The sequence below is a fragment of the Cajanus cajan genome, chromosome 3 (genome assembly GCF_000230855.2).
Source record: "Cajanus cajan strain Asha chromosome 3, NIPB_CcT2T_4, whole genome shotgun sequence".
In the NCBI taxonomy this organism is placed as follows: Eukaryota; Viridiplantae; Streptophyta; class Magnoliopsida; order Fabales; family Fabaceae; genus Cajanus; species Cajanus cajan.
In genome coordinates, this window is record NC_138519.1 from 39,919,065 (window position 1) to 39,991,153 (window position 72,089).

The 72,089-nt window shown below is 38.1% G+C and overlaps 1 protein-coding gene across 1 annotated transcript; it reads left to right on the forward strand.

Annotated features, from left to right (window-relative positions):
• Positions 1-15,172: 15,172 nt before the first annotated feature.
• LOC109799848 (3-hydroxyisobutyryl-CoA hydrolase 1) lies at positions 15,173-29,517 on the forward strand. The gene is made up of 14 exons (XM_020360485.3): positions 15,173-15,329; positions 15,514-15,594; positions 15,835-15,903; positions 22,571-22,634; positions 23,393-23,472; positions 23,574-23,657; positions 24,020-24,104; positions 24,470-24,555; positions 25,062-25,183; positions 27,208-27,268; positions 27,378-27,476; positions 28,827-28,928; positions 29,013-29,054; positions 29,177-29,517. Exons 1-14 carry the CDS (start codon positions 15,312-15,314, stop codon positions 29,315-29,317), a joined length of 1,134 nt encoding a protein of 377 aa, XP_020216074.1. The 5' UTR covers positions 15,173-15,311; the 3' UTR covers positions 29,318-29,517.
• Positions 29,518-72,089: the final 42,572 nt, after the last annotated feature.

Below are 72,089 nucleotides of genomic sequence, written 5' to 3' on the forward strand. Positions count from 1 at the left end.
TTATCGGTGAATGTTTAAATAGATTTTGACAGTATTGAGCAAAAATCTAAAGAAATTTTAAGGTGGTTGATGTCTATGTGAAACACACCTTATTAATGCCTAAGTTTGTACTGTTTATTTTTTTTTTGTTCAAGACTTTCGTCTTAGTGGACTTGTAATTTGCCCCAAATATTTTTATTAATAAAATTTTTTTGTCATAGTAGGCCTTTCGCAAACAGTGCATATTAGATTCTAAGAAGGTTTATTTCAATAGACATATCAAAGTAAGGGCCTAACCATAGTATTTTCAAAATCAATTTAGGCCTTTCATAACCTACGAAAAATAAATCCATGATAGAGTAATGAGCTAACCTAAGAATGCATGACATTTTTTTTTGCATATACTTTATCATGCTTTTGTTATCTAAGGAGAGATGATGCATAATAAAGGCGTGAATTTTTTTTACTAAGAAAAATTACCTATATGATGTTTAATGAGATGATGACCTAAGAATGTACAAAAGGGAATTAATTTCTTTATTTATTATTGTTTCTTTCTTTATTATTCGTTTTCTTATTTTCAAATTCCAATCCTATCCTTATTGAGACAAATAATGTGCACAAATAGATGCTCAAGCAACGTACACGCACAAACAATCACGTTCAAATCCATGGGTTGGGGTCCCTGTCAAAGAAAGTGTGTTGTATAGGATGGTTCTAACTGTTCTCACTAGTCTTTAAAGGCTCTCAAGGTGCCCCCATTATAGGGACTCAGTACCTCTATCGCAGTCACCTGGTTGACTCTAGGGTTTAACGCAATATTTTGGGCTAGAGTAACTGGTTATCACCTTGAGTGTGATTTTCGATAAGACCTGCAGGCTCAAGGCCATTCTTGGGTCGGCCATACGCCAACCACTTCCTATGATTTATACACTCATGTCCCCGGCTGTAGGGGGAACTATTGTGTGCAAAGGTTTGTGTACAGTTGTTTACTTCAAACAGGTGCAGAATTTAAATAAACAAACAGATATCAAAGCTAAACAAGTAAATATTTACATGCAAAACAAAGCAAAGTAAATGGGACAAGGTGTTTGAACTACTATCCATATCTGGCTAATTTCATCATTTATTGGGACTGACCCTCTTAAAGGTTTCCCAGTGGAGTTGCCATCTATTGGAACCCAAAAAATTTCAATCTTGGCCATAGATGTACAAAAATTTCAATCTTCTTATCGATTAGAGAATGCCCAGAGACCAGACTAATCCCTTACCGACGGTTTTTGACAAGGTTTGAAGGAGTTGCCACTATCATTTTACTCAAAACATCAGAAAAAGAAAAGGTTTTCAAAATTCAAACCGTGTAGGAAATGTGTTAGGCACCCTATAACACCCTAATTCCGTACTCTATGACGAATTTAGCATAATGATAAACAATAATTTAAAGGTTTACCCCTTTTATTAATTATTTACAGGATGAAAATAACTATTGTCTACATGATTATTTATTTATTTCATATAAGAATTATAAATAAAATAATAAATGAAATAATAAATAAAATAATAAACAAAATAATAAATAAATAAAAGAGAAAAATTTAGAACCTCCGAAGAAAGCCTTTTATAAGGGAATCTTCGCAAATGTGTGCGAGGCGCGTTTTAGTTCCCCTTCACTCTATAAAAGCCTCACTATCACTCAAAGATTTACATACAGATGTCGCAACCCGAAAATTTCCGATCTCGTGACCTATGGTTTAGGCATCCTTTGAAAATCTCATCAATTAAGGAATGCCCAGACACCAGACTAATCCCTAATTAATGGTTTTGAAAATAGGTTCTTGGAGTCGCCACCAATGTTTTACTCAAAACATTGGAAAAAGAAAAGGTTTTTAAAAATTCAATAATGGCCTTGATAACCAGAATTGAGTTCGGGGGTCGGTTACGTGTAGGGAAGGTATTAAGCACCCTTACAGCGCCCTTAATCGGTATCCTATGATGAAGTTAATGTGATAAGAAATAATAAATTAAATATTAGAACCCCTTTATGAATTACTATTTACATGCTTGAAATTTAAATTACACGGTTGACCCTAAAACGTCTACATGATTGCTTTTGTTATAACAATGTATATTAAAAATAAGAAATAAAAGAGAGAGAAGAAGATTAAATAAAATACCTCGTGGCAAGCTTTGTTAGATCTTCAAATATGAAAAATCAAGGTGCTTTGTGGCAACCTTTCACACTACAATTGCCTCACAACACTCGAGAAATACAATAAGAGAGAGAGAGAGAAATTTCGAGCTCTAAAGAGTCCTGGAAGAAATTTTGGGGGTCCTGAGAACTGTGCCCGAGCTGTCTATTTATAAGCATCAGAAGGGTGCCAGAACAGCCCGTTCCAAAATCGGAACGGCCTATTCTGGATCTGGCCGTGATGTGTTAATTTTGTATATTGGAACGGCCCGTTCCAGAGGTGCGTTTAACACATAATTGCTATGCTGGAATGGCCCGTTCCAAATTAAGATTTCAGGCCTTTTTTTGTCACTTGGAACGGCCCGTTCCAATTTGGGAACGACCCATTCCAAATGTATGTTTTAGCCTTTTTTTAAGAGCTTGGAATTTAGGAACAGCCCGTTCCAAACTAAGGTTTTAGGCCCTTTTTTGTAAATTGGAATGACCCGTTCCAGTTTTGGAACAGCCCGTTCCGGGCTACTAAAACCAGCTTATTTAGGCTTTTAACCTTCTAATATCATGTCCTGTTATTTCCATGCTTTGGGAGTTCCTTTCCTTGATAATAGATGTCCATTTCTTTGTTTGTATACCCCCCGGACGAAATTGGGTGTCTACAACTGCCCCTCTTTACTTGTCCTTTGGAATAGCTATGTGTTGCTTTTCCAAAGGCAAGTAAAAACGTAGACATTTCGTCCAGGTCTTCTCTTTGTCTCTTTGTGTGACGCTTCTACGTTGCTTCCCTTGGATAGGTGTATTTGCTCGTATCATTACCTTTTAGAGCAGTTAAGCATTGGTTGCGTACTCTATTGGGTAACAAGGTTGACAAACTGTACACCTAATCTTCAGTCTTTGAGTAGAAGCTCCATTATTTCTCTTGTGATAATGTGTCCCTTTATTTGTAGCTTATTTAAGAAGGAGTATTATTATGGCAGACCTCTCCAGGCTGCCTGCTGAATGGTGAGTATTATTATGCCTGGCCTCTCCAGGCTGCTTGCTGAATGGTGAGTATTATTATGCTTGGCCTCTCTAGGCTGCATGCTGAATGCTGAGTATTATTATGCATGGCCTCTCCAGGTTGCCTACTGATGTTGATGATGTGATTGCTCCTTTTCTTTGGGAGGATGTCTGATGAAGATGAGGATTGCTGGTACGTGGTGCCCTTGTTATGGTGGGCAAAAGAGTAAATGTTGAGTATTATTATGCCTGGCCTCTCCAGGCTGCTTGTTGATGCTGATGATGTGATTGCCCCTTTTCTTTGGGAGGATGTCTGATGAAGACGAGGATTGCTGGTACGTGGTGCCCTTGTGATGGTGGACAAAGGAGTAAATGTTGAGTATTATTATGCGTGGCCTCTCTAGGCTGCCTGCTGATGCTAATGATGTGATTGCCTTTTTTCTTTGGGGAGGACGTCTGATGAAGACGAGGATTGCTAGTAAGTGGTGCCCTTGTGCTGGCGGGCAAAGGAGTAGATGGTTGACAGGGATTCTGGTGTTTCCCCTGCCATGTGAGTATTGTGATGCCTCTCCAGGCATCTTCATTGTGGGATGGTTGGCAAGAGTTTGGTGTTGTTCTTGTCAAGGTGAGTATTGTAATGCCTCTCCTGGCGTTTGCTTGTAATAGGATTTTTTCTAAATTTTATTTTCTTAGCTTCGAATTTTTCAACATCTACAAAGCTTGCCTTTTTTCTGTTTTATTTTTCTAAATGCTTTGGCTTTTTTATCATGTACGAAGCTTGCCTTTTTTTGTTTTATTTTTCTAAATGCTTCGGCTTTTTTAACATGTACGAAGCTTGCCTTTTTTGATTTTATATTTTGTTGTCATCATTGGTGGAGGGATCACATCCCATGATGATGTTATTTGCTGAATCTTTATTGATGAGTATTATTTTGGAAGCCACTCCTGGCTTTGGTAGGAAAACATTCCTGGTCTTGGCATTTTCATAGATCTTCCATCATTCAGTTGAGAAGTGAGGCGCGATGGCTTCTTTCATGCTTATAAGCTTGATTATTCTTCCTCGTCCGGTTCTATCCCGTCTTGTTGTTGACGTGTCTTTCTTTTTTAGGTGGCTGTATGAAACCACTTGTATGGAATGCCCTTGTTGGGGCTATTCATTTTTACATGATCTTGGCTCTTAAAGCACTGTCTAGCTGTTGATCTTTTTTACGAGTGCTTCGACCTCTTAATTCCTCCAACAAGTGATGGATAGACACACACAAAGAATGCAAGAATGCAAAAGAAAATGCAAAACAGGAATGGATTGGATTTTAAAAAAAATTAAGTGAAGTTATACCCTTTTGTGCACACTTGGGCCATATGCATGTTATGCAATGATGCTTCTATGTTAATGCTTAAAATGCAAATTTATTCTTACTTTCAAGAAATTAATCTATGCGCATTGATCAATGACATGGATTGTTAGCCTTTAGCCTTGTTGAATTCAGTGTTGCTTCTTGAACCTGAGGTTTGTGAAGTTCAGCCCTCTCGCTTGTACCGGATATGATATGTTATCCCTTAGATCAGGTGTACCTAGACTCTGTTCTAGGACACCTTCATCTTTTCCTGTGAGTGTTCACTATGCATATTCTGTGTATCTCTCAAATTTATTTTAATGCCATATAGGTCAAGAGGAAAGAGAAGGAGGGGATAGATACATATATTTTTTGTAAAAATTTTGTTAGAAAGGATTTTTTTCAAAAATGATTTATAGAAGAATAGCTGGCCGAGGTAGGCTAGTGGTTTAGGCTGATGAACAAGCTCATTCAAAGTGAGGAAATCCTTTTCCGCATTAGCTTATTATTTCCTTCAAAGTTAAGCGATGACTTGGGATTGCATATTGATTAAATGATCTTCCTAAGCCTCCTTTCGGTTTTCAGCTCGGGATGCTACTTTGTCCTAACTTTTGCATAGGTTACTTGAGATGTGTTCCCTAGCAGACATTTTCTTTTTTTTTTTATCCTCACTTTTGCCTAGGCTACCCTTTTTGTTTGTGGGTCTCCTAGTGGATCTTTCCCTAATTTTTGCGCTGCCCTCTTAGTGAATTTCTTGCCTGACTTTTGTCTTTGTAGCATTTGTGATCATCTTTCATTCCTTCATTAAAGGGGAATGCCCCTTGTACTGATTTTGTTTGGACTTTTATCCACAAGTCATGCCAACTTTGATTGATCTTTATGTTTTTTATTGCGTATTAAGCCATTGTTTCTAATGACGTCTTTATTTCAAATGTACTTGTTCATTTAAGGTTTGTTGACAAGGCTTAGAGTAGATAAAAGGGAGAAGAGAAATGAATTAGAAAAGTGTATGGCATTAAAATAGAATTTTCAATCTACACGTGCCCATTTAATGTAGCTTGAGGGCCCGGGCATGCCCCAAGTTCATGATTCGTACACAAAGAAAAAGAAGGAGGTTGCCCCTTAGAGAGGCCTAGGTCATCTAACTGTAAAGCTAGTCCTCCACTTGTTTGGATGTGGCACTTTAGAAGATCTCGTGTAGAGGGAGGGCACTTTAGAAGATCTCGTGTAGAGGGAGGTCCTTTGGCTTCTTCTCTCGTAAAGGTATTTTCGACCCATATCCTAAGCCTTTCCTAAGAAGTAGGAATGGGTAGAAGCGGTGATAGAGTTTTCCATGGAGTCTTGCTTCTCAAGAGAAACATTCAAGCGGTCTCTCGATTTTCAGCTCGAACAAACATTACTTCTCGATTTTTTTTTTCCTAGAATGCCCTTTGCGGGTTTTCATTCTAGCGGCTTCTTAATAAGCAATGCTTCTCTCTTGTTGAAATCATCTTTCAAGAAAGCTCTATTCACTTTGCCTTAGTGTTTGAGGGATTCGCCCTCCTCAAATTCTCTTTATTAGCTTGCAACTCGTTAGGAGTCTGGATCCATCCATTCCTAGTCATTTTTCATTCCACTTGGATTTTATGGTTGCACGACACGGCTTTATCCTCTTAGGGCAAGAATTGGCATCTTAATGATTGTGGGGTTCTTTACCCTCAACTCTTTATGCATGGCTTGCTTCCATTACTTCCGATTAACGCACATAGGTTAGTTTCCCTTTTTATTCTCATTTATTCTTTTAAAAGGAGGGATATGTTCTAAATGAATGTAATGCAGAATGTAGAGAAAGTTGAGAATAATAAATATCAGTCTCATTGATTTGTTTATCTGTGAATGCTCAAATAGATTTTAACAGTATAAAGCGAGAATCTATATTAGATTCTAAGAAGACTTACTTTAACAAACATATCAAAGCAAGGGCCCAACCATAGTATTTTTTTAAAAATTGATTTGGGCTTTTCTTTAGGGCGCAGGTACTGTCGTATATTAGAGCATTCACTTTTCTTAACTTTCTACACGTACTGCAACCTAATTATCCTTAGCTAATAAAATAAAATGAATGAAATTAATGAGCTAATCTAGAATGCATGTCATATTTTTTGCCTAATCTTTATCATGTTTTGATTAACTATGAGATATGATGTATGATACGAATATATATATATATATATATATATATATATATATATATATTTAAAAGCTATTATAAATATATTTTTTTTTGGAAAGGAAACTACTTATATGGTGCTATGATATGATGACCTAAGAGTGTACAAAAGGAGTATAAATTTATCTATTTTTTATATTTTTATTATCAGTTTGCTTGTTTTAAAAATTTAATCCACTCTTATTAGAACAAATAATGCAAACAAATGCACACACACATGCTCAATCAACATACACCCGCGAACAGTCACATTTAAATCCTTGGTCTGTGGTCCCTGCAAGAAATGTGCATTGTATAGGACAGTTCTAATCTCACTGGTCTTAAGGCCCCCAAGGTGCCCCCATTATAGGGACCCAGTATCTCTATCACCGTCACCTGGCAAATTCTAAGGTCTGTCGCAGTATTTCGGGCTAAAGTAACCGATTATCACCTTGAGTGTGATTTCTGACAAGGCTCACAGGCTCCAAGGCCAAACTTGGGCCGGTCGTACGTCAACCACTCCCTATGTTTAATACCCTCATGCCCCCGAGTGTAGGAGGAACTGTTGTGTGCAAAGAGGTTTGTGTGCAATTGTTATTTCAAACATGTGGAATTTAAACAAGCAAATAGATATCAAAGTCAAACAAAGAAAAAAAACGAGGTAAAGGGGAAAAATATTTAAATTATTTATTCTTATTTTATTAACTTCATCATTTATTTGGGCCCGACCTTCTTAAAACGTCCCCAGTGGAGTCGTCATCTGTCGCAACCCGAAAATTTCTGATCTCGCGACCTATGGTTTAGACATCCTTTGAAAATCTCATAAATTAAAGAATGTCCGGACACCAAAATAATCCCTAATTAATGGTTTTGAAAATAGGTTCTTGGAGTCGCCACCAATGTTTTACTCAAAACATTGGAAAAAGAAAAGGTTTTTAAAAATTCAATAATGGCCTTGATAACTAGAATTGAGTTCGGGGGTCGGTTACGTGTAGGGAAGTTTTAAGCACCCCTACAGCGCCCTTAATCGTTACCCTATGATAAAGTTAATGTGATAAGAAATAATAAATTAAATATTAGAACCCCATTATGAATTACTATTTACATGCTTGAAATTTAAATTACACGATTGACCCTAAAACGTCTACATGATTGCTTTTGTTATAACAATGTATATTAAAAATAAGAAATAAAAGAGAGAGAAGAAGATTAAATAAAATACCTCGTGGCAAGCTTTGTTAGATCTTCAAATATGAAAAATCTAGGTGCTTTGTGGCAACCTTTCACACTACAATTGCCTCACAACACTCAAGAAATACAATAAGAGAGAGAGAGAGAGAGAAATTTCGAGCTCTAAAGAGTCCTGGACAAAATTTTGGGGGCCCTGAGAACTGTACCCGAGCTGTCTATTTATAGGCATCAGAAGGGTGTTAGAACGGCCCGTTCCAAAATCGAAACGGCCCGTTCTAGATTTGGCCGTTATGTGTTAATTTCGTATATTGGAACGACCCGTTCTGAAATCAGAACGGCCCGTTTCAGAGGTGCGTTTAACACATAATTGCTATGCTGGAACAGCCCGTTCCAAATTAAGATTTTAGGCCTTTTTTGTCACTTGGAATGGCCCGTTCCAATTTGGAAACGGCTTGTTCCAAATGTAGGTTTTAGCCTTTTTTTAAGAGCTTGGAACGGGCCGTTCCAGTTTTGGAACAGCCCGTTCCAGTTTTGGAACAGCCCGTTCTGAGCTACTAAAACCAGCTTATTTAGGCTTTTAGCCTTCTGATGTCATGTCCTGTTATTTCCATGCTTTGGGAGTTCCTTTCCTTGATAATAGACGTCCATTTCTTTGTTTGTATGCCCCCGGACAAAATTGGGTGTCTATAACAGAGGGGGAAGCTATGTAGCTTGGGGTGTGTCTAATCCCTTGGCCAGAGGGTTTCTTATATAGCCATCTAAGGGGCAAAAACATAAAAGAGTTGTCCGATGTGGGACTTAAAAATACAATCTTTTTAAGGCACCGTCCAGGACCTTTAAAGAACTCGTTAACCATTGTATCATGTTGGTTTTTTGATGGTACCCTTTCAATATATTAATCTTCAACTTTAATAGTTGAATTGTTGAAATTAGGTCTATAGAAAGAGATACTATTAGAACAAAAACGTTGTTTGGTATAAGACTCCTCTTTTCCAATTGCAGTGCAGGGCTTCTAGAGAATTCGTTAACTGTTGGATTACGCTGAAATTTATCAATGATATCTTCTCAATACATTGATCTGTAACTTCAACGATCGAATTTTCAAAATTAGGTCTATAACAAGAGATATTATTAGAACAAAAACGTTGTCCAGCGCAAAGCTCTTTTGGAAAGGGGAACGGGTCGTTCCAAATTTGGAACAGGCTATTCCCAATTAGGGTTATAGGCCAAATTTTGGGTTAGGAACGAGTTGTTCTAATTTCGAAATGGGTCGTTCCCAAATAAAATTTAATGTGCAATTTTGTGGGCCCAAACAACCCATTCTGGTTTGGGGATGACCCGTTTAGGCCTATATTTCTCAAGCCATTTCTATCGGTTGGAACGACTCGTTCCAAATTTGGAATGACCCGTTTCGCGCCTGGAACCACGCTTTCAAGTTTATGGGCCTTTTGTACTGGTCCGCTTTGATGCTTTATTGGGCCCTTAAGGATCGTTTGTCTTGTTTAGTAGCCCTTTTGCCTTTAATTCAAGTACCTCGGACGAAATTGGATGTCTACACTTATCAACTGAAAAACATAAATCCCTTTATAGGGTTACATATATACTTTGTACATATATACAATCTACATAAACTACACCAATGTATACATAATATCCCTATCATTGATCAAATATCTATACAACAATTATACTACATTAGAATAACCTAACAAAAATTGGGTCAACAACAACATGATCCTCCACCAACCAATCAAACTATCTTACTAATCCTACATTTCTCTAATATCAAGTATGATCATTGCAGTTCCAACCACAAGGAAAAGAAAAGGATAAACTTGAGAAAGAATCAACATAAATAATTCAAAAAAAGTTCACTCAAGTAAAAACTTCAATTGAAATCATTCACCAATGATGTAAAGAAAACAACCGAGTAAAATCCACTAGCAACTAATCATTATATAAACAACTAAGCAAAGATGATAACAAACTTTCAAACACATCTTAACATCTTCACAACTTCAAACACAACAAAGGAATAACTAACAACTGAGCAATTATTAAACAACCAATAATAATTGTTAAATAATTTAACAAAAAATGCATTGTCAAACAATGGAGATCTCCTATAATGATGATGAGTAGTATAAGTGACTTAACCTTACTAAATCACAATGATTGGTATAAAACTATAAATAACAATGGTCAGATTGATTTATCAAGTTTTGTCACTTAAATTAAAAATATCTAGCACTATTGTCAGGGTAGAATGACTTGGGTATGAGCTTACCATGACCTAAGCATGCATAATTAAGCCTCCTATGTGATTAGTCAGTTGACTACCCATGTCTGGCCTCATTCACATGGAGAGTTTCTACCTAACTCATGTTTGACACCACTCAACTTACACCTAGCATCATTCAAGTAGAGAGTCATTCAAGTAAAAAATCTCTGTGTCATACTTGACGCCTCTCCACTTGGGCTTGATGTCACCAAGGAAGAAAGCTCCTCAATCACTCATGCTTGGAGAGCTCCTCATTGATCCATGACTGGCACTACCAATCATGCACCTAGCATGATCAGGGTAGAGAACTCCTAACTTATGCCATGCTCGATGCGATGATGATTTTCTCACATAACAGAATCATCAAATGACTAAATCCTGCAAATCAAACTAGCCCAAACAACATGCAATCCATCATATAACATATATGCACCATAAACAACACCAAACCAACTCAAAACAATACATACAACCATCAAACTTCAAGATCATTAAAGTCACTCAAGAGAACTTTAAATAGCATTTTTTGAACAACTTTTAAATTCATAATTTTCACCAACTCAATCATGCAATGACAAATCTAGGCAACAAAACAACAAGTATTCATCAAACAACATTCAATTCATAAACTTCCCTTACCTCTAATAGCTCTAACTAAGAGGAAATGCAAAAAAATAATGTGGATTTAGCACATCGAGAGGAATACACTCTCCTCCATTTCTTCTTTGATATTTTTTAAAGCTTCCAAGAAGAAACTTAATACCTGTAGAATTTGTAGGTGTTTCAATAGGAGATATGATGTTCTTTATAAATAGAATTAGGATTAGAATGATAATTGGTGCCCCTTGTATAGGTGACTATAAGCTTAGAGATAAAGTTGCATGATTTCTGAAGATATATCATGGTGGTTGTGTGAAGATGAATCCAAACTATATCTGATAGGTCTCGAGTTTCCACACTAAAGACTTGTTGATTCTCAACTTAATATCAAAAGGATACCTCCAAGACTACATAACAAGGATCCAAATATTGTTTCACTGAATAGTATGTTTCCCAAGACCAATCAATATTTGACTTGCTGAACATATTCCTTTCAGATCAAGCTTAACAAATAGTAATGTCTGATCATTATGCAATAATAAAATTTCTTAAATGTATTTAAAAATGTCTTATCGATTAATGGTAACATTTTGTCTCATATATATACACCTACATTTCACCTTTAGTTGGTACACTTACTCTTACAATTACACCATACACTCCGATTATCCACCAACTTTGGCATTGGAGTCCCTTTTGTAGGTACTATGGAGAAAAGACACACTAGAAGGGGGGTTGAAAAGTGTATATCAAAACCTCACACTTTTGTGTAGTGAAAAGAAAATAACTTATGAAACGAAGCGCTGGAGAAGAGTTAGATGAAACATTAGAGATTTTTATACTAATTTATCTCAACCACCAAGATTACATCCAGTTCTCAATCCAACCAGATTGAGTTCCACTAACTTTCAACAAAGTGACAAGTATTCTTTTACCAAGTCACTTTTGGCTCAATCCTAAGTAGTCTTTGACTTGCCTCTTTAAGTAACTACCAAAATATTCTTTGAACAACAAGCCTTTTCAGGCTTAACACCAAGTATCCTTTCAACCAAGCCTTTTTAAGCTTAACACCAAGTATTCTTTCAAACAAGTCTCTTCAGGCTTAACACTAAGTATTCTTTCAACAAGCATCTCTAAGCTCAACCCCCTTACAATAAAGGTAATGAATGATTACAAGATTGTTTCGTCTCTTTTAGACATGGTGTAATCAGTAATGAAAGCACAAGTAATCTACAAAGAAATATATACAAGATTTATCATAAGTTTTTCTTTGTAGTTTTCTACTCTGTGTATTTTAGTATGTTTCTCTATACAATTTTCTCAATGTGTATAATTTCTTTGTTTCTTTGTTGTTCATTATTTTTTCTTTCTTGAAGACTTGATTCTTTTATAGTAGCTTCATAGAAGATGATCATTGTAACAATTTTGAGTTGAACTCACAATTTTCTTCATGAGTTGCTTCATCTATCTTCTTTATTGATCATAGAGATTATCATTGCTACATTTAATGGGAGCATTAAATGCCTTTCAGTAAGGCATATATTTCTTATATAATCTAGTGAGCTACTTATCATCATTTCCTTCTAAAACGAGCATGACAGAAGTAATGTCAGTGTTGAGCAGTTGAAGTTAGCGTAGAGCAGTTCTTTACAGAGCCTTTTCCATGATATTTGGAATTTTTCCTTTTGCTTCTAACAAATAAATTGACTTTTCCTTCTTTAACAGATTTTGAGAGTTCCAAGACTTTTTTCTTGTTCGATATGTTAAGGAATAAAATACTTAATGAAATTTAATGTTAGTCTCACTTAGATGCATATGTTTAATGCATAATGAGACAGACTGCATGTTTTGTCTAATTTTCTTCATCTTATAGACAATATATATTTTTCACACTTCGTTTGATATAGGATATCTTTGTGGATAATTCATTTAGTTTAGAGGAAAATCTTTTGTTTGTTATCATTAAAAACTTAAGTGATCCAAGACCGCCTTTTGACTTAATAGGTACAACCACTAATTTAAAGACTAAAGACTTTGGATGAGGACAAGTACTTTTTCAACAAGTACATTTGACGCCCACTATAGACCATAGAAAAATTATTCTTATGATATCTATTAACAAGCATATGGTAAGAACAAGTGAGTCACCAAGCTTAAATCAATAGATACCAAACAACACTCGAATGTTATTAGAATTACAGAAGGAGCTACAAAAATGTTGTGAGCAAAGCAAGCGACAATAGAAACAACATGAGAAGAAGATGACAATCCTTAAGCAACAAAACTCCAAAATGTGATGATTGATTGAACAATCGCAAACAGTACGAAGATAATAACTAGGGGTAACGATCATACTTGGTGGCTAGACTCATCTAACTCCTTAGGTGATTCCATTTTTCCTTATAACATGGCCTCATCTGAAGTGCCAATCTCAAAGGGGATTCTGATTACTTAGGCATCTCGCTAGGCTGCCACATCAATACCTCATTTTAATGCCATTCTTGAAGAATTTGTAAGCATTCCTTCACAAATGATATCATAGAGGTAGCTCTCTTAAGGGGATGGAAGAACATGGGCTTTGACAAGTATGATGAAACCTTTAACCCCAATGACCATGTTAATTTGTATGCTTCAGATGTTAGCATGCTTACTAGTACTGATGCAATTATATGTTGTTTGTTTTCTAATTCTCTAAAGGGGGTAGCCCTAAAGTGGTTTACACGTCTCCTTTCCTACTTGATTCACTTTTTTAGAATGCTAGTCTTTTAATTCACTATGCAATTTGGCACTAGCTGGCCGCACGCCATGATGTTGATCGCTCTTATTAGCATTAAGCAAGGTAGTGAAGGTAGCCTTCATGGATAGGTTTGTGAAGGTAGCCTTTGAAATCCTCAACTTGGTTGAGGAAGTCGATTTGCACTAGATGTTAACAACTTTGAAGCCAGGTCCTTTCCTAGGTAGTCTGTACAAGAAGCTGACACTCTTTATGGAAGAGTTTCGTTAAAGAGTAGTGAAATACATGCAAATGGAAGAATTGATTAAGTTTCAAGAATGTTTCGACAAGGAATGAGGTAAGGATAAAGCAAAGCTTAGGGAGAATGTTGGCAAAATGCTTGGGTACTCGATTACGGGAGTCTATTGCGAGTAAAGTTAAGGAAAGTCCTAAAGGACTGGTTGCTTAAAATTGTTTCTTAGTTTGCTACAAAAACAAGGGGCTGGAATTTCCAACTTATTAGTGGCTTTCTTTTAGTATCAATTATGGCTTGCATTAGGTCCATCCCTCCCCCAAAAATGTAGCATGGTGTGGATGTTGTGTCTTGGAAGGGGACTAATGACGAAGAGTTTTCAATTTCTTCAAACTATATTTATTTAACTTTCGAATGAATTGGGGAGGGGCTATCCCCTTATTTATGGCAATTTGGGGTTGGTAGGGGCCTCAACGAGTTTGAAAGTATGTTTAGAAAAATAAAGTTCTAGCTTTGGCCCTGTCGACAAGTTAATTAGTTTTGGTTTGTCTCTCTATGAAAGTTTAAGAATTTTTAATGTTATGCCTTTTTTTGTTCTAATAGTAAGTTGATGTAAGTTCTATTCCTTACTTTGGTGACTTTAATCGATCTTTATTGGAATTTTTTTAACCCTTTCAATTTACCAAAAAAAAAACAAAAGATTAAAAGTTTTCTAAGTTTCTCAAATTTTAGGAATTAATCTAAGAGTAAAAGATTCATAAGAATTTCATTTTTTAACTTAGAAAATTCTCATTTTTATGAAAAATATATTAATATGTACTTTTCATAAAATTAAAATATAATTAATTTTGAAAAATAGATACTAAAGAAAAATATTTATTTATGTTTCTTGTTTAAACATTATTATTTATACTAATAATAAAAGAGATTTTCTCATTAGTGTATACTTTTATATTTTTCATTTTAGCTTCAATAACTATATATAACCTTGAATAATCTTACAACTTATCTAAATAATTTTTTATTTTCTCTATTTTTAATCAAGGGAGATAATAACTTTTTTTTCTCTCCATAGTAGATTATACAATAGAGGTTTTAATATATTTTTAGTTAGAAATTTATTTTAGGATTTTTAAATTTAAAAATGTTTTTAGTCTTCGTAATTTTTCAAGAATTTTGTTTTAGTCTTTTAGATCATCATTAATATATCTAAAAGTGACAAATCAAGAAAATTATACAATATTAATGTGATATTTTCACTTATAAAATATTAAATAAATTTTATACGATAATATTTAATAAATTTTTTAATAAAATTTAAATATAAAAATTAAAATAATATTTTTTAAATTATAAATATTATAAAAATTATTTTTACATTTAATAACTAAAAATAAATATATCTTAAATGCGAATGCAAGTGATTTAAAAACACATTTAAGGTTAATAACTAAATATAGATTCTAGATAGGTAGGTGAATATTAAAAACAGTGATACTTTCTAGCAAACAACCACCATATTTTGGGTTCTATTCTATCTCCAAGACCAGAGCACGGAAAACCCCAAACCAAACCAACCTTCTTTGGCGCCATGGCCGAAGCCCAACAGGTTCATCTTTTCTCTTTCTCTATAACCGCGTCGACTACAAACACTTCTTCATTCTTTCTGCATCTATAATAATAATTATTATTATCATTATTTGATACGTTTGTAAAATGATATACTTTTGATTTAGCTATTTTTTTTATACATTGATTTATTTATCTTAACTGATTTTCGTTTTGTTCGACAGCTTCTGGTGCAGCGTAAATCACATGCGAGAGTTTTGACGCTAAACAGGCCTAAGCAATTGAATGCTCTCTCTTTTTATATGGTACTTTAATTTGTTCATTGCGTCACTTTTTTTCATAAATTATTTTTACTTTGCAGCAACGTATTGTTGATTTGTTTAAAGTAAGTAATCTTAGTTGCCCATCAAAAAATCAGCGGTTCATACCTCTCTAAACTCCAAAATTTATTTTCTTCTTCTGTCTGGGAAAAGTTTGAATTCCCATTCCATTTCCAATTTTCTAACTTTGTCGGTATTTTTTTTTTGTCTTGTTAATTGTTACAGGTTTCTCGACTGCTCCAAATTTTAACTGAAGATGAGGAAAATTCTGATATTAAATTGGTTGTCGTGAAGGTAATATCCTTTTGCTGAGCACATTCAATAGATTTTTTATTATTTTTATTTATTTAATCTGTGGGAGAGGAACAATAAACTGCTATTGGAATTGAAATGACAGTGAATAAACTACAAAATTATTTCAACTTTTTTGGCAGAAGCAAATTAGACTCTGAAAAACATTAACATGTCCTTTGGTCCTCTAAGAGTTTTTAGAGCCTAAACCGTGACTTACCTGAAAGACTAATTTGTAATACTGTAGAGATTAATTTAAAATGATGCTAAAAATATTCCCCCTATATATTTTTTAGTGACTTGAGTTTGACAACCTTGTTTAAACTCTATTTGTTCTGTCTGTGGGAGCCACTAGGCATTATTCACTGTGCCAATCCAACATTGAGCATGTGGATGTGTTGCTTAGGGGAGTTTGGGCTGGTTGGCACTTGTGTAAGTTGCGTTACTTGATGTTTGGAACAGCCTGAGAGTGTGGTTTTAGAGATTTGGTTTAATTATCCAGACGTTTAAGATGACCATAGTGAAGTGAGCCATTTTCTGTATAGGACATACATATAGTAGTTTTCTTTAAGTTTTATTTATTTTGTTGAGAGTGATGGTGAATGAAGAGAACATATTTCTTGTGTATTGCAAAGCAAAAGATGTGTTTAAATACAAAGTAGTGGGCCTAGGCCCATAAGATAAAAACTATAAGATAAAAGACTATAAGATAAAATTATATCTAACACTCCCCCTCATGCTGGTGTATATAGATCATATGCACCAAGCTTGTTACAAATATAATCAATCCTAGGACCCCGTAATGATTTGGTGAAGACATCTGCCAACTGATCAGTAGAGTTAACAAACTGAGTAGTAATGTCCCCAGATAAAATCTTCTCACGAATGAAGTGACAATCTATTTCAATGTGTTTGGTCCTCTCGTGAAATACTGGATTTGAGGCAATATGCAGGGCAGCTTGGTTATCACATATGAGAGTCATCGCCAAATCTCAGTTCTTTAAGCAACTGTTTGAGCCAAATAAGCTCACACGTAGCAGAGGCCATGGCACGGTATTCTGCTTCTGCACTAGATCTTGCCACTACATTCTGCTTCTTACTTTTCCACGAAATCAAGTTATCGCCAATAAAGACACAATAACCTGAGGTGGATCTCCTGTCAGAGGGAGAGCCTGCCCAATCTGCATCTGAGTATCCCACAACTTGGGTATGATTGTTGTAGCCATATAATAAACCTTTTCCTGGAGCACCTTTGATATACTTCAGAATGCGGATGACTGCATTCCAATGTCCTGCACATGGAGAATTGAGAAATTGACTCACCACACTAACCGCAAAAGAGATGTCAGGACGTGTTACCGTGAGATAATTCAATTTCCCAACCAGTCTTCTATATCTCTCAGGATCTGAGAAAGGCTCCCCCTGACTTGGTAGAAGTTTAGCATTAGGATCCATAGGTGTATCAACGGGCTTGGAATTCATTAGCCCAGTTTCCTCTAAAATATCCAATGCATACTTTCTTTGAGATATTACAATTCCATTTGTAGACTGCGCTACCTCAATCCCCAAGAAATACCTAAGTTTACCAAGGTCTTTTGTCTGAAAGTGATGGCAAAGATGTTGTTTTATCTGAGAAATGTCATGATGATCACTACCAGTGAGAACAATATCATCAACATACACTATCAAGTAGATGCACCCAGCAGTGGAATGTCGATAAAAGACCGAATGATCAGCTTCGCTTCGAGTCATACCAAACTGTTGGACTACAGTACTGAATCTACCAAACCATGCCCTTGGAGACTGCTTAAGACCATAAAGTGATTTGCGGAGACGACATACCAAACCGGAAGGAGGTTGCTCCATATAAATTTCCTCAAGCAAATCCCCATGAAGAAAGACATTTTTAACATCCAGTTGATAGAGAGGCCAACGGCGAAGAGCAGCCATGGCTAAGAATAATCTGACAGAGGCCATCTTGGCAACAGGAGAGAAAGTGTCACTATAGTCTAATCCAAAAATTTGAGTATAACCTTTGGCGACCAAACGAGCTTTGAGTCGATCAATGGTGCCATCAGGACCAACCTTGATTGTGAAGATCCATCGACATCCAACCACAGACTTCCCAGGAGGCAGAGAAACAAGATCCCAAGTACCATTGTTCTGAAGAGCACACAGTTCATCAAGCATGGCTTGTTTCCAACCAGGGTGGGCCAAGGCATCACCTACATTTTTAGGAATAGACACAGAAGAAAGAGAAGAGAGACAAGTATATTGGGAGGGGGATAACCGGTGATAACTCAGAGTAATATAATGAGGGGAAGGATTACGAGTAGAACGATTACCTTTCCGAAGGGCAATAGGGAGGTCAGACTCAAGTGGTTGGGCCGGAGGAGACAGAGGAGGTGGCACCGAAGTAGAGTCGGGTGAGAGTCCAATGGGAAGGCTGAAGCGTTGCCGACGATGATAAACTTGAAATGGAGGCGGAGGTGGTGGGTCGGGTGACACAGCAGACACAGGAGGAGTATCAAAGACAAGAGGTAAGAGTGAAGGGGCAAGGACAGGTGTAGGAGAAGAGGAAGTAGATGAAAAGTAGAGAGAAGACTCAAGAAAGGTGACATCGGCCGAGATTAAGTAGCGACGAAGGGAGGGTGAGAAACATTTATACCCTTTTTGAGACCTAGGATACCCTAAAAAGACACATTTATGAGACCGAGCGGAGAGTTTGTCAAGACCAGGACTGTGATTATGGACAAAACACGTAGATCCAAAGACGCGAGGAGGTAGGGGGTGGAGAGGTTGAGAGGGAAATAAAATAGAGTGAGGTATTTGGTTGTTGAGGACAGAAGATGGCATTCGATTGATGAGATAACAAGCAGTGAGAAGAGCATCACCCCAAAAAGTTTGAAGAACGTGACCATGAAGTAAGAGGGTGCGAGTGGTCTCAATTAGGTGTCTATTTTTGCGCTCAGCCACCCCATTTTGTTGAGGGGTATATGCACAAGAAGTCTGATGAAGAATGCCATGGGAAGCCATGAAGGCTTTAAAGGAGTGAGAGAGGTATTCACGAGCATTATCACTACGAAAAGTACGAATAGAAACACCAAATTGAGTTTGAATTTCATTATAAAAAGATTGAAATATGGAAAATAATTCAGAACGAGATTTCATTAAAAATAACCAAGTACATCGAGAGTAATCATCAATAAAAGTGACAAAATACTGAAATCCTAAAGTGGACGGGACCCGACTCGGCCCCCAAATATCAGAATGAACTAAAGCAAAAGGAGACGATGCTCGTTTGTGAACACTCGGAGAGAAAGAACTACGACTATGTTTGCCTAACTGACACGACTCACACGACAACTGAGACAACTTAGACAGACGTGGTACAAGATGTTGAAGCTTGGCAAGGTTAGGATGACCTAATTGAGCATGGATGAGGGTAGGGGAATCCGCCACCAAACCAACAGGAGCAGAGGTGCGTAGGTGATAAAGGCCATGAGACTCACATCCGGTGCCAATCATCCGTCCCGAACTCCGGTCCTGTAAGAAAACAGAATCTTTAGTAAAAGAAATAAGGCAATCAAGAGAACGAGTAAGACGACTAAGGGATAATAAATTAAAGGGAGACTCTGGGACATAAAGGACATTGTCAATGGAGAGAGAAGGAGAAAGATGGACAGTACCAACACCATGAGATGTGGCGCGAGAACCATTAGCCATAGTGATAGAGGGTAAATAAGCAGAGGTAGAAAGAGATGAGAAAAGAGACCGATTACCAGAAATATGATCGGTAGCACCAGAATCTAGGACCCAAGGGCCAAGAGAGGTGGAGTGAGTGAGACCAACAAACGAAGGACCTGTGTGCGCAACAGAAGCAGTGGAATTGGAAGCTTGACGTTCTTCATACCATTTAAGGAAGTCATTGAAGAGAGCTGGGGGCCCAGAGCCAGAACTGTCAGAGGGGTTAGCACCAGATGCAGTCGAGACAGGAGAGGCAGTGTGGGCAACAGCACTAGCAGGGCGAGGGGGACGACCATGTAAGACATAGCAACGGTCAATTGTGTGACCCAGTTTGTGACAGTGATCACACTTGGGACGACCTTTGCCCGGTTTGCGAGAACGCTGACGATCATCACGTTGAGAAACCAAAGCAGAGGAGTCGCCAGTGGTAGCTGAAGAAGGTATGTCAGGGGAAGACTTGCAGGGCACACGCAACAGAGTGGACCAAGCCGAGTTCAAGGTAGGCACGGTCGGAGATCCCAAAATGTGATCACGAGTGGAAGAGTACTCATCAGGAAGCCCATACAGTGCCATCAACATAAAGAATGTTTGGCGTTGCTCTAGTTCCTTGGCAGGAGTGTCAGCAGGAGGCAAAAGTTCATTGAAGTCATGTAGGAGGCCATGAACTTTGCCCAAATACTCAGCCATGGAACCATCAAGGCGTCGGGGGGAGATGATATTCTGGAGATTTTGACATACACCATAGAGACGTTGAGTATCATTGGTGTATAACACTCGGGCTTGTTCCCATAAATCAACACATGTCTCATGGGCACGAAAAATTTGCTTTAAGGAGGGATGAATGGTCGACTTAAGGACACTACAAATTTGAGCGTCAATTTTCAACCAACGAGGACGATCTTTCTCATCAACAGAAGTAGCTGTCTGGGTAAGGTGAGCAACATAATCCTGTCCCTTAAGCCAAAGCTTGATATCCGAAGCCCAAGTATCATAATTGGTGCCATCTAACTTGTCAATGGAAAGAGGGACATTGACATAATTAGTGAAAATAGCAGAGTCAGGCCGAGCAGCGGAAGAGGAAGACATAGATGCTGTAACAGGAGAGAGAAACAACAACAGAAGAGAGAAAAAAAAAACGGCCCGAAAAGGAAGAGACTCGTGACAAACGATGGCCGATCACAAAACAAATCACAGATCGGGGTAGAGGGGGTCTGGGCGAGTCCGGCGCCGGTGGTCGCTGCCGGAAAGGTGGCCGGACGCGCCGCCACGCGCGGCGGCCGGCGTGGAGGAGAGAGAAAAATGCGCGAGGAGGAGATCGGCGCGTGAGGGCGCGTGCGATCTCCGTTCGCCGCGCGACCGGTGGCGGGTGAGTCGCCGGAGCAGGGCGACCTGGGTGGGTTGGTCGCCGGCCGGAAAGTCGACGGCGGCGGCGGTGGACAGCGGCGGCAGTGACGAAGAAAACCCTAAAAAAAAGGAAAAAATTGTCGGAATGAGACACGACAGGGTGGGTAGCCGGAAAACGGAATGAGACACGTTTTCCGGGCACCGATGAACAGTGGGTCCACCAGGAGGTCAAGGATTAGGCTCTAGATACCATGTTGAGAGTGATGGTGAATGAAGAGAACATATTCCTTGTGTATTGCAAAGCAAAAGATGTGTTTAAATACAAAGTAGTGGGCCTAGGCCCATAAGATAAAAACTATAAGATAAAAGACTATAAGATAAAATTATATCTAACATATTTATTTATTTTTTTTTGGGGGGGGGGAGGGGGTATTTTTCTGATGCCAGGAGCCAAATTTGGGGACTGAAATGTGGAGGTAGGAGTTGATACTTGATGTTGAGGGTTCATCCTCCATTTGAAGCAGACTGTTACTCCAGATTTTGACCAATAAACTGGTAGTCATAAAAATCACTTTTTTCCCTTGTTTTGGCAAAAGATAATTTCAATAATTAAAGGAGTACACTTAGGAGGAGGATAAGGTAGCCTCTGTAGTAATTTTTAAAATAACAAACATTTATACAGAAAATCTCTTCAATTTTACTGTACTACAGAAAAGTTCCTTGAAAGACACTATAAAGAGGGCATAAAAAAATCTACTGCCCCAAAGAACATTCAGGGTCTATATCTTTCCTTTAAAAAACCTATCATTTAACTCAACTACGAACCCCAGCTACATGATTCTTTAAAAATATTTTCATCAGATTAATAATTTAAAATATGATAATTATAGTAAGCTATATTAAACTTGTGTGCAAATTTTTGGAAATCATTCAATGCAGTGCAAGGGCAAAAGCTTATGCTTTGGTTGCAGATATAACTTGATGATGTATTCATTTGTTTTTCCCTGTTGGAATATTCCATTTGATCTTCTATGCAAATTTAGTTTACTTTTATTATGAGAATTTAAATTATTAATCTGAAGAAGATATTTATGAAGAATCATGAGGCTAGTTGTGTTGATGCTAAAGGCTAGAATTTTTAAAGGGAAGCCTTTAACCATCAACCTTCTTTGGGTAGTACATGTTTTTTGTCTTTTCAGGTGTTTTTTCCAGAATATTTTTGCATAGACATGCAATAATATTGGCAAGTTATTCTGTGCAAATGTTGCATTTTTATTTTTAATGACTACCTATCTGTTGGTGAAAATCTGGAGTAATATTTTGTTGGGAAAAGTTATGAAAAGTGAATTCTGACTAAATTATTTTCCAGGCAGAATAAAAAGTGGCTACCATGTAAGAATGTGGGTATTTGTTCCTTAATGATAATACTTTTCCAGGCCTTCCATTTTTCCAATTATCTCAATTTTAGTTCTTGTTGGATTGGATGAAAAAGTAACATGTGTAAATGTATGCATTTCTTACTTTAATAATTATTGAGAGGTCAGGTCACTGATAGAACAAAATTGTAATTTCATACCAGGGAAATGGAAGGGCATTTTGTGCTGGTGGTGATGTTGCAGCTGTTGCTCGTGATTCAAGTAAAAGTATGTTTTCTTTTTGTTACTTAATGGATCACATGATTTAAAAATAATATTCATTGAACTTCTGTGAATGCTGTCTTTTTTCCTAGGCTTTTATAATATCATTTCATGTTACATTCTTGTATTGATTTTATCTTATCTTATTTTTATTAATTTTATTTTGCAACTTAGTGAGCTGTTGTTATAGTACAATGTAGATGATGTAATTTCTTTTTTTAGATTTCTCTGTTATTAGGAATTAAGATTAGTAGCTACCAAACAGGCAAAATATCTATATATATTATATTGGAAAAGGACAGTATTCAGAATTATCATCAATAATATTCATTTTTTTGCTCCAAGTCTTTTCAGAACCTTAGATGCATTTTTGGTTCATCAATTAAACCCATTCACAAAATTCAAACAAAACGATTTCCTGTCATTTGTCATAAGGAATTTCAGAAACTTAAGCTGTTGGGTGAAAGCACATAAATGATTTTCCTGTTGTTTTCCCAAGTGTAAAATTGGTGGTGTCTCTGTTTTTCCTTTTAATAGATTTAGTTGCCTCTCCTTATGCTACTCTCGTGTACATTGTATTTGATGATTTCTACAATCTTAATTTGAGAGCGAAGCTATTTTGATATGAAATATTGTTCTGCTTTGAAATTCCTTATATCAACATGCCAAGCTAGTACGAGAGTTCAATAACATCAAATGCATGAATTTTCAAATGAATTTAATTTTAATGAAAAATTAATAGTTTTTATTTTCTATGAAAATAGGTGACTGGAGGTTTGGTGCAAAATTTTTCCATACCGAATATAAATTGAATTACTTGATGGCAACATATAGTAAGCCCCAGGTAACTCTTTCTTATTTACATTTTGTTTTTTCTGCTTTGTTTTGCACTCATGATTCTGACATACATGCCTTTTTTCTTACCTTTTTTGCAAACATTTGAAGATTTCAATTCTTAATGGAATTGTCATGGGAGGTGGTGCTGGTGCATCTGTACATGGAAGATTTCGTGTTGTTACAGAAAATACGGTACATTTTTGTTGAGAATGTTATTATGTAAATGTAGTTTAGAGGAGCAAAGATAATTTATTTCATAATCATTCAGATTTACAAAGATTGAGAATTATAGGTAGAGTTGGATACAGAGACTTTTTAACCAATCTAATTATAATTCCAATTTAAATTAAAATATAGACAAGACTGGAAAAATATAACCGAAAAGATAAGGATACGATCAGTAAAATATCCTAACAACTTTGATACGATCAGTAAAATATCCTAACAACTTTGATTATACACCCCCCCCCCCCCCCCAAGATGGTGCATAGATGTCCAAAATGATCTAAATTTTCTGTTTGTACTTCATGACCTACATGTTCTAGTGTTTTCAGGTCTTTGCAATGCCAGAAACTGCTTTGGGTTTGTTTCCCGATGTAGGTGCCTCATATTTCTTGTCTAGACTACCCGGATTTTTTGGTATGCATTTTATATCTATAAAGTTAATTAGTCCTTATTGGTTTCCTTTGTATTAAGGTTACTTTATTTCCCGATCTTTTAATTGTTCTTGTCAATTGTGATGTCTCCTGCATACTTTTCATGTGTTACTGTTTTGTTAGTGTATTAACAAACACATACAGAGATAGAAAGAGGGGGTGGGGAGGGAAGAGGGGATGGATTCTTGAATTTTCATGATTGTTTATCTTTTTGCCTTGTTGGATTTGGATTGTAATATTGATGATATTGTTTTGTTTGAACACTTCTTATTATAATATCAACAACTTTTCAGGATTCTCAAACACACCTTTCGTCCTTTTCTCATTTCTTTGGAAAACAAATTGCAGGAGAATATGTTGGTCTTACAGGTGCTAGGTTGGATGGTGCAGAAATGCTTGCTTGTGGTCTTGCAACACATTTTGTTCCTTCATCGGTAGGCTACCTACTACTATGATTGTGGGTTCTTTCGAATTTGGTAATTACATGCCTAAACTTAGTCATAAAAAACGTGCACGCAGAAAGATTTAGTGCAGTTTTGAAACATAATGGTCAACCAATTGTAGTCAGGCCTGGGGGTTGTAAGTATGTCACAAAAATATCTATGGTTAAATGTTAGGAAGTCATAGATGCTTTTCAAATGCACCTCAGAGTTGGTATAACATTTTATTACCTAGAGACGCTTTTCATAAGATTTTTATCCAACCTAGCTACTTGGAAGATTTATTTATTTTAAGAATAAAAAAAGATGACAAAAGCTGATCTTAATTTAAACTTCTTGATTTCAATCGGTTATGTTGGGTATTCTTTTTGGAAAGTTATTATGATTTTATAATGCATATTAATTCTCTCTTACACATTTTGTGATTATATAATGCATAATAATTTTTTCTTACTATTGTGATGTTTCAACTCTGGTTTTTATAATCATACATTGCGCAGAAATTGTCTTTATTGGAAGAAGCATTATGCAAAGTGGAAACTAGTGATCCAAATGCAGTGTCTGCAATTATCAATAAGTACTCAGAGCAACCTTTTCTTAAAGAGGACAGTGTTTATCACAGGTTGGTTCTCGATATGTAACAAATAAATACAACATATTATATACACAAACAAGAATCGAATCCTTCAATAGATACACAAATAATTTAGCATACACACAAAACTGCAGCAACAACAAAAGCAATTTCCCACTTGGTGTCTTGTGGAATACTAATGTAACTGAGTGGTTATAACCCTCATCTATTTCTGTATATAAGATCGCAGCCTAACTTGTATCAGTCAAGTAATTTCAGTTTTCAGTACATTTAAGAATTCTCTTGCGCTTTTCTATCTGTCTTTCACTATAAATTTCTACTATGGTATCAGAACATCTACCTGGTTGCTCACTTCTTTTGTCTCAAAGCAAGCCCATGTGAGATCTCCTTGCTATATAGCCGATATGATGAATGTCACTGGCATCTCCTCTCCCACGACAGGTGGCTGCAAACCCTCAAAATATGGTTCTGATTATGCCCCAGACCTGACTCTGTATTGGTTCCTTGCAGTTTGCAACCTCTAAAAAAGTGAATTTGTACCTAACTCAACATCACATAACTGACTTGAAGGGTGATGGTTGTCTAACACTTATATAAACAATACTTTGTCTATATCAATGGTCGATGTAAAATCTCCAACACTTTTCACATACCGATGGCTGAACACGTGAAGATTATAGGACTGGACATTTACCCAACAACAATTGCTATGATACACTCTGATATTATCTTAGTAAGCAGAGTTGGGCTTAATCCAACCTCACAAAACCAGATTTAAAGTGATGATTACCCTCCCACTTATATACATTGCTTTGACCCTATTACTAGTTGATGTGAGATATTCAACACAACCATAACCAGACCTGAAATTAGTCACTGTTAACAAAGTCCATCAGTTCATGTCGCAGCCTATTGAGTCTCATTGGAAATCAGTCAAGTGCATCCTGCACAATCTCAAAGGGTCTATTTCTTATGGCTTATGAAGCAGACACTGTTCAGAAATACCCACAAACTACTGAAACAAAACTATCACCCAAAGAAGAATACACACACAAAGCAGTGATGACAGCACAGAAATAGTGAGCAGTGAATATCTCTAACTCCTAGGGGTTGGAGGTCCTGAGCCTAATCACTACCAAAATTCTTTTCTAACGTCTTTTTTCGGCATCTACTCATGTAATCATTGCTTTCCCCTGCAACAACTTTCCACTCATAACAGAATCCTCTCCTGCATTACTGCCATGTGTCCCCCTCTTCTAGTGTTGGTCTCAGCTGCCTGTCAGCTATGCCTGGTCAGGTTGTGCCAGGTAGTACAGCTAATACTAGTTTATCTGTTACAGTTAGATATGTTAGTGTTAGTTAAGACAGTTACAACTGTCACGGGGTATCCTTATGTAACTGAGTGATAACGACCCTCCTCTCTCTCTATATAAGGCAGCTGTCTAACTTGGTTCTGTTGAGTAGTTTAGTTTTCAGTTTCAGAACATTTGAGAAACCCATATTCTCTGCTTATACCCATTATAGATTTCAATAGTACATGCAAATCACCGATTGACACAGGGAAGGAATTGGATCAGTTGCTGGACTTCAGCCTAAAGAAGCCCATAGTTTGGAGAGTTTATTCTAGAAGAAAGAAAGTGGGAACACAGATTGACGCAGGGCAGGAAGTCGTTCAGTTGCTGGAGTTCAGCCCAAAGAAGCCCATATTTTGGAGAGTTTATTCTAGTAGAAAGAAAGAAAGTGGGACCAAGGGAGAATTAGTTAGTGACGTGGCATGAATACTGGAATTCTGTTAGAATCAGTATGGGACTAAGAAAGATAGTAAGAGGTGGTAGGACAATAGTATAAGGCAATTAGGAGAATCTCTCTGGAGGAGCTATATGCCCTGGTTTGCTGTTTACCCTTGTCAGTAGGAGCTGTATCAGCTCCGTTGTCTATTTCAATAATACAATCAGACCTGAAGTGTTTTGGGGTTCTATTAGTTTTGAGCATGCAAGCTTTGTCTTGTACATTTCTCATTTATCTCTGCTTCTTGTGGTGTCTCATTGCAGAATGGCTGTGATCAACAAATGCTTCTCTAGAAAATCAATTGAGGAAATATTATCTTCTCTTGTAAGTTGGGCTGAGTTATGCTATTGAAAATATCTAATTATTAACCTTCAGCATGATAAAGGATGAACTTTTGCCATTTAGCAACCTGAATTTTATCTTGCTGTTTTAGGAGATGGAGGCTACAAGTAAGGCCGACAGTTGGATTTCTGCAACTATTCAAACCTTAAAGAAAGCATCTCCGACAAGCCTTAAAGTCTTTCTTAGATTGGTATGTGTCCAGAATGTATTAAAAGTTATGTTTTATGTATATTCTAAAGTTCACTTCTCTTTTATATCTTCAACTGTTCAAGTATATTTGTAGCATTTTTCTATTTTGAATATGTAAAGGAATGAATTGATCAAGAGAAAGAGAAGATAATAATAAAGAGTTAAGAGGATAAGAATTCCTCAAAAAATGAAGAGAAGAAAAAGGCTTTACACCCAAAAAGAACAAACCAAACATGAAGCCAGGCTTCCCAATCCCTCAACATATATATAAACGACTTTCCTTTAAAAATATTGTTAGTAGATCGTATCCCAAGAAATTGCTCATCCAGTTAAGTTGATATCAAATCACCAAAGTGTTAAAATATATTGAGCATTCCACAATTCTGGGTCCTTTACTTCTACCAAAACCTGTAGCTAATCAACAAAAACTGTTCCAAGGATCTAGGGAGCATCTTCATACCTTGCATTTAGACTTCTTTCTATTTCAGGATAGAAGAGAAGTTTCTTAATGAACTTACCTTGCATACTAAGGGAGAAAGATAAAGAATTAAAGATTTTTTCTTTCAAAGAATCAATAATATAACAAAATTATGAAAAAGAAAAAGAATGTCTAAAGTAGTATTGCCTTTATTGAAATAGTATTGACTACAGTTCCCAATAATGATGCTTAAAACTTGTGTTAGAGGAAAATACCCAAGACAAGTGTACGGGCCGTACAAGTAATAAAGTTATTAATACAAATATTGTTCTTGCGAGGATTGTTAGCAATTCCCGATTTTTGTAACTTGTTACTATTTGTTACTCCTTATATTCCAAACCCACTTCCCCCCATTGCATGAAGTAGGCTGGTTGTTGGAAACATTTTTGTTATTATGGACACATGTGAAATGGATGAGTATATTGTTAGGATCCAAGAATTGAAATGAGAAAGAAAAAGAAGGATTTTATTTCTTGATTGCAATAGAACAAAGAATAGGAGAGGTAACTCTCCTCAGAGAATTTCTCCTTTCACAAAGAGCTAATACTTGATTTACAAATGAAAAGATACGAATGCACCCTTCTATCCTTCTTCCCCTTTTCATATCTAATTAAGCCCTCTAATTAACTAAATAACTCATTAATGTTCTAACTATCCTGACTAACCCCCCTTTCCCTGTAGTCCTAACAGACATATTCAACCTATGACCTTTTGTTTATATCTGTCCTATAGAGATAACAAATATTTGTATTGTAATTTTTCTTTTCTAGCGATTTGAACTTGCTTATCTTCTCATTTTTATCGTCGTCATCATCAGACTGACAATCATTATTGTAATTATAACAACTTTTCAATTTCGTTTGGCATTTTCAGATTAGAGAAGGAAGGCTCCTAGGTGTTGGTCCGTGCCTTGTTTGTGAATATAGGATTGTTTGTCATATTCTAAAAGGACACTACAGCAAGGATTTCTTTGAGGTTATCTGATGAATTCTTATACACGGTTATCTTTTAGATTATTTTTCTTCCATGCCTTGTGCTTAATGTTATGCTTTACTGCAGGGTTGTAGGGCTATATTGATAGATAAAGATAGGAACCCAAAGGTGGGTAGCCCCATTGATCATTGATGTTATATCGTTTCCCATTTTACCATGAACATTCCTACACTTAAATTAGTATTATTGAAATTGTTTTTTGGTTCTCATGGTGTTGATGTCTTTTTCAGTGGGAACCTTCCAAACTGGAGCTTCTTAGTGATAGTGATGTTGATCGATACTTCTCTAAGCTTGATGATAAAGATTGGGAAGATTTTGAGCTTCCTAAAAGGTTCAACAATCTGCCTACATATGCTATTTCAAAGTTGTAACGCATCAACAATCTCATCTTTTCAGGCCAAAAGTATAGAAGACAAGTATCACACTATTCAATGGATTTTGAATGTTTCAATATGGCAGTATGGATAGCCAGCGTTATGATTGATAAGATTTTAAAATTAGTGAATTCTACAAATCTAAAAACAATAAATAGTAAGATTAAGAAATGGTACGAGATTTCCAACTTGTGTTACCGCCAATGCATTTGTAGACGGTGTAGTTTTACAATTTGCATGACATTTTGATATTTTATCCTTTAGGTTTAGTTTAATTTTAATACACTTCTGCTGTGAAGGTTTTTACATTATCAAATTAGAAATCACTACATGATTTTTAAAATAATTATTACAAAGTTAATTTTCAATTATATAACAATCCATGATTGAATTACTCTATAAATAACCATTATACTGTGAATACATTTCAACTAAATTATTAAGAAAATTATAGTTTTAATCTTCAATATCGTTCAACGAGGATTAGACCAAAGGATTAAAAAAGTTGCAAATGATGTGGGGAACCATGCATTTGAGTGAATAGTATTTCTTTTAAAGTAACCATTCGTCATGTCAGGATTTGATAGTTTTTTAAGAACAATTGATATATTTATTTTTTAAATAGCTATTTCGAACATAGTTTGCAAATTTGAGTCGGATCGATCGTTCGGATCATTAACCGGAGACACGGTTGGTTCGAGTTTTTCAGAGGATTGTTTATAAACCGATGTAAACCGGACCAGCCAACAGGTTTTGCAGTTTAACTAGTAAAACCAGCAGTTTGTTGAATATACAGGTTCGTTTGTAAATGTGATTATTTAATACTTTGGTGACCATTTAAGTATGATGTTCTATTATTATATAATTGACTTAAATAATTTAAATAGTATATTTTTAATTTAAAATTATATTATATATATATATATATATATTAATTTATACAATTTAATCGGCTTATAATTTGGTTAATTTGTCATATTGACTATAAATTTTTTTTGAAGGCTTCTCTAAGGCATATTATAAACTATAGGTATGAAATATATTTAACATGAATATTATTTTTAAAAAAACTATATAAAAATTGAATTATGTGATTTAATTAATGATTTATGAATAACTTACTAATCTAGTACTCTAGTTGGTTTAATGACTGATTCAACTTTTAAAACATTATTTTCAAGTAAGCTTTTCATCATAAGTTTTGTAGAAATTAAATTTTAATGTAGAAGGTACTAAATATATAAGGATAAAGATCATAACGGCTAGTACAATATATACTAAAATAGTTGTTGAGAATTAAAAGGCTAAGACATTATTGTTAGACAAGTAGCTTCATATAACTTAAGATGGGGCAAGGGGTGAATTAAATTTTTCAAGTTTTTCTCTTTTAAAAGTTTTCGAATTACTTTCTTATAAATTCAATTCCTTAGATAAATTTATATGTAAAGAATGAAGATGCATACTACTTAAACACAGTCAAAGGAATAAATAAAAGAGTAAGGAGAAGGATTTGCAAACTCGATTTTATACTGGTTCGGCCAATTCTACATACGTCCAGTCCTCAAGTCTCCCACTTGAGATTTCACTATCCTTGTAATCCTTACAAGACTTGAATCCTCAAGCACCTTGAAATTTTCTTTACTTGTGTTGAGATCCACAAACACCTAGGAGAAAAACACCTTCTCCTTTATAGATTGAATGATAGAATAATTTTGACAAATGTCTCTCTTGAAGAGTAGATATTACAAGATGAAGATCCTTAAGGAACTCTTAAAGAATTTGCAAGTGATTATGGCCAAGAAGTTTTTGTAATAGTTTTTCACATTTGAGTTCCTAACCTTTTAAAAGAAAAATCACCCATATTTATAGATAAAAATTCCATGGTTGTATCATTTCATGGAAAGGTGTAACTTTTTGTGTTCTTCTAAAAAGATACTGATGGAAGAGCATGGGCTAAAGGCCCAACCACTAGAGCTATGGCCAGGAAATTACATGAAGACTTGTCTGCTTCAGAGCTTAGTGGGCCCAATGGGCTTGGTGGGCCTAGGGTGCTTCTTACATGGACATTACTTGAATAAACACCATGTTTTATTGCATTACTTAGTATAGGAAGTTACTTTGATGTTTGGTCTTGTATTTTGACCATAGAATAGGGTTTTTGTATTTGGGCTTATTTTTGGGCTTCTTGAGCTTTGGGCTTTTGATACCCAATATTAGGCTCATTCTTCTTCTTGTAATTTTTCCTATTCATTGTATTTTCTTGACCATTGTATTTAGGTCATTAGATTAGGGTTTAAGGAGGATTTGTAGTCTAATTGGATTAGGTTAAACTAGGTTTAATTTAGGATGCATTTAAGTTACATTTTGAGTCACATGTTTGACGCCACCTTGGCTGAACACGTGTGACTCAAAGCCAAATGCACCTAGCTCTAAGTGTGACCGGTCACCACATGTGAGCTAAGTTTTGAATTCAAATTTTTGAAATTTGAATTCAAAACTTGGCGCCACATGTGAGGCTTTCACATTAGGCGCCAAGTGCTTGATTCCGGATCCTTTTAAATGCCTCTTCACACCTTGTAAACTTTACTTTGAATATTCAGAAATTTGAGGGCCATTGAGACAAGTTTCTCCCTCAAAGTCACCGAGAATTTCTCTCTAGTTTTAGGAGTTCACCATTGTTCCTTCTCTTTGAAGTGGACAATCCATTGATGCTTGAGCTTGGATACTTCCTTCTAAGCTTAACCTCCTTCCATTCCGAAAATCTCCATCTACTTAAGCCTCCATTCCATTCGGTTTGCATCTCCATTGAAGAGGATCCGAGCTAGGTGAAGAATAGGAGAAGAACTACATTCACTTTTCCTACCTTTGCCATCAATTTTGGTATCAAGAGCAAGGTTCTTCAAGGAGATAAGTGCTTCATCTTTTTGTGCCCAAATTTGTGTTCAATGTGTTCTTCTTGTCTTGTTTAAGTTTCGTTGTGGATCTATATGTTTTGAATCTTCTTGTGTTCCATAGATCCATTGGTTGATTGTTTTTGAGTTTCTTTCACAATCAACATGAATTAGGACCTTTTTGCTTGTGCTTATATTTTGTTTTCTTTGAGTCTCTCCATTCTTGTATGTGTCCGTGATTGGACCTCATGCATATGCATTAGATTTTGGTTTTTAATCTTGTTTTATCTTAGAAGTTCATGTTTAGTCCTTATATGTTGCAAATTCCTTGAATAGCATGTTTAACCTAGTTTTATTTTGAATTTTGTGTCTACATGTTGCTCTCGGTTTGCTCTAATTTGTGCCTACCTATATGTGCTTTTTCTTTTACCTTATTGTGTTCATAATTTGCTATTAGTCCTAGCAAGTTTCTTTAGAGTTAGGTTTCCATTGTGTACTTGAGTTTTCAAATCACTTTCCATTGAAAAATCTTATAAAAATTTTTGTGACTCAAAATTTCAAGTGCTTAATTCTATTTCTAGTGCACTCTTTCTTGTAGATTCAATTTTAAAAAAAAAATTAGAGGCTGAAAACAGAGATAAAACAGAGCCTAAAACAAAAGAAAAGTTCTAAAGTTCAAAAGAAAAGTGTGCAAAAAGAATTCAATACAAAAAAACCTAAGACTAGTGCACTAGTTTCTCATTTTCACTTGGATTTTGACCTAATTTTTGTAGTCTCAGTTTCTATAGCTTGGAATCATAGAAAAATTTGAAACAAAAGGCAAACACCTTCTCTGGAGTCTTAATTTGAGACTGGAAAAAGAAAGAATTAAAAAAAATATATAAGACAATTTAAAATGCAAAAGCCGTGAGGTGTTCTTGGAGAAAATTCACTTGATTCCTTGTTATTGTTTTTGACTACTACTTGTTCTATACTTATCCAATTGCTTTCAATTTTTTTTTGTTTTGTTCATATACTCTAGTACCTATCTAGGAACCTTCCTAACTGAGTGCTAGCTTTTATTTGGAGTCTTAATTTTCAGTTTTACTTGTTGAACCTCTTTGTGTCTTGTCATATACACTTATTACTCTTTACTTTTGGTATAAGCTTTCCAAATTGTGCTTTATTGCTTGTCTAGTTTTCTTTCATTAAATTCCCTGTGCTGGAAGTGGCCTCAAATCCTTGCTCAAGGATCAAGCATTGCTCAACAAAGAGTAGGAAAAGTTTGGACACTAAGACTACAAAAATTTGACCTAATTTAGTGACCTAGCTTTTCCTAAACTTCCTTCACTTGAGTGACCATTCCTTTCATCTTGTGAAGAAGCCACCATTAACCTCTTTGTTGTGTTTCTTTTGCAGGTCCAGGAGCATCATATTTGAAGGATTAGTGGCGGATTAAACACTTGAATAAGTGTAGGAAATTTGAACATCAAAAATCCGTCACTAATTAGTCACTAAAGCCACCTTTTAATTGCTTTCTAGGCTAGTTTACATTTTTGCCATAATCTCTTGTATTTTAAACCAATTTGTAAAGCTTGGAGGGAGTATTAAGAAACTGGTCAGGTATATCTAACTCCTTGGTAGCCTACTCACGTGTAGTACTAGTGGAAGTGGCTTGGAAATTTCATATGTTTCAAGCTTCCACTTAGGGAACCCGACTAGTTACTTATCTTGCTTCCTTTAAGTTCCTTGTCTTTTAATTGCTTTATTTTGCTGCCTTGAAACGTCTAGAATTGTGTAGTTCTTAATTGTTCATGTTTAGCTTAGCTTTCAAAACAAACCAATTGTGAAAAAGCATTCAAAATTTTTGTGAAAAGTTTTGGGGAATTGGAAGTACCACAAAGGAGTTTAGTGATTTCCACTTGAAAAGGCTTGGTTATTAAGTGGCTCTTTGTAGCTCACCTCCCTTGATAGTGCAATTTGTACACTTAGACTTCCAAGTGCTATTTTCATTCCTAGAAAATCCCAAAAACATTTTATACCTTTTTGCATAGCATACAAATTCTTATTGTTTAATCATGAGTCATCATTCTCCAAGTAGTAGTGACTTTGATACTCCTAAAAGTTTTAGAAAAATTGTCAAGGAGGTTGAAGCACTAAAACTTTGGAAGCCTGAAGAGGTACTTCAAAAACAAAAAGAAAAGATTGAAAGAGAAGTACAACTTCTTGCTTTATATGAAGAGATTCAAAAGATTAAGCAACAAGAAGCAAAACTTTTAAAAAAATTACATAAAAACAAAAGTCAAAAAAGTTCCTCAAAAGGTTCCACAAAGAGTTCCAATGACTCTCCTAGCCAAAATGAGGATAGCCTAAACCTTGATGCATATTACCAACCCCATCCTAGAAGAGTCATTAAAGAACCCAAAGTGAGGGAATCAAGGGTTGATCTCCCTTACTTTCATGGAAAAGAAAATGTGGACGCCTACTTGGATTGGGAGATGAAAGTGGAGCAAATCTTCACTTGTCATCAAGTAGGTGAGGAAAGAAGAGTTCCTCTAGCCACCCTAGCTTTTCAAGGACAAGCCATGTATTGGTGGACATCCTTGGAAAGAGAGAGAAGACTTCACAATGATCCTCCCATCACTTATTGGAATGAATTGAGGAGTGCTATGAGAAGAAGGCACATTCCTTCTTATTACAGTAGGGAGCTTATGGATAAGCTCCAAAGACTCCAACAAAAGAATATGAGTGTTGAGGAGTATAGGCAAAAGATGGAGTTGTATCTCATGAGGGTTGGGATAAGGGAGGAAGAAAGATTGACCATTGCTAGATTTCTAAGTGGTCTCAATTTTGACATAAGAGATAAGGTTGAGTTACTCCCTTATAGGGACCTTGATGATTTGGTCCAACTTTGTATAAGGGTGGAACAACAAAACTTGAGAAAAAGCTCTTTTAAAGGCAAAACTCAATCTAGCTCTTATGTTAAGAAAGACTACAAGAGGGAGGATCAATATGATTCCTCTAAGAAATTTGGCAAAGGTCTTGAAAAAGAAAAAGAAAATGAAAAAGAGAAAAATAAAAATGTTGTCACTTCTAGTAGTAAGACTAGTGACATCAAATGCTTTAAATGTCTTGGGAGAGGCCACATAGCTTCTCAATGCCCAACTAAAAAGGTAATGATTTTGAGAGGGCAAGATGTTTATAGTAGTGATGATGAATCTAGTTCCACTACTTCAAGTGATAGTGAATCAAGTGAGGAAGACCATCCAATTGAAAGTGCATATCCTTGTGATGGTCAACTTCTTATGATTAGAAGACTTCTAGGAAGCCAACCTCATGAGTCTCACCTTTCACAAAGAGAGAATATTTTCCACATAAGGTGTTGTCGCCACCCGCCGAAATGGACCTTGGCATTCGCGACAATGGTTGGACTCTTTTTAAGTTTTGGAAAAATGATGGATTGTTAGAACGACTTATTCTCAAACTGAGACCTCATCGAACTAACAATTTTATTAAATGATTCACCAATCCATGTTAATCCCAAGCGGGACCCTCCATGGATTAGTGGTTTTCGCAAAAAGAAGGGTTCTTGGAGTCGCCACCAATGTTTTACTCAAAACATTGGAAAAAGGGATAAGGCAATTGATTTTCGCAAATCAACCTTGGCCATTATAACCAGAGTTGGGTAAGGGAGTCGGTTACGTGTGGGGAAGGTGTTAGCACCCCACAACGCCCCTTTCGGGTTCCCTATGACGGATTATTTCATAAATAACAGTGTAAAATTACTAAATTACCCCTATTTATTAGAAACAACTATGAACAAGATATCTACATGATGAATAATTTAAACATGCGATGCAACAATCAGAAAGCAGTAAAAGGAAGGATTTTGAAGAAGAAACCTTTGAAGCGTGCTTTTATATATTCAAATAATAGGAGGCTTTTTGGCACTCCTTCCCACTACACGCTTGCTCGCTCCTTCCCTAAAAATTAATTTTTACTATGGAAATCAGAAAGATTTCCCTTCGACTAGTTCGAATCCTCAAGCAAAATGCTCAGAACTCAAGAACTTCGTCGGATCGGCTCTCGGAGAGACTTCTAGGGCAGAACACTGCTCAAAAACCCCATAATTACTCAACAAGAGAGTCCAAAAGGTGTCCAGATGTGTGGAAATGTCTGGAATGACGTCCAAATGACGTCCTATATATAGGAGTGAGGCGCAGTACGGCCTCTGACATCAATACGGCCCGTACTGAAGATTTGAACTACAGTACGGCCGTATTGAATTCAGTACGGCCGTACTGAAGTTTCAAAAACTTCAGTACGGCCGTATTGGTTTCATTACGGCCGTACTGAAGTTCAAAAACTTCAGTATGGCCGTATTGGTTTCAGTACGGCCGTATTGTAGTTCAAATTGTTCAGTACGGCCGTACTGAACTTCTAGGAGGCCGTATTGAGCTTCAATCCTCCCACATCTTTATTTTAAGCTACTCTAAGACTTCTAAACCTACGAATAATCATCCTAGGGTCTTCCAGGGTCTTCCAAGAGTCCTTCCGGCTGACTTTCCTTCGGTCTTTGAGAGTCTTCGAGTCTTATTTCCGACCCGGACAATTTTAGGGGTCTACAGCTGCCCCCCCTTTACTTAGTCAAATGGCTTTTTGGTGTACCGGTTGACAAGTAAAGGAGTTGACCCAATTGTCCGGGGAATAAGCCATCCTTCAGACATGTAGTGTCTTCCGGTGGAAAATTGTTGAGTAGCCTCTCCAGGTTGAGTATTAGTCGTCGCCTCTCCAGGCTCGTGCATACCTCGGTGTTTCTGACAACCTCGGTAGTTGAGTACCGCCTCTCCAGGCTCTGCCTCCGTGTTTTTGACGACGTTAGCAGTTGCACACCTCCGTGTTTCTGACGACGTTGGTGGCTGAGTACCGCCTCTCCAGGCTCTGCCTCTGTGTTTCTGACGACATTGGCAGTTGCATACCTCCGTTGTTTCTGACGACGGGGTAGCTGAGTACCGCCTCTCCAGGCTCTGCCTCGGTGTTTCTGACAACCTTGGCAGCTGAGTTTGCCCTCTCCAGGGTCTGCGGTTTGCCCTCCCTAGGGTTGCATACCTCCGTGTTTCTGACGACGGGGTAGCTGAGTACCGCCTCTCCAGGCTTTGTCTCGGTGTTTCTGACAACCTTGACAGCTGAGTTTGCCCTCTCCAGGGTCTGCGATTTGCCCTCCCCAGGGTTGCGTACCTCCGTGCTTCTAGTCACTTTGGTAGCGTGAGTTTGCCCTCTCTAGGGTCTGCGGTTTGCCCTCCCCAGGGTTGCGTACCTCCGTGCTTCTGGTCACTTTGGTAGCGTGAGTTTGCCCTCTCCAGGGTCTGCGGTTTGCCCTCCCCAGGGTCTGCCTCCGTGTTTCTGACGACGTTAGCAGTGTGAGTTTGCCCTCTCCAGGGTCTACGGTTTGCCCTCCCCAGGGTCTGCCTCCGTGTTTCTGACGACGTTGGCAGTGTGAGTTTGCCCTCTCCAAGGATTTGTGATGATTTTGTCTCCACAGTCCACGATGCTGCTTCGACGATTGTTTTTGATTTTTGTGCCACTGAGGGCTGGATAACGCAGGGATCCGTCTAGGGGATGTGCAGTTACTCATAGGTTCTTGTGTCCCAACTTTCCATTGCGTAGTTGGTGCCCACTGGGGAATTTCTGATTCCTTGGGGGTGCAGACACAAAGATGCTCCTTTTGAGGTGAGCGATGCCTTATGATTGGCTGACGTCCTTTCGACGTTGGTGGAGTATCCCGGTTATCCTTATTCGGGTGACTCTTTTTGATTTTCTTGGTTTTGTTGCCTCTGTGTAGGCTGTTATCCGCTGGGAGATTCTATTGTGATGATTTTGTCTCCACAGTCCACGATGCTGCTTCGACGGTTGTTTTTGATTTTGATGCCGCTGAGGGCTGGATAACGCAGGGATCCGTCTAGGGGATGTGCAGTTACTCATAGGTTCTTGTGTCCCAACTTTCCATTGCGTAGTTGGTGCCCACTGGGAAGTTCTAATTCCGTGGGGATGTAGACACAAAGATGCTCTTCCTGAGGTGAGCGATGCCTTATAATTGGCTGTCGTCCTTTCGACGTTGGTGGAGTATCCCGGTTATCCTTATTCGGGTGACTCTTTTTGATTTTCTGGTTTTATTGCCTCTGCGTAGGCTGTTATCTGCTGGGGGATTCTATTGTGATGATTTTGATTAGCCTCTTCTGTTAGGCGGATCATCTTGACGTTCAATGATTGGCTGAATGCCGAATTCCGCTTGGGGAATGATTATTGATCTTTTTTGGATTGTCTCTTTTTGAAGGAGTGCCTCTAAGTAGGCGAATTATCTTGATGTTTGGTGTTCGGATGAGTGCCGGATTCCGCTTGGGGAATGGTTATTGATCTTTTCGATTTTTCTCTTTTTGAAGGGGTGCCTCTGAGTAGGCGAATGATCTTGATGTTCGGTGTTCGGCTGAGTGCCGGATTTTGCTTGGGGAATGGTTATTGATCTTTTTGATTTTTCTCTTTTTGAAGGAGTGCCTCTGAGTAGGCGAATGGGGATTGAGGATCTTATGTATCCCAGAGTATTATTTAGAAAGCCTCTTCAGGCTTAGCTTCACTCGTTGCTCGAGTTGGAAAGCTATCTTCCACTGAGGAAGTCTGAGTCCTTTGACTCGGATATTTCGTTTGGACGATTATTGCTTCCATTGGGGGATCTTACTGATCTTGCTTTGATAGCTCTTACTGGGGATTTGGTCCAAGAGTGTAAGCTGAGAAGTCTCTGGGGAGTAGTATTTCGGCAAGCCTCTCCAGGTTCAGTTATTCTGTACGATTGGGGAGTATTATTTCGGCAAGCCTCTCCAGGCTCAGTTATTCTGTACGATTGGGGAGTATTATTTCGGCAAGCCTCTCCAGGCTCAGTTATTCTGTACGATTGGGGAGTATTATTTCGGCAAGCCTCTCCAGGCTCAGTTATTCTGTATGATGAGGGAGTATTATTTCGGCAAGCCTCTCCAGGCTCAGTTATTCTGTATGATGAGGGAGTATTATTTCGGCAAGCCTCTACAGGCTTAGTTATTCTGTATGATGAGGGGGTATTATTTTGGCAAGCCTCTCCAGGCTCAGTTATTCTGTACGATGGGGGAGTATTATTTCGGCAAGCCTCTCCAGGCTCAGTTATTCTGTACGATTGGGGAGTATTATTTCGGCAAGCCTCTCCAGGCTCAGTTATTCTGTATGATGAGGGAGTATTATTTCGGCAAGCCTCTCTAGGCTCAGTTATTCTGTATGATGAGGGAGTATTATTTCGGAAAGCCTCTCCAGGCTCAGTTATTCTGTACGATGGGGGAGTATTATTTCGGCAAGCCTCTCCAGGCTCAGTTATTCTGTACGATGCGGTTGATTTTCTGAATTTTTGCCTTTTTTGTCATTTTTTGGCTTTTTCTGTTGACTGCTGTCATACACAAGCAATTTTTTTCTATTTTTCTATTTTATGCGATTGCCTCATGATAAGGTCTTTAAATGTGAAACTAAAGGCCAATACGGCTGTATCCATTTCAGTACGCCTGTATTGAGTTAAAAATTTGTTCATAACCCTAATTTTAGTACGGGCATACTGAACATGGTACGGGCGCATTGTTTTTTCTGAAGTTTGATTTTTTTTTTTTTTTTGATTTTTGGTTTTTTCAATAAACAGAGAATAAGTGATCTTCCAGTACACCTATCATCTGTATGCATGTATGCGGTATGATGCACCTAATTCTATTTGATTTTATTTTTTCAAAAGGATTAACCGATGCGTTTCTTTGCTTGGATTTTGCCATTCCTCTAGACGGGCTGTGCGCTGCCGATTTCTGTAACCGAGGAATGATGCGTGTTATATCGAGATTGGTGTCATCAACCAAGTGATCCTTCCCTTCCTTTAGAAGACATGTCAACCCTCCTATTGACCACTATATCTCCATGTTTCCACTAGATTATTCTAAAATCGTTTGGGACAAGAGAAAAGAAAGGAAAGATATTCTTTTTGTTCAAAAGTTTGTGTTTTAGAGGGGATTATTATTATTTTGAAAATGGTTTTTGTAAGAATGGCTGGCCAAGGTAGGCTCATGTGTTTAGGCTTGTTTGATTAAACACTTATGAAGTTAAGAAAATCTTGTTTATTGACGTTGTGATTTGACAACTTAGGTAGCTTTCCTTGAACCTTTCTTTTTGAATTCGGTTCATGGTACCATCATGGGTTTCTTTTACTTTTTTGATTGTCCTTATTTTTTGCCTAAAACACCATTTTGTGGCGTCTCAGCGGACCTTTGTTTTTGTTTATTTTTGCAACCCTAATTTTTGCCTAGGTCACCCTTTTGTGGGATTCCTAGCGGGTTCTTTTGCTCTTATGATTTTGTCTTTAAAGGATTTTTTTTTATCCATGATGGCACTTGTCGAGGCCAAGGAAAGGTGCTCCAAGTTGTCACGCACACTTCCACATAAAAATGATGCGGGTTTATTGTTTATTAAGATGATTTTAACCTCATTCATGCTCATTCAAACAGGGTTAAAAATAATGTGGTCTAGAAATTTATTGCAAGCAAGAAAAGAAGCAATAAGAAATAATAAAGAATGATTTTATTATAATTCTAGAGGAAACATGTGCCCTATCGAGGCTCGGGGGTCGGGCTGTCCCCGAGGAGTAATCTCTAATAGTCATCAGGTCTATACATCCCTATCGGAAGGAGAAGAACACTTGATGACGACGACCGACCTTGACGCTTGTGAACCGGCCTTCCTAAAGATCTGGCTTAAAGAACATCGAGAAGGATCTTGGTTCCTCTTCGTCCTTTGATCTTTATTAGGGTTGTATCTTAACCCTTGTTTCCCCGGATGATCCTTGATAACGAGTAGCTCGGGAATTCCTTGGGAATCCTTGCCAAGTCCTTGTCCTGGCAAGTATCCGTTCTTGGTGAGCATGGAGGCTACCTTTTTCATTTCTCGGGGAAATGTTTCAACATTGGCAATCTCCAATGCTTGGAAGGCGGTTTCTAGAGCTTCCTCTGCTGCATCCACGTAAGGTATGGTGGATGGCTTGCTGATGAGTATGTCATCTTCAGCTTGTACAGTCACCAGCTTGTCACCCACTATGAATTTGACTTTCTGGTGGAGCGTAAAAGGAACAGCTTTCGCATCATGAATCCAAGGTCGGCCGAGGAGACAGCTGTATGCGGGAGTAATGTCCATCACTTGAAATTCGACGTTGAAGATGGTGGGTCCAATTTGGATTGGAAGATTGACTTCTCCCACCACTTCTCTTTTAGAACCGTCGAAAGCTCGGACGATCATGTTGCTCGGGCGCATTTGGACTCCCTTGATTGCCATTTGATCGAACGTTCTTTTTGGCATCACATTCAAGGAAGATTCGTTATCCACCAAGACTTTAGCGATGTGATATTCCTTGCACTTTACAGAGATGTGCAAGGGCTTGTTGTGGTTCGGTCCCTCAGCGGGGATCTCTTCATCGGTGAAAGAGAGGTGATCACTAGCCGTGATGTGACTAACAATCCCCTCAAACTTGTCTTGGGAGATAGTGTGCGACACATATGCCTCGTTCAAGACTTTCAACAGAGCTTGCCGATGCGGTTCGGAGCATAGGATCAACGACAACAGAGTAATCTTTGCTGGCGTCTTATGAAGTTGATCCATGATGGAGTACTCGCTCTGTCGGATATATTTTAACAGCTCATCAGTCTCCTCCTCGGATTCTTTATTTTCCTCGGATTTTTTTTTCCTTTTCTTTATTCTTGGGAGCTTTATCATGAAGATCATCGGGAGTGTAGATCCTGCCACTCCTAGTCATGCCCCCAAGTCCAGCGATGTTAGAGATATCGCTGTCGGCAGAAGAATGGATGTCGTATATCCATGGCACAGCCTTATTCGATTCGTAGGGGAAAGGTCTTGGAGCAGTGATCCTTAACGGTGTCGGACCTTCCCCTTTATTCGTCTTGATTACCAACAACGGAGTTGATGTGCGTTCGCTTGGCGCGGTTGTTGGTTTACACTTAATAACAAATGGCGTGCGATCCATTCTGAACATACGCATCGCTTAATCCTTTCTTTTTATTACTATTATTAATGAATTACTAGGAGGGATGTATGAAATGCAAACCTAGATCCCTCCATGATCTTTGATAAGAATGCATGATATGAGATGATGGCGTTGAATATGCATGCATTGTGTTTATTCAACTAAGCATTATCATGTTTTCGGGATGCTCCTAAGATGATGCATGATATTGCTTGGTTTGGATAAATATCTTTTTTTTTTGATATTTTTCTTTGGGTATTTTGTTTTTTGTATTTTTCGGGTGAAAAAGGAAACTACCTATATGAATGTGATGAAGGTAGATGTTAACACCATGTAATGGAAGATTTTTTATTCCTATTTACTCTTATTTTAAAAAGGGAATGTTGTATGTTTAAATAATGCAATGTATGCTCAAACAATGTCACATAAACAATGCACAAACAATTCACTCATCCACGAACAGTCACGAGCAAATCACGAGGTAGGGGTATCCTGCAGAAAAGTGCATATTCAAGGAGGTTCTAACTGTTCTCACCGGTCTGAGGCCCCCAAGGTGCCCCCATTATAGGGACCCAATTCCTCTCGTCGTAAGTCGATGGAAAGTTCCAACGCACTGTCGGACTTGAGTTCATGGTTATCACCTTGAGTGATGTTTTCCGACAACGGTCTGCGGGCACCTATAGACCCATTCGACAACCTGCCGTACTAACATCCACTCCCTATGGCTTTCCACTCATGCCCCCGGGTATAGAGGGAACTGTTGTGTGCAAAGGTTTGTGTGCAGTTTGTATTTCAAACAATTGCGAAAATTTAAACATTCAACAGTTATTAAAGCCAATTAGATAAAATATATTATCATACAAGCGAGGGGTAACGAAGTAATTTTAAACTATTATTTTAGAAATAATCCATCACTAAATGGGACTGACTCTCGAGGCTTCCCCAGTGGAGTCGCCATCTGTCGCCACCCGCCGAAACGGACCTTGGCATTCGCGACGATGGTTGGACTCTTTTTAAGTTTTGGAAAAATGATGGATTGTTAGAACGACTTATTCTCAAACTGAGACCTCATCGAACTAACAATTTTATTAAATGATTCACCAATCCATGTTAATCCCAAGCGGGACCCTCCATGGATTAGTGGTTTTCGCAAAAAGAAGGGTTCTTGGAGTCGCCACCAATGTTTTACTCAAAACATTGGAAAAAGGGATAAGGCAATTGATTTTCGCAAATCAACCTTGGCCATTATAACTAGAGTTGGGTAAGGGAGTCGGTTACGTGTGGGGAAGGTGTTAGCACCCCACAACGCCCCTTTCGGGTTCCCTATGACGGATTATTTCATAAATAACAGTGTAAAATTACTAAATTACCCCTATTTATTAGAAACGACTATGAACAAGATATCTACATGATGAATAATTTAAACATGCGATGCAACAATCAGAAAGCAGTAAAAGGAAGGATTTTGAAGAAGAAACCTTTGAAGCGTGCTTTTATATATTCAAATAATAGGAGGCTTTTTGGCACTCCTTTCCACTACACGCTTGCTCGCTCCTTCCCTAAAAATTAATTTTTACTATGGAAATCAGAAAGATTTCCCTTCGACTAGTTCGAATCCTCAAGCAAAATGCTCAGAACTCAAGAACTTCGTCGGATCGGCTCTCGGAGAGACTTCTAGGGCAGAACACTGCTCAAAAACCCCAGAATTACTCAACAAGAGAGTCCAAAAGGTGTCCAGATGTGTGGAAATGTCTGGAATGACGTCCAAATGACGTCCTATATATAGGAGTGAGGCGCAGTACGGCCTCTGACATCAATACGGCCCGTACTGAAGATTTGAACTACAGTACGACCGTATTGAATTCAGTACGGCCGTACTGAAGTTTCAAAAACTTCAGTACGACCGTATTGGTTTCAGTACGGCCGTACTGAAGTTCAAAAACTTCAGTATGGCCGTATTGGTTTCAGTACGGCCGTATTGTAGTTCAAATTGTTCAGTACGGCCGTACTGAACTTCTAGGAGGCCGTATTGAGCTTCAATCCTCCCACATCTTTATTTTAAGCTACTCTAAGACTTCTAAACCTACGAATAATCATCCTAGGGTCTTCCAGGGTCTTCCAGGAGTCCTTCCGGCTGACTTTCCTTCGGTCTTTGAGAGTCTTCGAGTCTTATTTCCGACCCGGACAATTGTAGGGGTCTACAGCTGCCCCCCTTTACTTAGTCAAATGGCTTTTTGGTGTACCGGTTGACAAGTAAAGGAGTTGACCCAATTGTCCGGGGAATAAGCCATCCTTCCGACTTGTAGTGTCTTCCGGTGGAAAATTGTTGAGTAGCCTCTCCAAGTTGAGTATTAGTCGTCGCCTCTCCAGGCTCGTGCATACCTCGGTGTTTCTGACAACCTCGGTAGCTGAGTACCGCCTCTCCAGGCTCTGCCTCCGTGTTTCTGACGACGTTAGCAGTTGCACACCTCCGTGTTTCTGACGACGTTGGTGGCTGAGTACCGCCTCTCCAGGCTCTGCCTCTGTGTTTCTGACGACATTGGCAGTTGCATACCTCCGTTGTTTCTGACGACGGGGTAGCTGAGTACCGCCTCTCCAGGCTCTGCCTCAGTGTTTCTGACAACCTTGGCAGCTGAGTTTGCCCTCTCCAAGGTCTGCGGTTTGCCCTCCCCAGGGTTGCATACCTCCGTGTTTCTGACGACGGGGTAGCTGAGTTCTCTATTGGTAACTATGAAGATCAAGTGGTTTGTGACATAGTTCCAATGGAGGCTTGCCATATTTTGTTGGGAAGGCCATGGCAATTTGACAAGAAAACCATGCACAATGGCCTTACCAATGAAATCACTTTCACTCATAAAGAGAAGAAATTTGTACTTCATCCTTTGTCTCCTTCACAAGTGATAGAGGATCAAGTACAAATGAAAAAGAAAAGAGAAGAAGAAAAAAAAAACTTAATTAAAAAAAAAAAAGAGAAAAAGCATAAAGCTTCAAAGAAGAAGGAAGAGAAATCTTTTTCTATAGAAGGAACTCAACAAGAAACTTTAAAACAAACCCTAATTGTTGAAAAACCTTCTTACCTTCTTCTTTGTAGAGGTGTGCTTAAGTTTTATAATTTAAGCATTGAGCTTAGTTCTTTACCTCCTCAAGTTTCTCATTTATTAAAAGAATTTGATGATGTATTCCCTAGTGATGGTCCAAAGGGCCTTCCTCCTTTTAGGGGTATAGAACATCAAATTGATTTTGTGCCTGGGGCTAGTCTACCCAATAGACCAGCCTATAGGACAAATCCTCAAGAAACTAAGGAGATAGAGAACCAAGTCCAAGAACTTTTGGATAAGGGGTGGGTGCAAAAGAGTTTGAGTCCCTGTGTTGTGCCTGTATTGTTAGTGCCCAAGAAAGATGGAAAATGGAGAATGTGTTGTGATTGTAGGGTCATTAACAATATCACAATCAAGTACAGGCACCCAATCCCTAGACTTTATGATATGCTTGATGAATTACATGGTGCTTCTATATTTTCTAAAATTGATCTTAAAAGTGGTTATCACCAAATAAGAATTAAAAAGGGTGATGATGGAAAACTGCTTTTAAGACCAAATTTGGATTGTATGAGTGGCTAGTTATGCCTTTTGGTTTAACTAATGCACCAAGTACATTCATGAGGCTTATGAATCATGTCTTAAGAGAGTGTATAGGAAAATTTGTTGTTGTTTATTTTGATGACATCTTAATCTATAGTAGGTCTCAAGATGATCACTTAGGACATCTTAGAGAAGTTATGATGATCCTTAGGGAAAACCAATTATTTGCAAATCTTGAAAAATGTACTTTTTGTGTGGATCATGTGTTTTCCTAGGGTTCATTGTAAGCAAAAATGGGGTTCAAGTGGACCCCGAGAAAATCAAAGCCATTCAAGAGTGGCCCAAGCCTAAAAATGTTAGTGAAGTTAGGAGTTTTCATGGACTAGCAAGTTTTTATAGAAGATTTGTGCCTAACTTCTCTAGCATTGCTTCACCCTTGAATGAGCTAGTCAAAAAAGATATTTTATTTGATTGGACTTCAAAGCATGACCAAGCATTTCAACTTCTTAAGGATCAACTTACTAATGCACCCATTTTAGCTCTACCAAATTTTGAAAAGACTTTTGAGCTAGAATGTGATGCATCAGGAGTTGGCATAGGAGCTGTATTATTGCAAGGAGGACACCCCATTGCATATTTTAGTGAAAAACTAAAAGGTGCCTCCCTCAATTACCCTACCTATGACAAGGAGTTGTATGCATTGGTTAGAGCCTTACAAACTTGGGAACACTACCTTGTGTCCAAAGAGTTTGTCATTCATAGTGACCATGAGTCACTTAAGTATTTAAGAGGTCAAGGTAAGTTAAATAAGAGGCATGCCAAATGGTTAGAGTTCCTTGAACAATTTCCATATATCATTAAATTCAAGAAAGGAAAATCAAATGTTGTAGCTGATGCTTTATCTAGAAAACATACTTTGCTTGTGTCTCTAGGTACTCAAATTCTTGGATTTGATAATATTAGGGAGTTGTATGAGGAAGATCTTGAGTTTGGTGATAATTATAAAAAATGCCAACAAAAAGCTTTTGATGGTTTCTATATGGTTGAGGGGTATTTGTACAAAGAAGGAAGGTTATGTATACCCCAAGGATCCATTAGGAAACTATTAATTAAAGAGAGTCATGAAGGTGGGCTTATGGGGCACTTTGGTGTTGATAAAACCCTTAGTTTGCTAAAAGAAAAATTTTATTGGCCCCATATGCGAAAGGATGTCCAAAGGCATTGTTTTAGATGTTTGGCTTGTTTACAAGCTAAGTCTAAAGTAATGTCTCATGGAACATACACACCTTTGCCTGTTGCTTCTTCCCCTTGGGTAGATATTAGCATGGATTTTGTGCTAGGTTTACCTAGAACCCAAAGGGGAATGGATTCTATCTTTGTGGTAGTGGACCGTTTCAGTAAAATGGCTCATTTCATTCCATGCCACAAAGTAGATGATGCAAGCAACATTGCAAAACTCTTCTTTAGAGATGTGGTTAAACTCCATGGGCTTCCTAGGACTATAGTTTCAGATAGAGATACAAAGTTCCTAAGCCACTTTTGGCGTGTTTTGTGGGCAAGACTAGGAACCAAACTCCTCTTTTCAACTACTTGTCATCCTCAAACAGATGGCCAAACTGAAGTAGTTAATAAATCTCTATCTACTATGCTTAGGGCAGTCCTAAAGGGTAATCACAAATTTTGGGATGAGTTTTTGCCTCACATTGAATTTGCCTACAATAGGGTAGTTCACAAAACTACCAATATTTCTCCTTTTGAGGCTGTGTATGGGTTTAATCCTTTAACTCCTTTGGACTTGATACCTCTTCCTAATGTTGAACATTTCATTCATAAGGAAGGGGCTTCAAGGGCTGATTTTGTTAAGAAACTTCATGAAAGGATTAAAACTCATATTCAAAATCAAAATGAGAAATATGCAAAACAAGGAAGTAAAGGCAAGAAGTCTATGATCTTCGAGGAAGGTGATTGGGTTTGGCTTCACTTAAGAAAAGAACGTTTTCCAAATCAAAGGAAGTCCAAACTCAGTCCTAGAGGAGATGGTCCCTTTCAGGTCTTACAGCGTATCAATGATAACGCTTACAGACTTGATTTACCCTCTGATTATGGAGTCAGCACAACTTTTAATGTTAGTGATCTTCAACCTTTTGTAGGTGCTAGTGATGATGAGGAAGAGTCTTCAGATTCGAGGACGAATCCTTCTCAAGAGGGAGGGAATGATGGAAGAGCATGGGCTAAAGGCCCAACCACTAGAGCTATGGCCAGGAAATTACATGAAGACTTGTCTGCTTCAGAGCTTAGTGGGCCCAATGGGCTTGGTGGGCCTAGGGTGCTTCTTACATGGACATTACTTGAATAAACACCATGTTTTATTGCATTACTTAGTATAGGAAGTTACTTTGATGTTTGGTCTTGTATTTTGACCATAGAATACGGTTTTTGTATTTGGGCTTATTTTTGGGCTTCTTGAGCTTTGGGCTTTTGATACCCAATATTAGGCTCATTCTTCTTCTTGTAATTTTTCCTATTCATTGTATTTTCTTGACCATTGTATTTAGGTCATTAGATTAGGGTTTAAGGAGGATTTGTAGTCTAATTGGATTAGGTTAAACTAGGTTTAATTTAGGATGCATTTAAGTTACATTTTGAGTCACATGTTTGACGCCACCTTGGCTGAACACGTGTGACTCAAAATTAACCCTAAATGCATACTAAATCAAAGCCAAATGCACCTAGCTCTAAGTGTGACCGGTCACCACATGTGAGCTAAGTTTTGAATTCAAATTTTTGAAATTTGAATTCAAAACTTGGCGCCACATGTGAGGCTTTCACATTAGGCGCCAAGTGTTGATTCCGGATCCTTTTAAATGCCTCCTTCACACCTTGTAAACTTTACTTTGAATATTCAGAAATTTGAGAGCCATTGAGCCAAGTTTCTCCCTCAAAGTCACCGAGAATTTCTCTATAGTTTTAGGAGTTCACCATTGTTCCTTCTCTTTGAAGTGGACAATCCATTGATGCTTGAGCTTGGATACTTCCTTCTAAGCTTAACCTCCTTCCATTCCGAAAATCTCCATCTACTTAAGCCTCCATTCCATTCAGTTTGCATCTCCATTGAAGAGGATCCGAGCTAGGTGAATAATAGGAGAAGAACTACATTCACTTTTCCTACCTTTGCCATCAGATACACTAGTAATCAATTATAAGGGTTTGGTAATCGATTACAACGGTTATAAATTTCAAAAAAATTGAAACATTGTATCTTAATATTCAAATTTTGAAGTTCCCTCTACTGGTAATTGATTACAAGTGCTGGTAATTGATTACCAGAACATATTGTTGCATTGTTTCAAAAACTTTTATGTAGAAAACTTCATATCAATAATTTCTTTCACAAATCTCTTTTAAGAAATGATTTCAACTATTTTTTAAAGCTTTTGTTAAGTATTTTGAAAACATTTTTACTTACTTTTAAAAGATTCAAAAATTGCTTAAATTTAAAGAGATTAATTTGAGGTTTTTGAAAACTTATTCTTAAGGCCAAGCATACTTGCAATTCTAAAAGATTCTTTTACATTTTTAGCTATGTTGACAAGACTTATCTATGTAATACTTGAGATCTTATTCTTGCATCAACTTGCTTTAGCTCAACCTTGATTCTTCTTCAATGCTTTATAATCACTTTGGCATCATCAAAACTTTTGTGTATAAAGCCTTCCACAATTATATATCAAACTCATTCATCCAATTGGGTTTCTTTATCAAACGTTTGGGCCTATCTTGAATCTCTAGCTGGTTGGGCTTATGTCCTTTGATGGTCTCGATAATATGAGGCTTATCAATACCCATTCCTTCACTATAGACTTTGGCCTCAAAGTCCTTCGAAGAGTCACATGAAGATGTTGAATGAATGGTTGTCGTGGCAATGGAGTTAATGTCATTAGGTGGGAGTGTGTTTGTTAGGGATGGTGAGGATTGATTGTTGGGGTACGGGGCACAGATCATGCCTAAATCCAATGGTTGGGATGTGTTGGGGTGGTTTTCCAAGGGATCATGATGGCCAGCTGTAAAGGAAGTGGGAAAGTGTGGATTAAAGTTATGTTTTAAAACTGGGGTTTTGTTTTGGTGTATTGGAATTGAAGTTGACAAAGGGGAATGATAGTGGGGTTCTAGGGGGAAAAATTGAGAAAGAAGCACTGGGGTGGTTGACAGAGGTGGTCTGACATAGTAACGAAGTAAAGATATGTGGAACACAAGATGAACATGACTAATGGAAGGAAGATCCGACTCATATGCTACGGTTCCAATGTGACAACGGACATTAATAGGACCATAGAAGTGGTGAGCTAATTTTTTAGAACGACGACCCACCACTGAATGTTGACGATAAGGTTGAAGGCGAAGCCAAACCCATGTACCTGGTTCAAAGGTTAGGTCTTTGCAACCCTTATTAGCTTGATCTTGCATGTCTTGACGAGTCTTCTTAATATTTTCTTTGTGTTTCTGAATCACTGCTTGGCATTTTTGTAGGGTGGTTGAAACAATGGCAGAATGACACGACTAAGGAATGTAGTTGAGGAGTGTTGGAGGGTGTCGACCATATAATGCTCCAAACGGGATCATGACGATGGTTGAGTGCCAAATAGAGTTGTACCACATTTCAGCAAGGTGTAAAAAATGGAACCAATGATGGGGATGCTTACTAGCAAAACAACGGAGGGATGCTTGAAGAGATCTATTGAGAACTTTAGTTTGGCCATCAGATTCAAGGTGGTAAGCTGTATAGAATCGAAGCTGAGTGCCTTGTAAACGAAAAATCTCTTTCCAAAATTGACTTAGAAAGGTATGATTACGATCAGAGACAATGGTGCATGGGACTCCATGAAGGCGATAGATCTCCACAAAGAAACGTGAGTGAGTCCTACCGCGGTGAAATGAGTAGGAAGTGTTATGAAGTGGGCATACTTGGTGAAACGATCGATGATCACCCAGATGCATGTATGATTGGCAAAAGATGGTAGAAAAGTAATTGAATCTATACTCAAATCTTCCCTAACCTGATGAGGTATAGGGAGTGGTTGTAGGAGTCCTTGTTTTTTGAAGTTAAATGCTTATTTTGTTGGTAGGTGGAGCAACTCTATATGAAAACAATCAAATCCTTGCAAAGCCCCGACCATGAAAAAGAAGAAAAAATACGTGCAAGAGAGGGCTTAAAACCAGAGTGCCCTACAATAGGAGTAGAGTGGTATTCAGTACAAAGTAGAGAGCGCCAATTAAGATGAACATGTATAAAGATTCTATTTTTAAAATAAATAAGACTATATTTAAATTGAAAACGAAGATCTGGGGTGTCTGATACTTGTTGAATCTTTTTTTTCATGATGATTCCCATGGGGTGCAAGGTTTAAAAATGACGTAGTTCATCTAGTAGAGTTGGTAAAGTGGAAGAAATTTCCATGAAGATTAATAAAATTGAAGTAGGCTGATGACGCCGAGATAAGGCGTCAACAACACGATTATCTTACCCAGGACGATAAACAATGTCATAACTGAACCCTTGTAGCTTGGTTGCCCATCTTTGTTGTTCAGGTGTGTGGTAAGTTTGGGACATGAGGAATTTTAAGCTCTTTTGATCAGTACAGATACGAAAATATCTTCGTATTAGAAATTGACCCATTTCTTGACTGATTTAGTGATTGCAAACATTTCTCTAGCATAAACAAAATCAACTTGCATGAGGGGACAAAGCTTTTTGCTAAAGAAGGACAAGGGATGTTGGTTTTGGGATAGGATGACACCAATGGCTAGAGAAGACACATTGGTTTCCAACTCGAAGGGAATAGAAAAATCTGGTAGTTTAAGAAACAAAGTGTTTGTAATGGCCAACTTCAATAGTTTAAATGCTACATCTGCTTCTGTATTCCATTGAAAAGACGTAGACTTTAATAAATCTATGAAAGGCGCGACAAGGTGCGTGTAGTGTCGAACGAATCGACGATAGAATCCGATGAGGCCAAGGAATCCATGGAGTGTGGGTAGAGAAAGAAGGGTTGGTCAATCCATAATAGTAGTGACTTTGTTCGGATTTGGTTGAACCCCTTAGGTTGAGAGAACATGACCCAACTAATGAACAGTAGTCATAGCAAAAACACACTTAATGAACTTAACAAAGAATTGATAATCCTTTAGTAATTGCAAAACAATTTGTAAATGAAATAAGTGGTCGGAAAAAGTTTTACTACAAACTAAAATATCATTAAAAAAACTAAGATAAAATAACATAAGTGAGGATATAAAAGATCATTCATTGCACTCTAAAAGGATGAATGGGCATTGGTAAGTCCAAAAGGCATGACTGGAAACTCATAATGACCATACAAAGTGTGAAAAACTATTTTATGGATATCCTTTGTGTTGACGCGTATTTAGTGGTATCCCGAACATAAATCAATCTTGGAAAAAATAGTGGCACCCCCTGGCTCATCCAAGAGCTCATCAATGGTGGGGATAGGAAACTTGTCTTTAATTGTGATAGCATTTAAGGCATGATAGTCAACACAAAAATGCCAAGTTCCGTCTTTTTTTCGAACCAATAACACTAAAGTGGAGAAAGGGATAGTGTTGGGGCAAATGAGGCCAGTTGATAAGAGTTCTTTGATAATGGTAGCCATGGCTTCTTTATGAACAGGTGGGTATTTATACGGTCTAACTATAGGGGAGGAATTGGGGAGGTGGGGAATATTGTGATCATGTGGTCGTTTAGGTGGAAGGCCTTATGGTGTATAAAAAACTGAAGAAAATTGTTGAAGCAATTGATGGATTTTGGATTTGGGTGTGTGGGTGTAAATGGAGTAAAAGATGAAATAGGGTCAAAAGACAATAAGTGAAGGGATGTGACTGAATCTGTGTGGAGTAAATGACATATTTGTTAAGGTGTGGAAGACTGGGTGGTGGGAGTAGAGTCCCCTTTGAGGGTGATAGAAGTGTCATGATAAGTGAAAGTCAAGCATGAATCATAATAGTTAGAAATAATAAGACCCAACATGCGCAACCATTTAATGCCTAAAATGATATCAACGCCTTGAATAGGGAGAATGAATGCTAGAACAATGAACACATGTTGCTACATAGACAAAGAAACATTAGAGCATAATCCTGACAAATAATATGAGCATCGTTGCCAACCATTATAAGAATAACAGGGGTTGGGGTGATGGGTAAACGTAAATGATGAGCAATGCCTGGTTGCATTATATTATGGGAACTCCTTGTGTCAATAAGCACAGTAACCAAGAGGCCTTGAATAGAGCCTTGAAAATGAAGGGTTTGTGGGGAAAGTTGACCAGTAAGTGTGATGGAGGCCCATGGGCCAAGGGCCCAATTACTAGGGCTATAGTTAAGAGGTTGGAGGAGGAATGAGCCAATTCTAAGGAAAATCCCATAGTGTTCTTCAGTTGGGATGTGCACTAAAAGCCCATGTAGATTAGGGTTTTGGTCAAGAGGACTTGTAAATATTTTTTGGGCCTTGTATTTTGGGCCATGTAGTTTAGGATTTCTTTAGTCCATGTATTTCCAAACTTTTAGATGCATAGGCTAATTAATTGCATGGGCATTTACATTTTATGTGATTTAGCCTTGCATTTAGGGTGAATTTTGGACCCATGTGCGTCAATCACATGGTGTGTCCGAAATTCACTCTTGAATGTAAACTAAATCACATTCAAATGCAACTAGCACATGTTGGCACATGGAGTTTCGGATTCTTAGGAAGTTTGGCACCAAATTCGAAGTTTCAAATTCAAATTTGGTGCATAAGGTTTAACTTAACCATACCATGGTTTAATTTAAACCTTAGGTTAGCTTAGCTTCCTTAGCACTCCATCTTATCCTATAAATCTAAGCTATTTGTGCACATTCACTCACTTTGGTTCATTGAATGAGAATTTCATCTTCACATAGATCAAATCCTCTAGACCGGAGTCACCAAGAAGAATTCGTTCTCCACCTTGCCTTGAGCTTTCCTCTTTGTAGTTCTAGGCGCAAGCTTATTCTCTTTTAGAAGCTTAGTTCAAGTTGATCTTCATTTCATCCCTTCTTGTCTGAATTCTCATCCTTGAAGAATCCTCAAGGAATTACAAGAAGAGGTGTTCAGTGCATCCATGGAGTTTTAACTCACCAAGACTCCATCAAGTGGTATCATGAACTCGGTTCTTCAAAGATAAGTTCACTAATTCTTTTCAATGAATCTATCTTGTTAGTCTATCAATTTGCTTCACATGTCTTAAGTAATTTGCTGCCTAGATCTAATTTTTTCTTCATCAATTGATAGATCTAGTTTCCAGAAAATTCAAATTGATTCATATCTTGCTTCATATGAATCATGATTTGAAGATGCCTTAGGATTCAAGTGCTTGTGAATTTTATGTTTGTTGAGTCTTCTTTGATTTTTAAATCTATCTGGTTTTGTCTTTAGAGTCATGTGTAGTCCTTTATATGTTAAGTATTTCCTAGCTATGCTTGTTGATCTGAAATTTACACGATGAATGATATATACTCTATTTTTTGCCAATTGAAAATGAGCTTTGGTGCTTTTGTTTTTTATTGATTTGAGTTCATTAATTACTATTATATTATTGATAATTCTCTTGTAAAGTTAGGTTTCTGTTATGTCTTTGAGTTTCTTAAAAAAAAATTTCAAAAATTTGGAAATCTTTCCTTACATGTGGTGTTGCTAATTGCTGGAAAATTTGGTTCAAATTTGTATCTCAAATCTGAAAACAAATAGAATAGACCGTGGCAAATTGTTTCCAATTGGGAAAACAAGAAAAGTATGACAAATACTGTGTCATTTTGAACAAATTTGCATTTCAATTAGAATTCAAATTTTGAATTGAGATTCGGTGTACCTAGTCTAGTCTATATGGCCGAGAATGTTAATTGAATTCAAAAACAAAAGAAAAAGGCAACTCCTATTGAATTGCAAAGTGTTTTAAAAAAAATTCAATGTACAATTTATAAAAAAAAATATACATATACAAGAAAAAGCCAAAAGGAGTTCAAACTTGTAAGTTTCGGCCTTATGTGATTAGTAGTTGGAAATTTGAGCAACGTTTGCATGAGTTTGAATCTTGATTCAATTTTGGTTTTATTCATCTAATCTAGAACCAATCCTAGGAAATTCCTTTTGAGTGCTTGCCATCTTTGCTTACCTTTATTTTTAGTTTGTCTAATTGTTGTCCTTCTTTGAATTTGCTAAGTTTCTTTTCCTTTTTAAAGTGTCATAATTCATCTTTTGGTACTCTAAATGAGGATCAATTTGTGAACTAACCATTCTCAATAGAAGCTAGAACTACAAGGGTCATCAAAAGGAAACTAAGGAAGATATGTGGAAGCATTCATATGTGGTTGATCTCTTGGCTAGTCTCCATAAATACTTCAAACATTCATATATAAGCTTGGAAGGAAACTACAGTTCGGCATTGAAGATTCCAAAACTCAGCAACATTTAAATTTGTTTTAAAAATATGGAAACAAATATTAGAGACTGAATTAGATATGGAAATTTTCCTTACAAAATTTTCTGTTGCTAAATCCGTCGCAAAATTATGGCTATTTGTTTTGCAAATTGTAGTCACTTTTGACTCATTCTTGTAATTTTTCCTGAATTCTTTCTTTGTAATTGGCCTTTGGAAGTGTCTTGGAAGTGTTTTAGGTACACAGTCATCTCTCCCTAGTTGTCTTAGAACTCGTTAGACTTGGTGAAAGTGGTCCTTGAAGGTCTTTGATACCTATCAAGCTTTCATCTTAGGATCTCGGCTAGGTAGTTCAATTCCTTCATTGTTTAATATTTGTTGTTACTTCACAACTAGATAGCGAAATTCTCGTTCATAATTAAATCATTTTTCATAAAAAAAAAATTGTTTTGGCAAAGACTAACTACAAAGGGGATTAGTAATTTTTACCTGAAGAGGCTTGGTTATTGAGTGGCTTTTAGTAGCTCAACTCCCTCCAAGTTTCAATTTGTACACTTAGTCCTCTAAGTACTTAGTTATTGCTTTACAAAATTAATTCTTTTCAAAAAATATTTCTTAAAATGAAAACTTTTGCCTATAATGGGTAATCATTCACCTGACCAAATTGATAGTGATGTAAGTGCATATAAATATGTTTCAAATATTGCACATGAACTTAGGTCACTAAAACTTTGGAGAGAGCAAGAAGCCTTAAAAAATGTCAAAGAGAAAATTGAAAGAGAGGCTCAACTTGCTATTCTTGAGGAGGAGATTAGGCTATTAAAGCAAAAGGAAGAAAAATTGAATAAACAACACCAATCTAGGAGTCAAAGTTCTCACTCTCATAATTCTACCTTAGGGGTCACCATACATGAGGATAGCCTAAATTTAGGTGAACGTTATCAACCCCCTCCTAGAAGAACCCATAGAGTACAAAAGCCTAGGGAATCCAAGGTGGATCTCCCATATTTTCATGGTAAAGATGATGTAGAGGCTTATCTTGATTGGGAGATGAAGGTAGAACAATTATTCACTTGCTATCAAGTGAGTGAAGAAATGAGAGTTCCACTAGCAACCCTAAGTTTTCAAGGGTATGCCATGTATTGGTGGTCCTCTCTAGAAAGAGAAATACCTCTTCACAATGATCCTTGTAGACCCCTAAAATTGTCCGGGTCGGAAATAAAACTCGAAGACCCTCAAAGATCGAAGGAAAGTCAGCCAGAAGGACTCCCAGAAGACCATAGGATGGCTATCTGTAGGTTTAGAGGTCTTAGAGTAGCTTAAAATAAGGAAGTGGAGGGAATGAAGCCCAATACGGCCGTACTAAACTTAATACGGCCGTATTGAAGCTTCAACACGGCCGCAGTGAACTCAATACGGCGTATTGAAGTTTCTGAAACTTCAATACGGCCGTACTGAAATCAATACGGCCGTATTGAAGCTTCAATACAGCCGCAGTGAACTCAATACGGGCGCATTGAAATTTCTGAATTTCAATACGGCCGTATTGAACTCAATACGGCCGTATTGAAGTTCAAAAATTTCAATACGGCCGTATTGATTCCATAGCCCGTATTGCGCCTCATCCCTATAAATATGACGTCAATTGGACGTCATTCTACACTTTGGAACAGAGTTTCAACCCTCTCCTTGAGTATTCTGGGGTTTTTGAGCAGTGTTCTGCCCTAGAAATCACTCGGAGAGTTGATCCGACGAAGTTCTTGAGCCCCGAGCCATTTTGCTTGAGGATCGAACCTAGTCGAAGGGAAATCCTCCGGATTTCCGTAGTCAAAATTTTATAGGAGCGAGCGAGCGGGCTTGTAGAGCGAGGGAACGCCAAAAAGCTTCCCAGTTTTACTCGAAATATATAAAAGCACGCTTCAAAGGTTTCTTCTTAAATCCTTCCTTTTACTGCTTTCTGTGTGCATATTAAAAATTGTCATCATGTAGATATCTAAAGTATAATCGCTTATAATAAATAGGGGTAATTTAGTAATTTTATATTGTTATTTTAGAAATAATCTGTCATAGGGAACCCGAAAGGGGCGCTGTGGGGTGCTAACACCTTCCTCACGCGTAACCGACTCCCTTACCCGACTCTGGTTGTAATGGCCGAAGTCGATTTTTGAATCGATTGCCTTATCCCTTTTTCCAATGTTTTGAGTAAAACATTGGTGGCGACTCCAAAGAACCCTCCTTTTACGAAAACCACTAATCCATAGAGGGTCCCGCTTGGGATTAACATGGATTGGTGAATCATTTAATAAAATTGCTCGTTTGACAAGGTCTCAGTTTGAGAATACGTCATTCTAGCAATCCATATTTTTAAACAAATAAAAGAGTCCAACCATCCTTCGCGAATGCCGAAAGCCCCGTTTCGGGCCGGTGGCGACAGATGGCGACTCCACTGGGGAAGCTTCGAGAGTCAGTCCCATTTAGTGACAGATTATTTTTAACAAATAATAGTTAAAATTACTTTATTACCCCTCACTTGTATGATAACATGTTTATCTATTTGGCTTTAATAACTGTTGTATTTTTAAATTTACGCAATTGTTTGAAATAAAAACTGCACACAAACCTTTGCACACAACAGTTCCCTCTATACCCGGGGGCATGAGTGATTAACCATAGGGAGTGGATGTTAGTACGGCCGGTTGTCGAATGGGTCTATAGGTGCCCGTAGACCGTTGTCGGAAAACATCACTCAAGGTGATAACCATGAACTTGAGTCCGACAGTGCGTTGGAGCTTTCCATCGACCTACGATGAGAGGAATTGGGTCCCTATAATGGGGGCAACTTGGGGGCCTTTGACCAAGTGAGAACAGTTAGATCCTCCTTGAATATGCACTTTTCTGCAGGAGACCCCTACCTCGTGATTCGCTCGTGACTGTTCGTGGATGAGTGAATTGTTTGTGCATTGTTTATGTGAAATTGTTTGAGCATACATTGCATTTCTTTAAACATACAACATTCTTTTTTTAAAAAAATAAGAATAAATAGGAATAAGAATCTTCCATTGCATGGTGTTAACATCTACCTTCATCACATTCATATAGGTAGTTTCCCTTTTCACCCAAAAATACAAAAAAATAATAATAATAATAATAAATAAAAATACCCAAAAAAGAAAAAAGGGTTATTTATCCAAACCAAGCAATATCATGCATCATCTTAGGGACATCCTAAAAACATGATAATGCTTAGTTGAATAAACACAATGCATGCATATTCAACATCATCATCTCATATCATGCATATAGATCATGGAGGGATCTAGGAGTCATTCATTTCATACATCCCTCCTAGTAATTCACTAATAAACATAAATAAAAAGAAAGGATTAAATCGATGCGTATGTTCAAGATGGATCGCACGCCATTCGTTATCAAGTGTAAGCCAACAACCGTGCCAAGCGAACACACGTCAATTCCGTTGTTGGTAATCAAGACAAGTAAAGGGGAAGGTCCGACACCATTAAGGATCACTGTTCCAAGGTCTTTCCCTTATGAATCAAATAAGGCTGTGCCGTGGATATACGACATCCACTCTTCTGCCGACAGCGATATCTCCAACATCGTTGGACTTGGGGGCACGACTAGGAGTGGCAGGATCTACACTCCCAATGATCTTCATAACAAAGCTCCCAAGAATAAAGAAAAAGAAGAAAAGAAAACCGAGGAAAAAGAATCCGAGGAGGAGACAGACGAGCTGTTAAAGTATATCCGACAGAGCGAGTACTCCATCGTGGATCAACTTCATAAGACGCCAGCAAAGATTACGCTGTTGTCGTTGATCCTATGCTCCGAACCACATCGGCAAGCTCTGTTGAAAGTCTTGAACGAGGCATACGTGTCGCACACTATCTCCCAAGACGAGTTTGAGGGGATTGTTAGTCACATCAAGGCTAATGATCACCTCACCTTCATCGATGAAGAAATCCCCGCCGAGGGATCAAACCACAACAAGCCCTTGCACATCTCTATAAAGTGCAAGGAGTATCACATCGCTAAAGTCTTGGTAGATAATGGATCTTCCTTGAACGTAATGCCAAAAAGAACGCTCGAGCAAGTGGCAATCAAGGGAATCCAAATGCACCCGAGCAACATGATCGTCCGAGCTTTCGACGGTTCTAAAAGAGAAGTGGTGGGAGAAGTCAATCTCCCAATCCAAATTGGGCCCACCATCTTCAACGTCGAATTTCAAGTGATGGACATTACTCCCGCATACAGCTGTCTCCTCGGCCGACCTTGGATTCATGATGCAAAAGCTATTCCTTCTACGCTCCACCAGAAAGTCAAGTTCATAATGGGTGACAAGCTGGTGACTGTACAAGCTGAAGACGACATACTCATCAGCAAGCCATCCACCATACCTTATGTGGATGCAATGGAGGAAGCTCTAGAAACCGCCTTCCAAGCATTGGAGATTGCCAATGTTGAAACGTTTCCCCGAGAAATGAAGAAGGTAGCTCATATGCTCACAAAGAACGGATACTTGCCAAGACAAGAATTAGGCAAGGACTCCCAAGGAATCCCGGAGCTACCCATTATCAAGGACAATCCGGGGAAACAAGGGTTAAGATACAACCCTAACAAAGATCAAAGGACGAAGAGGAACCAAGATCCTTCTCGACGTTCTTTAAGCCAGATCTTTAGGAAGGCTGGTTCACAATCGTCAAGGCCGGTTGTCGTCATCAAGTGTCCTTTTCCTTCTAATAGGGATGTGTAAGTTCAGTGACTATTAGAGATCACTCCTCGGGGACAGCCCGACCCCCGAGCCTCGATAGGGCACATGTTTCCACTATGATTATAATAAAATCATTCTTCATTATTTCTTATTGCTTCTTTTCTTGCTCGCAATAAAATTCTAAACCACGTCATTTAACCCTGTTTGAATAAACATAAGTGAGGTTAAAATCGTCTTAATAATCAATAAACCCGCATCATTTTTATGTGGAAATGTGCATGACAGCTTGGAGCACCTTTTCTTGGCCTCAATAAGTGCCATCATGGATAAAGAAATCCTAAAGATAATAAGCTCGGCAGGAAACCCAAAAAGGGGACTGCGCAAAAATAAGAGCAAAAGACCCGCTAGGAATCCCATAAAAGGGTGACCTAGGCAAAAGTTAGGGTTACAAAATGAAGACAAAAACCCGCTAGGAATCCCACAAAAAGGGTGACCTAGGCAAAAGTTAGGGTTGAAAAAATGAACAAAGACAAAAGCTCGCTAAGACATCACAAATGGGTGTTTTAGGCAAAAGTTAGGGCCGTCAAAAAAAGAAAAAAAACAAAATAAATCCATGATGGTACCATCAATTGAATTCAACAAGGGGCTCAAGAAAAGCTATCCAAGTTGTCAAAGCACAATCATTAATAACAAAGATGTGCTTAACCTCATAAGTGTTTAATCAAACAAGCCTAAACACTTAAGCCTACCATTGGCCAAGCCATTCTTACAAAAACAATTTTTCAAAATAAAAATAAATCCCCTCTAAAACACAAACTTTCGAAAAAATATACCTTTCCTTCTTTTCTCTCTTGTCCCAAACGATTTTAGAATAATCTAGTGGAAACATGGAGATATAGTGGTCAATAGGAGGGTTGACACGTCTTCTAAAGGAAGGGAAGGATCATTTGGTTGATGACACCAAATCTCAATATAATACGCATCATTCCTCGGTTATAGAAGTCGGCAGCGCACAGTCCGTCTGGAGGAATGGCAAAAATCCAAATAGAAAAATGCATCGGTTAATTCTTTTGAAAAATGAATCAAATAGAATTAGGTGCATCATACTGCATACATGCATACAGATGATAGGTGTACTGGAAGATCACTTATTCTCTGTTTACAAAAAAAACAAAAAATATATAAACTTCAGAAAAAACAATGCGCCCGTACCATGTTCAGTACACCCGTACTAAAATTGGGGTTATGAACAAATTTTTAACTCAAACATGGGCGTACTGAAATGGATGCGGCCGTATTGGCCATAAAGAAATTTTCAAAGACCTCGTCATGAGGCAATTGCATAAAATAGAAAAAATAGAAAAATTGCTTGTGTATGACCGCAGCAAACAAAATGCAAAGATTCAGAAAATCAACAGCGTCATACAGAATAACTGAGCCTGGAGAGGCTTGCCGAAAGAATACTCTCAGAATAACTGAGCCTGGAGAGGCTTGCCGAAAGAATACTCTCAGAATAACTGAGCCTGGAGAGGCTTGCCGAAAGAATACTCTCAGAATAACTGAGCCTGGAGAGGCTTGCCAAAACAATACTCTCTCAAAATAACTGAGCCTGGAGAGGCTTGCCGAAATAATACTCTCTCAAAATAACTGAGCCTGGAAAGGCTCGCCGAAATAATACTCTCTCAGAATAATTGAGCCTGGAGAGGCTCGCCGAAATAATACTCTCTCAGAATAACTGAGACATTTCTGTACAGAAAAAGCCGAAAAACAACAGAAAAGGCAAAAATACAGAAAAAGCCAAAAACGACAAAAAAAAGGCAAAAGATTTAGAAAATCAATCGCCTCGTACAAAATAATTGAGCCTGGAGAGGCTCGCCGAAATAATACTCTCAGAATAATTGAGCCTGGAAAGGCTTGCTGAAATAATACTCTTTCAGAATAATTGAGCCTGGAGAGGCTTGCAGAAATAATACTTCCTCAGAATAACTAAAGCCTGGAGAGGCTTGCAGAAATAATACTCCCCCAACTGTACAGAGTAAAATGAGCCTGGAGAGGCTCGCAGAAATAATACTCCCCAGAGAAACCTCAACTCAAGCTCACCGAACGAATCCCCAGCGAGAGCTATCAAAGCAAGATCGACGACATTCCCAATGGAAGCACGATCACCCAAGCAGTATATCCAAGTCAAAGGACTTTAAAACTTCCTCAGTGAAGATAGCTCTTCAACTCAGGCGTTGAGTGAGGCTAAGCCTGCAGAGGCTTCCTAAATAATACTCTGGGATACATAAGATCCCACATTCCCCAGTCGCCTACTCAGAGGCATCCCTGCAAAAGGAGAAAAATAAAAAAAAAACATCAATAACCATTCCCCAAGCGGAATTTGGCACTCAGCCGAACACTGAACTTCAAATCCCCAGTCGCCTACTCAAGAGGCACCCCTTCAAAAAGAGAAAAAAAATCAAAAAAGATCAATAACCATTCCCCAAGAGGAATTCGGCATTCAGCCAATCATCAAACATCAAGATAATTCGCCTATTCAGAGGCACTCTTTCAAAAAAGAAAAAAAAAAAAAAATCGAAAAGATCAATAATCATTCCCCAAGCGGAATCCGGCTCTCAGCCTATCATTGAACATCAAGATGATCTGCCTAACAGAAGAGGCCAATCACAACCAATGACAAAATCCCCTGGCGGATAACAGCCTACACAGAGGCAACAAAATCCAAAAATTAAAAAGAGTTACCCGAATAAGGATAACCGGGATACTCCACCAACGTCCAAAGGACGTCAGCCAATCATAAGGCACTGCTCATCTCAGAAAGAGCATCTTCGTGTCTACACCCCAAGGAAACAGAAATTCCTCAATGGGCGCCAACTACTCAATGGAAAGTTGGGACACAAGAACCTATGAGTAACTGCACATCCCCTAGACGGATCCCTGCGTTATCCAGCCCTCAGTGGCACAAAAATCAAAAACAATCGTCAAAGCAGCATCGTGGACTGTGGAGACAAAATCAACATCCAGAATCCCCAGCGGATAACAGCCTACACAGAGGCAGCAAAAATCAGAAAATAAAAAAGAGATACCCGAATAAGGATAAACCGGGATACTCCACCAACGTCAAAGGACGTCAGCCAAACATAAGGCATCGCTCAACTCAGAGAGAAAGAGCATCTGTGTCTACACCCCAAGGAGTCAGAAATTCCCCATGGGTACCAACAATGCAATGCAAGATGGGGCACAGGAACCTGTGAATGACTGCACATCCCCTAGACGGATTCCTGCGTTATCCAGCCCTCAGTGGCACAAAAATCAAAAAACAACCGTCGAAGCAGCATCGTGGACTGTGGAGACAAAATCATCACAAATCCCTGGAAAGGAGATATTCACGCTACCCCGTCGTCACAAACACGGAGGTATGCAGCTTCCGGCTCGAGCAATGAGCGAAGCTATCTTTGGAAAGGAGGTACTCACTGCTCACCGTCGTCACAAAGGTACTTAGCTTCCGGCTCGAGCAAAGAGCGAAGCTAAGCCTGGAGAGGCGGTACTCACAGCTTCCAGCTTGGGCAGCAAGCAAAGCAAAGCCTGGAGAGGCGAAACTCACACTGCTCACCATCGTCACAAAGGTGCTTAGTTTCCAGCTCGAACAAAGAGCGAGACTAAGCCTAGAGAGGCGAAACTCACACTGCTACCGTTGTCACAAGGGTACTTAGCTTCCGGCTCGAACAAAGAGTGAAGCTAAGCCTGGAGAGGCGGTACTCACAGCTTCCAGCTTGGGCAGCAAGCAAAGCAAAACCTGGAGAGGCTACTCGACAATTTTCCACCGGAAGACGCTACAAGTCAGAAGGTTGGCACATCACCCGGACAATTGGGTCAACTCCTTTACTTGTCAGCCGGTACACCAAAAGACCGTTTGACTAAGTAAAGGGGGGGCAGCTGTAGACCCCTAAAATTGTCCGGGTCGGAAATAAAACTCGAAGACCCTCAAAGATCGAAGGAAAGTCAGCCAGAAGGACTCCCAGAAGACCATATGATGGCTATCTGTAGGTTTAGAGGTCTTAGAGTAGCTTAAAATAAGGAAGTGGAGGGAATGAAGCCCAATACGGCCGTACTAAACTTAATACGGCCGTATTGAAGCTTCAACACGGCCGCAGTGAACTCAATACGGCGTATTGAAGTTTCTGAAACTTCAATACGGCCGTACTGAAATCAATACGGCCGTATTGAAGCTTCAATACAGCCGCAGTGAACTCAATACGGGCGCATTGAAATTTCTGAATTTCAATACGGCCGTATTGAACTCAATACGGCCGTATTGAAGTTCAAAAATTTCAATACGGCCGTATTGATTCCATAGCCCGTATTGCGCCTCATCCCTATAAATATGACGTCAATTGGACGTCATTCTACACTTTGGAACAGAGTTTCAACCCTCTCCTTGAGTATTCTGGGGTTTTTGAGCAGTGTTCTGCCCTAGAAATCACTCGGAGAGTTGATCCGACGAAGTTCTTGAGCCCCGAGCCATTTTGCTTGAGGATCGAACCTAGTCGAAGGGAAATCCTCCGGATTTCCGTAGTCAAAATTTTATAGGAGCGAGCGAGCGGGCTTGTAGAGCGAGGGAACGCCAAAAAGCTTCCTAGTTTTACTCGAAATATATAAAAGCACGCTTCAAAGGTTTCTTCTTAAATCCTTCCTTTTACTGCTTTCTGTGTGCATATTAAAAATTGTCATCATGTAGATATCTAAAGTATAATCGCTTATAATAAATAGGGGTAATTTAGTAATTTTATATTGTTATTTTAGAAATAATCTGTCATAGGGAACCCGAAAGGGGCGCTGTGGGGTGCTAACACCTTCCTCACGCGTAACCGACTCCCTTACCCGACTCTGGTTGTAATGGCCGAAGTCGATTTTTGAATCGATTGCCTTATCCCTTTTTCCAATGTTTTGAGTAAAACATTGGTGGCGACTCCAAAGAACCCTCCTTTTACGAAAACCACTAATCCATGGAGGGTCCCGCTTGGGATTAACATGGATTGGTGAATCATTTAATAAAATTGCTCGTTTGACAAGGTCTCAGTTTGAGAATACGTCATTCTAGCAATCCATATTTTTAAACAAATAAAAGAGTCCAACCATCCTTCGCGAATGCCGAAAGCCCCGTTTCGGGCCGGTGGCGACAATCCTCTAATTCAATATTGGAATGAATTGAGGAGTGCATTGAGAAGAAGACACATTCCCTCATATAATGGAAGAGAGCTTATGAATAAGCTCCAAAGACTCCAACAAAGGAATATGTTTGTAGAAGAGTACAGACAACATATAGAGTTATATATGATGAGGGCAGGTATTAGATAGGAAGAGAACATTATCATCTCTAGGTTCCTCAGTGGTCTTAATGTTGACATAAAAAATAAAGTGGAACTTCTACCTTATAGGGATCTAAATGACTTCGTCCAACTTTATATAAAGGTAGAACAATAAAATTTGAGAAAATCTTCTTTCAAAAAAGAAAGTTCCTACTTTAATTCTTATGTCAAGAAAGATTACAAGAGGGAGGGCAAAGTTTTTGAAAAGAAAAATAATTTGGAACCTTCCAAGGGACCAGAGAAAGGTAAAGAAAAAGAAAAAGGAAAATACACCTCATACACTAAGTCTAGTGGGATTAACTGTTTTAAATGTCTTGGGAGAGGCCACATTGCTTCTCAATGCCCTAACAAGAAATCATGATTTTGAGGGGTCATGACATTTATAGTAGTCAAGATGAGGCTACTGCCTTTTCATCTTGAGTTAAGGGCCTCAGGAGAGAGTTGAAAATGTAAAACTTGATATTCGAATGTGCCTAAAATAGGTGAGTTGTCCAATGAAATAGGATCTAAGGTCTCTGGCAAGTCCAAAATGGTTGGGTCTTCATTAGTCAAGAGAAGGAGGAATTGTTTGGGAGTGCATCTATGTCCAAGATAGTATTTCTCATCACAATTGTAAAACAGGCCTTTTGTATGACGATTTTGCATCTATGTAGGGGTAAGTTTCTTAATCGGAAGAAAGGTGGTAGGTGGCGCGGGGTGGAAGTCAAAGTCGTAGGTGAGGACCGTATTGTGGGTTTAGGCTTAGAATCACGAATCTTATCCTATACCAATTTGGCGAGGCCAATGGCTTGATGGATGGAGTGAGGCTTATGGATTGTGAGTTCCCGTTCAATTTTCGGTAGCAAACCTGAAAAGAAATAATTAAGGAGAGTAGAATGGAATAGGCCAAAAACTCTATTTGATAAGCATTCAAAACGTAGTTGATATTAAAAAATAATAGTATATTGGCATAGTGGTTCTCATAGGATAATGGGCCAAAACGGAGCTGAGGAGTCCGAATAAAGGATTCCCAATTAGTGAGATGGTGATTTTTGTGTAACCACTTGAACCAATTAAGGGCATCGCTCTTCGCATAAAATGCCACCATGTCAAGACGTTGGTCTAGCGGAACTTGGTAGTAGGAGAAAAATTGATCAGCCTAAAAGACCCAATCAAGTGGATCTGACTCATCAAAGGAAAGGAGTTGGGGCTTAGGAATACCAAGTTGATGTGAAGGTGGGAAATTTGGAGACGGTGGAGGAAAAGGATGTTGAAAAGGTGGAGTGGTGAAGTGTGGAGGGGTAATGTTGTGCATGGAACTATAAGGTCCCACTGGAAAATTAGGAGGGGTATGATGGATGGTGTTAGGTGAAAATTGGGAATTGGTGTTTTGTTAGTTGATGTGGAGGGTGGTGAATTTTTCCATGATATTGTTGAGGGTACCAATGATTTCCTCAAAATGAGCATCTATTGATGATTGGAGCCGCTTGATACGATTGTCTTGTTGGATTTGGAAAGTAGCAAACTTGTCAGCCATGATTTGGATAGAATCCTCCAAATCCTTGGTTGATTTAGGAGGCATGATGAAAACACCAACGATAGATATCTAAATTATATCTACCTATCTACAACTAAGAATAAAATAACATAAATAAAAAAGGAAATACTTCTTTCATTTCTCTCTCAAAGAGATGATGCATGCATAAAGGAAAAGATATTAACAGCTAGTACAGTATATACTAAAATAGTCGTTGAGAATTAAAAGGCTAAGACATTATATTTCAAACTCATTCATCCAATTGGGTTTCTTTATTAAACATTTGGGCCTATCTTGAATCTCTAGCTGGTTGGGCTTACATGCTTTGACGGGCTCGGTAATATGAGGCTTATCAAAAAACTGATAACTTCGATTGCTATTCCATGTATACATGGGGATTAAATTCGATATTTGGTTAAAGATAACAAGTATAGTTAAAGACTTTTGGTAAATATATTATAGATTGTAATAGTTATATGCAAGTATTCCCATGATTTACATGGGTTTGCTTCCTCTCCATTTTAACTAGTAACTGAGATGTCTTATGTTCACTAAATAATAGTAACTATTCATTGTCGATGTTAGTTATGGTGGGAGAGCTCTAAAAGTTTATACAATAGAGGACCAACGTGTATCATTTTTATTAACAGATATATTTATCGTATTCCCACAATAATTTGGTGCAACCTATGGACCACATATTATTTTTACTTCCTCTAAATGCTATTTTTTCCATCTTTTCCTTGAGCGTCGCACCTCCCATTCATCATCACATACAATTACAAGTCAACTACTGTCGATGACGCATTCAAAGTCTTGGCAACCTTACATAAAAGTGCTATGTCATATTCAACCTAGTTTCTCGAATAGTGTGTTTGGATGAGAAATTTTACAAATTCAATAAATTTTAATTTTTTTGTATTTGGATTACTTTGATTTCAATTTCTATCATTCTTAAAATATTTTGTTTAAATAAGTCAATTAAAATTTTTAAAATTTTAATTGTTAGGTTGAATATGATAATTTGATTCTATCATGATAAAATTGATTTTAAAAATATATTTATATATTGAGATTTTTAAATTAAATTTTATACAAAAAAAATTAGTTGATTTTAAAATATTTAATAATTTTAAAAATTAATATTAGATAATATTTAATAATTTTAAAAATATTTTTGAATATTCAATAATTAAAAACATGAAGAGATAAGAGATAGGATAAAATATATAAGTGAAAAAAGAAAATAAAAATATGAAGAATTTCAAATTCTTACTTTTTTTTTTGAGAATTTGAAATTCTACTATCTCAAGAAATTTCATAAATGTTTGAATTTCAAGTTCTTTATAAATTTTTTATCCAAACAAGCTATTTCACCTCAAAAAAATTTGTTTGTTGAATCTATAAATTTGATTTGGTGCGTGGTTGTCTGGGTGTTGCTGACATGGAATATTGGAGCAACAATGGAGCCACAAAAGAGAAAGACATGAAGGCCTTGCAGCGTAGAAGGTGAAGGGAAAAAGTAAAAGATTGGGTAAAATGGGAAAGAAAGGAAACAAAAAAGTAAAACTAATTTATTATGATACATCTCATTCATATAAATCAAAATTAACTTAATACATATTTTAAAATATATTTAATTATGAATAATTTTATGATTTTATTTTTAATAAAATTTTACATAAACATTCAAAGTAATATAAAATAATAATTTGATAGTTAGATTAACAAAATTCACCTTTAATTTAAAATTATTAATGATGTATAGTTGATAAAAGTTCTATGTAATTTGATCATTCCTCATATATAAGGGGAGTGATTCACTTGATATAATGATTACATCGAGAGGGATTTATTAGAGTAACTCTAAGTAGAGTTATTCTATTAAAAAACTAATTAGTTTATACTTTACTTTGAATTTCAATGATATAACATTACATTATAGGTTCTTTTCAAATAGATCAAGCCTTCAAATTTTTATAAAATTTGAAAACTATTTGATACTTTGCTACATAATTCATATTAACGTATGTACTACTTAGCTTGGCTAGACAGATTAGTTGGGTCAAGGCCACTAGGCCCACAAACCAATTATCACATATCGCAAGACATACCAAAATCAATAGTTATATGATAATTACTCCCTTATGATGGAAAAGCCTATGAAGAAGATAATTGAATCCTTCATAGTTTCTTCCTAGCTTCTTCGATCTTCATCAATGACTCCAAATATCAAAGAAGTCAAACAAATATGGAAGTGGAAGAGGGTGTTTGGTGCACCACTAATTCCAAGTAGAAGATTAGTAATTGTACTATCCACGTCGGACACCGAGACCGAGCTCGGTATCCAAGCACTACACGACATCGGCCAACACGAAGGCCCGTTGTCTACTGGGCCGCGGCCAGTCGCAGGCCCAGGTCAACCTTATCCTCGCCCAATAGGGAAATCCTAATTTACATCGAGGTACGTGCAATATATATACGAGACATCTACACCATCAAATACTAACTTAAGCATTGGAGTCTCTTTTGCAGGTACCTAACCTATCTCGGAGCAGCTGACGTACCAAGTAGAGGAGGCTCACCAATCTTGCCAGCAGATTGTCCCTATAACCGATCTTAGGTAAGAACATATGGCGCCCACCGTGGGGTCGATCAAAGATTCTCTCATTGGCCAATCTTATGGTTCTCACCCGAAGCCATAACAAGAGAGCAACAGACGAGGAAGAGAACGTAGCAAGAATGGAAGGAGAAGCGACACTGATACGATTGATCGAGCAGGTCGACCAAATACGACAACAACACACTGCTGACCTGGAGAACATGTAGACCCGGCATGAGGCCGATCTGGTGGCGCTATGAGTAGAGAACAAGTGCATCCGCACCCAGCTCCATCAACGTCCTCTAAACCCGCTTCCCCAACCAAGCAACCGCCATGAGAAGGAGCGCTAGTCAGTTTCTCCACCACCGACAGTGACGAGGAGGACAACGACCCACAGGTCAACGACACATCGATCATGTGTGCTGACACAACGATCGGATCATGAAGTCAACAATGCACCGACCCAGGCTCCAGGGCAACGGACGAGCGTCCACCGTCATCCCTTTATCGATGGCGTCATGGAAACACCCCTCCCCTTCAGATGGAAACCCCTAAACATCGATCGCTATGATGGCACCATCGACCCAGATGAGCATATCGATCTGTATGTCACGCAACTGAACTTATACACTAATGATGATGCTATCTTGTGTAGGGTTTTCCCAACCTCATTGAAAGGCTCAACGCTCGCATAGTATACCCAACTGCCACCAGGGTCGATCAACAACTTTGACACCCTGGTCCGATGATTCATGGTGTAGTAAGCAACAAGACGACCTCATCACATTACATCTGCCGCCTTGGCCAACCTTAGGCAAGGAGATGACGAGCCATTGCGGAAATTTATGGAGCGGTTCGCCAACGTCTCCATTCAGATCCGTAACTTGAACCCAAAAGTCACCTTACATGCCATGCTTATGGAACTGAAGCCGGGGGCCTTTCGTCAACAGCCTCTGTCGGTGACCTCCCCCTGACATGGATGAGTTGCATGCTCGCGTAGCAGGATACATCCAAATGGAGGAACATACTGAATTTCGCAACCAAGTTCATGGAAAAATGCTGGGAAAATAGAAGCAAGGTCAAAAAGACTGGTTGAAGATCTCAAACGACACCCAATTCAAAAAGACACGGCAAAATAAAGGAGGGAAATATGACTTCTACACTCCCCTCAATGCACCTCGCTTACACATACTAGAAGAGGCTAGCAACATCGACCTCATCACCCTACCACCACCTGGACATAGTCCCCACAACGCCGACAAGACGAAGCATTGTCGATACCACAAAAACTATGGCCACACCACCGAGAAATGTCGAACACTTCGAGACCGTATCGAGGAGCTCGTCCAAGGTGGCCACCTCGGGCAGTATGTCCAACGGTCCCAGTCTCACAAAGGCGGCTACCAGGGACACAGTAGAGGACGAGGGCGGGGTTATGGATCACTAGTGCAAAAATTGGATTTAAAATCAGACTTTTAAGATCGTTTATAAGGTAACCGATCTTAAAAGTGACGCGGTGGCAATTTTGTTAATAAAATGAACACTTTTAAGATCGGTTCAAATTTAACAGATCTTAAAAGTAATTTTAAGATCGGTTATTTTATGACTGATCTTAAAAGGTATGTCTAACACAACTTTTAAGATCGGTTACAAAAGAATCGATCTTAAAAGTTGTATCAGCCATAACTTTTTAGATCGGTTATAAAATAACCGATCTTAAAAGTGCTTTTAAGATCAGTTATGAAATAACCGATTTTAAAAGTAGCCCTTTTAAGATCGGTTATTTCATAACCGATTTTGTATGTAGTATACAAAATCGGTTCTTAAATAACCGATTTTAAAAGTATCGTCAGAATTCTTTTATATTTCCCTCCAATCTCATTCTCTTTAATCTTTCCTTCTATTCGTTTTTCTACTCTCTCAAACGCTCTCATTTTCTAAAGAGGTAAATTTCGTTGTTTTTTTCGTTTTCGTTTTCTTCTTCTTATGTCTCTTTTCGTTTTCTCATGCGCTTCTCTTGTTTCTGTTTTCAGGTTCATTTTTGCTAAATTTTGAAGCTGGAACGGCCCGTTCTGAAAGGAGAACGACCCGTTCTGCATGGAGAACGACCCGTTCTCCTTTCAGTACGGGGCGTCCTGCTTGGAGAATGGCGCGTACTAAAAGGAGAACGGGTCGTTCTGACTCCGTTCATAAAAAATTCTCTTTTAACAATCTGGAACGGCCCGTTCCAGTTTTGGAACGGCCCGTTCTAGTTTAATTTTTTTTCTCGGCCAGAACTTTTAAAATCAGTTATAAGACAACCGATCTTAAAAGTTAACTTTTAAAATCGGTTAAATAACCGATTTTAAAAGTCTAATTTTTAAAATCGGCTCTTTTTAAATCAGTTACGAAACCGATTTTAAAAGCCTTTTTTCCACTAGTGGATCCAACTCTCGTGCAGACCAGCGTTCTGGATCCCACCAGAATGTCGGTGCTACAGCCTAACCTGAGGTGAGTCAGAACATAGAAATGCCTCCTTTACATGGTGTCATTAATACAATTATAGGAG

Bases quoted from the DNA above. Each gene is read 5' to 3' on its own strand.
- LOC109799848 (XM_020360485.3), top strand. The intron at 15,904-22,570 runs GTAATATCCTTT...ATTTCATACCAG, and splicing joins TTAAATTGGTTGTCGTGAAG to GGAAATGGAAGGGCATTTTG. The intron at 23,658-24,019 runs GTACATTTTTGT...TAGTGTTTTCAG, and splicing joins GTGTTGTTACAGAAAATACG to GTCTTTGCAATGCCAGAAAC.